The sequence below is a fragment of the Anopheles moucheti genome, chromosome 3 (genome assembly GCF_943734755.1).
Source record: "Anopheles moucheti chromosome 3, idAnoMoucSN_F20_07, whole genome shotgun sequence".
Taxonomy (NCBI): Eukaryota; Metazoa; Arthropoda; class Insecta; order Diptera; family Culicidae; genus Anopheles; species Anopheles moucheti.
Window position 1 is genome coordinate 53,075,278 of NC_069141.1, and position 63,887 is coordinate 53,139,164.

Sequence of the window (63,887 nt, forward strand, 5' to 3'; positions counted from 1 at the left end):
TTTATTTCATATTTCAAAAATGCTGATTTTCTGCATCGCTCTATTTTAAATACATTTAAATTTAAAGAAAGAAAACTCGTAAAATTGCACCACAACTTGGTATCTTTAATTATTTATTATCCAAAATTATCCAAAAAGACATTTCTAATTAATTTTTACCACATTTGTGTGAATTGTAAGCTTCGTGTACGGTCAGCTTAACAGTGGAAAAGGGACAACCAATGACATTCGTGAGTTGGTGAGCAACCATGGAGTGTCATGATGTGAGTTACTCACATAAAAAAATGTAAACGTGAGATGAAACCGAAGTGAAGATGATGATCGCGGTTTAAAAAATAGCACGCTGATCACGACGTAACACAAAGAAACAAAACATTTTATCAATGTGGATCTGATTGAAATTTAAACATATTGCTCATTGTGTTAATCACATCATCATTTTTCAAGGACATTCTCCGCATGCATAAGGAAAGCGCGAGATGTTCTTCAATAATGAAAATAACTAGATGGGAATGACTATGAAAATAAGCCAAATAAAATAATAATAATTGAAAAGAATTTTGTAAAAGACATCTAAAGTCATTTTGCCATACTTTTTAATAGTTAAAATCGTTTTAAGTCAGTTGGCGGTTAATTAATATGGCAAAATTCCAGAATCAAACCAGTTCCACCAGAATGATGCATATGTAGACAAAAACGGTTGTCCAGCGAACTTTTTGTTTTAATTTTTAATTTAGACGTCACCAATTATAGCCTTGCTGTTTTGTGCAAAAATCGTGTTGATGTGTTTTGTTATTTGACAAACGCATCAACTGTTATTGATGCATTCCTTTGTAAGGTATGATATTTCAGAGCAATAAACTATAGCAAACAAATACAGATTGCTATAGTTGCCATATGATTTTTCATATTTAATATTTTACTCCATAAATTATGACATAAATTGTGGCATGGCTGTGGACAAGTTTTGGATTACTCATTACATTTATTAAATAAAAACAAACTTTTAATCTGTTTAAGTAAAACCGAAAGTAAAAAATATTGATCTTCACGGAAAAAATAAATATCTTTGCAAACATGGCGACAAACCATCCCTCACATATTGCATACAAAACTTGCATCCCATTTGCACCCCATTGCGTGCAGCTGGTCAAAGCAACGCTAAGAGCTTTTTTGAGAGTGAAAGCTCGCACGTGAGACACTCAAAATTTCCTTCTCATTTTCCAACCCAATTTTCCCACCAACCGTCATTTCATGATTTTCACGCTCATTCTCCGGACAGATCAATGGCATCGCGATCGGTTCCGGAATAAACCGGGTGGCAGTTGCTAACACACAGTCACTCGACGCAGTGCACAGTAAGTAGTGCTGAATTTGTTAGGACGTAGAAGGAGTGCTTGAACGAATTGAAATTAAAAAGATAAACGTTGCAAGTTAATCGTTAGCATTTCTTGCAACCCATTTCGCAAAGTGTCTGATCAGCAGGTGGGTTGAAAAATCTAGTTTCTTTCGGAGAATCAGAGCAGTCGAAGCCAGCACCATCAGATCCAGCAGACAAAAGGGGCGCAAATAATCTAAACATTCTCCGTGGGATTTTTATACTCTGTGTACAACATCAACAGCTCGTTATTGCTTCTCTTTACCGTGGAAGTAAGTGAACATTATAAACGGGTTAATCGCTGGCGAATCTGTGTAAATGTGCGATTTGTATATTGCAAAGGAGCGTCAAGTGCTTCATGCGGTGAGCTGCGAAGCTTGTTGCTAGAAGGTGTTTAATGAGCACACTATAATCATTAACTTCGTTACGACATAACTTTGGTGAGGATCGTACGAGTGGTGAAGATCAGCCAACTCGACCTGGACCGTGACCTAGTGTGGATGAGCATGAACTTCCCGTTAAACGAAAAGTGATCGTGACTTTGCGCGAAAGGAAAACAAGCGTGCAATGAGCCAATTACATTGTTAACAATACATTAAGGGTCGCAAGTAAAATTGTACTTGGAGCATTAACACATGTTTAACACGCAAAAAGGAATAAAAAGGAGTATGAAATTAGGATTTTTTTAAATGTAATTTGACAAACTATTTCAGATTATTTTAATTATTATAGTTTATTGAGTAATTTTGAGACCTTAAGAATCAAAACTTTTCGTTCAAAGAGAAGTAAATTATTTTAAAAAAAAATAATATCATTCCTATGGAACAAAATTATACAATTTGTATAGCGATATCTAAAATGTTTAAAATTTATCATAGTTACGAATATCAGATTTTTTAGGTCAGATATTGGGTCGCTCAAGATGCACAAAATATTTTGTTCAAATATTAAGAATAACTTTTATTCAAGCATCACTTTCTACTCATCATTCAATGTTGTAAATCAGGTGACATTGCCATGGAATCGCTTAATAAAAGTGTTTACATGTATTACTATGTTGCTAGTGTCCAGCAGGTAGAGCTAGTGTACACGATGCTTCTAAGCTGACATCTTGAAACAGAGCATACTTAAGCTAGAATACTAATAGTTGAACATTTTTTTACCTTTCAATTTATTTGTATATCGTGTTAACGTTTAAAAAAAAACTTAAACCGATATTACAATGTTAACCTACGAAGCTGGTGTTGTTTTACAATGTTTGACATTTATTTGAAATCTGCTGTATTGCTGACTAAAACTGACAACCATCTGACGGCATTGTGAAAGCATCAGTGTGTGTGTGAGTATCGTTAGTCATCGGTCAAGTGAGAGTGCAAGAGAGTCAGCCGAGGTCCTGCGGCAGGAGCAATGCCAACTGCCCAGCACTAAACCTTCGACAGCACAACGTGAAAATTGAAAATTCCCACCGACTGGCCGACCGTGTGCCACGAGCGAGAGAGCGAAGAGATTGAGTGAGCTTGGGTCTGGGTACGAGCACTCACACATGCGCGCTCCCACCAGTGAGAGCAGAGAGCCCAGTGAAGGATTTTTCCGCGGAGCAGCCAGCAGTGGCAGCAACCAGCAGCAACCAGCAGTCAGCAGCCAGCAGAGTGAAATTGGAAAAGTCACCCGAGAAATCAGTTTGGCCTGTTTGGCCAGTTTGAGTGAGCGTCGAGGTCAGCAGGTAGCAGCAGTGCGCGTTTTCCTCGCGTTTTGTGCCCTCCGTGTGAATCCTTTTTCTGTTCGTTTTTCCTTTCGGCGAGACTGGCCCCGTGGCTGCGCCCCGTCCGCTGGCGAAAGTGTGAGTGTGCATGTGGCGCTGCCCCTTGTACGTGTGACCCTAGCAGCAGCCCCACTGCTGTACGTGTGACGGGCAGAACGGCCGAGGAAGTTTCATTTTTTTTCCTGCGCTGCACTAGCGGGCGCACGAACACGGTGAAGGTGAATCGATCTGTCCGAAACTTCCGAGCTGCAGTATCTGCGGATTCCGAAAGTCTAAAGAACCCTCAAAGGCAGACGCGTGTAAGAGGAATCGTCCCAACCGGATCATCTGCACCGGATCGTTCGTCCTGGGACAATTACCAGGGGACGGAAGTGAACCACATACCTATGTGTATGTGTATGTGTGCGTGTGTGTGTGTGTGTGCTCCACAGTTCGAGCGTGTGTGTGTGTAGTTATGTGAGAAATGAATGAATGAAAAAAAAAACAACGAAAACTATTTTCCAGGCAAAATGGAGACCTTCCTGTGTGTAACGTGCGTGGTCTGAGGTTCCGGCAGACATTTTACGACCTGCAAACTAATAATCGCTGCGTGCTGGAATGCTCGGTATTGTCGCTGTTATCATCATTATGATCATTATCATAGTTATCCTTACGCTCTTTATCATCTAATACCATCATCATCATCATCATCATCATCATCATTACCGAAGTAGCACCATCGTTTAGTACGACCACTAGCGCAGCTAGGACACATCCAGGACACAACCAATACCAGCGGCTCGACGACCCAACCAACACTCGCGAAAGCTCGCTCCTGGCGTACACCTACTGTCCGATAGCAAACCCACCCACTGACACACATCGGAACACATACACGAGCACGCGGCCACACGGGCCAAGTGACATTTGGGTGTACCGTGATCGGTTTGAGGGAGATGAAACTGTTCTTCCTGAGACTTCTGAGGACTGTTTTTATTCGTACCACGTTTTGCCTGTAAATTCCCTTACAGTAGTTCACATTCAGTGAGCTCAACAGCATTTGAATACCGTGCCTGAATTTTCGTACTCTTCGTGCAGAAGGTAGTGAAGTTTGGAATAAATTACCCTGGGCAGATGGGACAGACATCTTCCTCGGAAGAGAAACAGGCGCAAATCGAGAACAATTATTGTGTGCATTCGTGCGTAGCACGTTGTACACCCACAGGACGGGACATCCAGCGCCACTAATCCAAGGGGTAATGGAGGTGGGATGGTGGCGGTGATGGTGTCCCATTGCCCTTAATTCAAAGTTAAGGCATAGTGGATGCCCCCATCTCGTTCGGAATGTCAAACGAGATGAAGCTTTGACCATATGTGTTGTAGCTGGAGGGCATTTTGGACAAACATTCCCAATCCCAGTAATTGAAGGTCCCATGACGGATGACCGGATACGAGGACCAACCATTGATGGTTGGTACACCTTATCGCACACAGGCAGCACGGTTTTGTGAGAGAACACCTTAGAGCACACGATGTAAACCAAACGAAAAGAAAATAGAAATACAGAGAGTCGAGAGCACCAGTTTGCCATCGGTGGCACACAAATGAAAACGGAAAAAACACGCACACACAGTGAAGAGAACGATCAGCATGCTCGGAAGGCTCCAAAACTTCCCCCGAAAAAAAAAATATATATAAAGCCCCAATATAAAGGAGGCGCTGGGAGAGCAGCGATGGCGTGTGATTAAGGCGAGGGAGAGTGCGTGAAATTGTCTCTCGCGTACCGAAGAGCGAAGAGTGGTCCCATTCAGTCGGGTTGCCTTGTTGTGTGTTTGCTCCGTGTGTTGCTCCGTGTGACCTCGCAGTACGCATGAGTGATGTTATCGATTGATTGCGCACGCAAACCCTTTGCTCGTCGCGCCATCTCGCTGCAACCGAGCGCTAGTGGCCAGCAGCAGCAGCAGCAGCAGCAGTAGTAGCACCAGCAGCAACATCAGCAGTAGCAGCACCATCAGCAGGCTGCGCACAGCACTGGTTTGATGCGGTTTCGGGAATAGGAAGCAAACGCATCCCAAACCACATACATACATACACGTCCGCAGACAGACGCAACGCACACAGCGAACGAGCGTGTGGTGTAGTGTTGTGTGCGCGTGCTGATCGTGCTTCCGGAACCAACGTGCGGACCAGGTGCGGTGTGTGTGTGTGTCGCGTGTGTGCAGACAGGGTTCGTGGCCAACCAGCACCGATTCAGGGCCAGGATCAGGTGGTACACGAACGCCGCACTGATCCGGAAGGGACGCGTGCATTAGCGTGGCATCAGCGAGTGTTTCACGAGTGGAGTTCTCGGTGTGTCTCGGTGGACCGGGGGAAAGGGAGCAGGACGCGTGTGAGTGTGTGTGTGTGTGCGCGTTTGTGCTGTGTGCCTGTGTGTGGGTGAGGTGGGTGGGTGCGTGTGTGACAGCGAGGGCGGACCGTGATCTACCGGATCTTGCTCAGCCACTCACGACGCTGAGCCGTTCCCGAATGGCTGATCGGTCGCTAACTGTGTTACTGCGTGCAGGATGGCCACGGGTAGGCCCTGTCCGCACCCGGTAGTGTCGAAGATTGTGTATGTGTGTGTCCGCGGTTTGGGTTGGTGATTTGTATGGCAGAAGCTGCCGATGGGCTCCGGTGGGCATAGCGCTGAGGATGATGGTGCGAAGGGTATCAGGTCACTAAGGTTCTCCGTGTCGTGTTCCCCAGTGCCAATGGTGGAAGTGTTGTTACAGCACCAGCAGCAGCAGCAGCAGCGGCGGCAGCTCGAGTCGTTGTCAGTGTCAGTGCGGTCGTGCAGCAGGAGCAGTGCTAGTTTGGCGTTTGTCGCTCGTGGTGGCTGTCAGTGTGGGCCCGTGAGCCCGGTTTCGGTGGTGCGTGCGTGCGCGCGTGACCGTCGCGGGCATTAGAGCAGGAAAGCGCCGTCACAAGAAGAGGAAAAAGAGAAGCAAGGAGGAAAAAAGAAGCAGAAGAAGCAGAAGAAAAGGGTATTAGAAGCAGAGAGGAGGAAGCGAGGCGCCACCGGAAGTGCCCGTGGTATTTTTTTTTTCGTTCGAGCCGCCTCCGGCCGTGGCATCGTCGGTAGTGACGGGTGGACGCGGGGGATCGCGGGGCAGCGGGACGGCAGAGAGCGGACGTTCGGCGCACGGCGGACGATGATGGTGGGGCCATGAGCCCGAGCCCCGAGGTCGTTGCGAGCCGCAAGCGCGTCTCAAGCGGGCCTGCACCATGCTAGCGCCGCCGAACCCGAGGTCAATATGCGGCCAGGACCCGGGCTGGTCGTGATGGCGCTTGCGTTTATTTCGGGGGCTCGGCGAGGCACCGGTCAACAGAGCAGCAGTGCCAGTCATAGTGGCAAGTTGGGCAAAGTTGGAGAAGACAATACGGGAGAAGGCGGCGCACTAACGCGGATCAATCCGTGGCTTTCGGCGTGCGATCTGGAGCAGCCCAACTCGGCACCGGATCTCCAGGTTAGTAAATGCCGGCAAACTCCTTCCGTTATCCGTTTTCAGTTTTTGACTCCATTCTGCTTTCGAACTGTATCGTAGCTATGGATAAATTGCAATAATTCAGGATAATCGTCCATACGACGTAAAACACCTACCAATTCGTTTTTGTATCTCAACAACCCTATCATATTGCTCAGTTGAACTGTTATATGGGATTTTCGTGGCCTCCATGCATGGCCTACCTGGCCTACCATTCACTCCTTGGCTTTCTCCGCTAGCAGAATTGTCTTGATTTTTCCTCTTCTCCGAACTCCAGTCTGTTGATGATCGTAGCCAACAGAAAAGAGGAAGAAAACAGTGGCTCCACCAGCATGAAACCCATTTCTGGAGCAATAGCACCGGGATACACGTCCCATTCATCAATTATATAATAATAAAATTCTGCCGTCCCACAACGCTCTCGCCACTGCTGTCGCGAAGGACTCGTTGGAGATGGTACCGGAGCATAAGCGTGTGCTACCGAAGAGCATAAAACCCAAGAGCGGAGAGTCCGTCTTGAACTTCATCTAGGGGTAGTGCGATAATGCTCCGGGGGAGTCCTGCCAAAAAAAAAAGCCTCCCCCTCGCCCGTTCCTAATGTTTGTTTCTCACGAGATGCGTGAGATCAATTACTCTCCAGGACACGAAACCTCGGCCGCTCTCAGCTCGCCAAACAGATCCGGCTGGGACTTTTCGTGGTAGGCAGATGTCGGTTGCTTTTTATATTGCTGTTGGACGCACGATGAAACCTAAAATTGGATTCGCGGAAGGAAAGAGAGAAAACACACCATTGACTGCTCGTTCGAGCGTGCTGAAATGTTTGCTTGTTGGGGTAGTAGTAGTTTTAGTAGTAATGAAAATAACGCTAGTGGTAGCGATACTATCGCTGGTGTTAGTATCAAACACATCCTCGTCGGTATTGCTGTAGTGGTGATGCAAATGAACTTCAAATTTAATCCATCCCGCAGCAGGCAGCAGGTCTCTCATTTCCCAATTCTTCGGTGTTCCACTGTTTGAAGTCTGGTTCACACATTTTTATATCCAATTTATGCTAATAGACTTCAGCAATGCAGAGTTCACTTTTTATGATCGAGCTATCAATCGCATGCCATTTTCAATTTAATGTGCATGAATATTTTAAATAAATAGCGAATTTCTAGTTGAAAATTGTAACAGTTTATTTCACCTTGCAGAACTGCACTTGACAGTACAGATTATTCCCTAATCAAATTGGAAGCGGTATGTTCTGAGGAAATGATAAAGAATAAAGAGAGCATTGCACGTGGTATACGATACCTCTAGGTCTAGGAGCTTTCAATACTATAAAATTAATTATTTAATTTATTGTGTGGTATACAAATGTTTGAAGTGTTGATTGATTTTGTTATCTTAGATATGCCAGACTTTTACAATTCAAAACAGGTTCCAATTCCTTTTTGAAAAGTATCTCCTTATGCTTCATGAGTTATTCAGGCCGTACCAGATATTAGTCAAGAAATGTCAGAAATTTCTCAGAAAGAATTCTTACCTTTCCAAATTAAAACAACATATAGAAGAGGTTAACATCTGGAATAGTTTTATAGATGTACTTATAAACCAATGTTTAATAATTTAATGATTGAAGTGGTTAAATAATGTGTGCAATGAGGCTCCACCAGCAAATAACAAAAAATCCCACACACAACCCTGACGCGGATGTTACCTCAACCAGGATAAATTATTCTGTTTGTATGGCAAGCAACTAACATACCAGCGGTCTCAAATCAATATTGATATTGTTGCCGTCTATTGATATTGTTGTGTCCGGAGCTTATACAGGCTCCGGTAAAGCGAATGAAGCTTTCTATAAATTTATCAACGTCAACTGTGCTATCTCGGTGCTTGGCCACATCACACGTCAATGTATGTGATAGAAAAGCCGAGATAAAGCCAAGCATTTAGCGAAGGAAGCAAACAGCAGTCCAATGAACTAAAGCAACATCAAGGAAGCAAAAAAAACAACAACACACGCTATATATATGCTAGGCTTCAACCACAGAACACACTCGGCAAGGAACGGCGAGAAAAGCATAAGTAGCAATACTTCATGCTGAGATCGGCACGCCACCGCCACACACTGGTACACAGTTCGCCCAAATTCCGGGCCCGTTCGCAAAGAATCGACCAGAAAGATTGTCATTTACTAAGCCACGCCGCGCTCTGTGGTACGGGATTCTGCGAGGCGGGCGTACAAACGTGATAAAAACGCCGTAAGTAAACCGTAACAGATTGCATGAGAACGCGTGCTACACATACAGCGGGATGCTGGTTATTCCAGCCCCCGTACGGCGGTGTTGGGTCTGCTGTGGGTGGCCGTAAGGTGGTGAAGCATTTGAAAGGGCCCGGGCACCCGGGAGATGGATTGATGCCATCTTCATCAAGCACCGACCACCGCATGATCACCGTTACGTGAGATAAGCGGTACAGATATTGGTAGGCTTTCCTACCCGCACAGACCGTCATGTGCCATTGAGGACCCCTTAGCCCGTTGGTTGTTTTCTGCATTCCGTTAGCATAAATGGAGCGCGGCGCGATGAAACGAGTTGATCGAACTGGCAAAGGGAAGGGCGCACACAACAATAAAAAAATGGATTCCATCACAAGAGCTTTCCCCCCTGCAAGCAAGCGGGGGTTGCTATGGTAAAGTGTTTCGACACGGAGTGTATGCTGGACAGCAAAAAAAAAAACGGAAGAAAACCGACACCATCACCTTCAGCAACGGCAAAAAACTCCGCCAGCCAAAAATTCCACCCCATTCCGCCCTCAACTGATTTTTCTGGGTTTTCCCTAAGTTGAAAGCCCATCATTCATCGGGAGAGAGGACATTAGCATAGGATCATTTTATTGCTCAATTCATTCCCGACCCTTTCCCAGGGTGTTTAGTACTGCCGCAAGAATTGGGGTGATAAAAAAAAGCGACACGCACTAGGATTGACGGGGGGGTTTTCTTCTTCGCGTTTGATGAAATTGGGACGTGAGAAAGTGACAGATCTGAGGAATCATCAAGAATGTGGAAGAAGAACGGACGAAGCAATAGCCTTGAAGAATAGGGACAAGAAAATCCCTAACAGCCTCACCTCGTTCGTCGTACACTAGCTCGTCGATTCTTGGACGAAATTTCTCACCGTCCGTCCGCTGTTCGTGATCGCCGGATCGCGGATGTGTATCTGTTTGATTTGAACTTGGTCAAAGGAGAATTGATTCGTTTTTTCCCGTTTTGTGTCCATTCTTGCTTTCATTGCTCTGCTTTTTTTCCCCCCACACCCATACACATACAACCCGCTTGCTGGCCTCCTTATCCCGCTGTGCTATTACTTGGTGTTATTCAATATTCTTCCCTTTTCCCCGAAGGATGGAACGAAAATGGGGCTACCGCTTTCATATCATTAACATATAGCTACCCTACCCTCCGGGGTCGATCGGTGCCTGAACCGAAGGAGTAAGCAGTGCGGCCTCTGCTTCCAGTCGCTCCGGGCGCTTCCGTTCACGGGTGTTAAGAAGAGCCTTTCCGCGATATCACGCTATTGGGGAAATTTTCACGCTCGTCTTTCTTTCCGACGAGCCAGCGAAGGAAAATCCGTTCCCTACGTTGCTTCACTCAGCTCGCGCTCTTTTGTTACAGCACACGGCGAGCTGCGAGCGAGAGAGAGAGAGAGAGAGAGAGAGAGAGAGAGAGAGAGAGAGAGAGAGAGAGAGAGAGAGCGAGAGCTCCACGCGAAAAGGCGAACGCATTCCATCGGCGGTTGTGCTGGTGTTAGTGTATGAAAACGGGATAGTTTTCCTGTAACGGAAATGGCCTTTTCTCGCACCCTTGCGTGATCTCTCCGTTACGCGGTGATCCGCTCTCGTACTCACGCTGACTCGCGCTCGCTCTGTATGTTTTTGCTGCTAATAAAACCCAGCTCGCTTAGTAGCAGGCTCACTAACACACCAGCTGGGGATTGATCTCAGCTGAGGGCTTCGGAGGCGACGACGATGCTAACACCAACACCAACGCCACTGCCATGTTTGTGGTACTGCCTTGACACACTTATACCAGCGCAAATTCGGGAGGCATCCGTCTTGATCCTGCTCATTCACAACTATGCGCTTCCTTATCACGGGCCAAGCATCGGGCAGGGATCCGGATTCGATGAAATGAAGCAAACCGCAAGTTTCTGTGTGAGGATTCCACTCCTTTTTTTTTGTGAGACAAAAGTTTTTCCTTACCACGGCACGCATTTTCACCCAATATCCTTGCCGGACGGACCCGTGTACTCATAATCTTTTCCCTTTTGTACTTGTTGTTTTCTTTCTTTTTCTTCCTTTGTTATTCCTCTTTTGTGCTGGATAAACAATATGTCACACCAGCGTTTAGACAGGAGGGGCAGTGGATCGCTGGTTGATATCACGTTCCGCATTCGCTGCGAAAACCCCCGGAAGGCTTTATTAATCGCCATCGGCAGTCATCGCTATTGATTTTAATTTGCTGCCATTTTCCACCCTCGTTTCCCATTTCTGAGCCCAACGGAATGGCGGAACTGCTTTAGTAAAGGGGAGCGAAACCTGTTTTCTGGCGATGATCTAATCGATCAGACTGGGAAGTTACTTAGAACAGTGTTGGGACGCTTGAGGAAGTGGAGAATGGACTAACGGTTTTAAAATTGGTTTCTGTTTTTTCTTCGGACGGGTTCAGCAGCAAATAATTCTGCTTCTGATGTTCCTTTTAGACAATTGTGATGAGCATAATGAATGGAGCGTTACAATCACAAAGCAACGGGTTGAAAGAGTGGCCCATTGTGAAATGTAATGAAAAACTAAGTAATAATAAACAATGGGGTAGCTTTCACGTGTAGAAAGGATCGTTTATTCAGTTCTCGATAGTACAAAGTGTCGCAGTTTTTCAGTTCGAAAAAAAATAACAAAGAAACAATAGGAAGAAAATTGAGTTGTTTCAATGAAAGCAATCGTTATAATCAAGCCGAATATTGTAGTTTTTCTGAACGTCAGATGTAATATCGTGCGATTCCATAGCGATCAAAATATAGATACGAGAAAATCAGGACTGGAGGAATCGGTCCTGCTGGAATTTTGTATGAGACCAACACAGCTGCCAAATACAACAAGAGTTCCTCCTGATTTCCCATTTCGATCAACTTTAAATTTGATCCTCGTTACATTAAACCGAGTTCAGTTTAATGCCATTCATTTAAAATTCAACATTAGTTTATTTATTTTCAATATTTCTGCCTCATTTCTTTGCAAACCTGATGAAATTAGAAGTTCTTTTTTTCTGATCTACCACGTAAAATGAATATGAACATTCTACTAGTTAAATAACATAAAATTTCACTCACAAAACAGTATAACTTGGTAGTTGTAGACGTCAGATTTGAAAGAATAGCAAGACATTTTCAAATCTCTAACCCCACATCACATCGGATATCCCCAGTTTGAGATGGCTTACCAACAGTACGGAGGAACGATTACGTCCCTATGAGAATGCTTATGATGTACTACTCACACATAAGAGCCCTGTTCAGGGTTGGTTCGTCGATGGGCGTTAGTGTACGACTAGTGGCCTGCGTGAAGGCGACGAACCACTCGATCTTGAGGTGTACCGATGTACCGACCACGCTTCGGATGTTACGAAACCCATCAGTTCGCCCACACTCCGTCGTACTTTCCTATGGCACTCGAACGCACTTGGTCCGTATGTTTACCGGGTTTGCAAGACTTTTGTCTTTTACCTTCCTGTGCCGCCCGACCCGACGAGAAATTGAACCGTAAAAATATGAGTCTCACACGAAAGTTAAGGAATGTGTTGCGTGCGGTCGCGTGCATCGGACAGCATCTCCTGGATCGAGTGATTCTTCGACCTATCCAACCATTTCGCTCCCAGCTTCTAACAAAGCTCCCCGACTGTTACCTAACCAACTCCGGCAGCGATGGTCCTGCCGGCTTCATCCTTTCCCCCGGTGGACGTGATTGTCCCTGTTTCTGACTTTTATTAATTGATTTCGATTCCATTTGAGGCGAGCGTAAGACAGGAGGTCTCCGTTTCTTTCGCCTTAGTTTGCCCACCGGGCTGTGTGTGGCTATGTATCACCCATTTCGTTTATTCGGTGACCTGGAAGGATGGGAAATTTCGGATGTCTCGGTGCAGAAGCGCTGCGATTGTGATACCCGTCGGGCGGGACCGAGCAAATGGAGCTTGCAATCCACAAATTCCTCGCTGTCTGCTGGCTCGATCTAAACGTCCGCATGGTTGGAACCTTTTTTTTTCAAACCCTCCCGTCCATAGGATCCGGTGGGATAGTTTCTTGGCTGTATTCGCATCGCTGTTTTCCTACCATTCGCTCGTTAATGTAGCAACCTTTCAAAGCGATCCGATGATTGATTTTCGGCGTTCGTCCTGTCGATATTTCGATTCGTTCAATTTCCACCTCGCCTAATGTGAACCATTAGGTGATGGTGTTGTTTTTTTACTCCTGTATCTGTACGTCTCATTCTTACAGACTCTGTAAATCTCTCTCTTTCATTCTCTCGCTCTTCCTCTCCTTAACCTCCTTCTTCGTTGTTGATTCGTTTAGTTTTATATATTAGTCCCATTTCCGGTTCTTAATCGCAAAACCTTGATGCCGACTTTTTTTGGCTTTCCTTGTCATTGTGGGTTTGGGTTGAGGGGGTTGTTTTTTCAGCGATTTCGATTCGCCTGATGGCGTTGTCCGATTAAGCAGACGAAACTGTGCCTAGCTGTGTAGATTTTCCTGTAGAAGACGGATGAGTTTCCATCCTTCGGAACGACCACAAATCGGACCGTTCTATTCTGCTACGGCGAGCTGCAGCAAAACAGCTGGAAGAATCGGGAGGCGAGAAAATGATGTCGAAAATGATGACCAGGAGATCCGGGTCGCCATTACGCGATCATGCTCATTCCACGCTACGGGCACGGCATTAGGGTGCAGGTCAACCTGATGGCAGATTGGGATCTGGCTAGTTTTTGGCATCGCGTTTGGCTTTCTGCTTCGTTCGCAAATCATTTCGATCCCAGCCCTCCCGCCAGCTTGAAACGTGCCAAAACAGTGAACAAATAACACACCGAACTGGGCCGCTGTTCGGCGGTCCCACCCCAGCGCGTCTGGCCGCTAGAAAAACATGGAAATTTCACTCTCCGTCTGACAGCTAATTAGATGAATATCACTTTAAAGTGTGTATGTGTGCAAAAAAATAGGTGCGTCCTTGTTTGGACGTGCGTATGTCCGTGCGTTTGTATTTGTGGGTGCTACAAGTGTTCAGAATAATTTAGAATAAATATCGACCGCGATCTAAATTTAGACGCTCATTGATGGCACTGCTGGCGCTTCCCGTACATCCTTCGGACCGCAGGCAGTCTGTCGGTGCAGACCTGCTGGAAGGCTCCACACTGCAAACGGAAGGTGGGCTATGGGTTCCCATTTTTTATTAACAATATTGTCACCTTTTTACGTGCCTCGGGCAAGCGCGTGGGCTAAATAATTCATATTTTAATCAGAAGCTAAATAAGGATACGGCTAGGGTCCAAAGAAAAGCATGAGGATTTGATTTTACTTTTTCATACTAAGAGAATCGCACTTTTTTCAGTTTTTTAAAAATAATATTGGCACCATTCAAACTGTCTCAGATAATGAAGAATTCATCACACAGACCTGGGAATTGACTATCAGAAATGGTCCTGCGTTTGAGTGTTACATTATTAAATTTAGATAACATGGTAAGATAACTCAGCCACCACTAACACCAGCTAAGGCTAGCCACTGAGGTCATCAGCTTGATCTGAATCGATTTTTTTAATTTATACTGATAATGGTGAAATTTGTAGGAAACAAAATTAGAATTATCAGTAATTAAAGGAATTATCAAAAATATTAAATATATAAAACAATATTTGATATAATTACTAAATTTTACAACGCAGCATACAACTTGATGGGGTGATAATTAATTTTATAATTTCGCAGACAAATTGTGTTCTATTTGTAAAAAAAAATTAATAAACCTTGTGCCGAGTTTTTAATGTGGCGCCTTTTATAATAATTGTATTAATAATAATAATAATAATAATAATTGTATTAAACTTTAGAGTAGTATTCGCCATACATTTGGTTAAAAAGGTTTTGTTAACCAAATGATCGACACGACCTTTACGATCGACGGAATCTAAAAAGTGAATATGTGAAAAAAACTATTAAATAATTTAAAACACTTTTAAATATATTTTTACGGTCAATATATTCTAAGCAAACTGTCAAAATGTTTAAAAAGTTACTTCTCTCTATCGGCAGAGTTCTCATAATGCCTCTGTCTATATTATCTTAATGTTCCTGTGGAAATCACTTGAGTTATTATTTTACTTTTGCACAATAACTACAAGCGCCAATAACTATTTGCCGGCTAAGGTACAACCGTACAAAATAGCAATAAAACCACCAAATGCCGAATGTTCTATGGCATTCGGCGCAAGCTTATGAAAATAAACTGGATTGCTTTTGTCAATCATGCTGGTTAAGTTTGACATCAAATGCCGACGCGGAATGTACTGGTCGCATCTTTACTTCCATCCCCACTAGCTATGCAGGCGTATCAGATGTTTGCAATGTATGCCGTTTCCGATGCCGATTCCGACCAAGTAGCCCATCGCGGTGGTTGGTACTGCAGCCAAAAAACATTCGGCATGAATATTTATAGTCCTCGGCCATCGCAGAACCGCACGCATGTTGTTGATAGTATCAAATTTCGAAAATAAACCTATATGTTGCTGCTAACCCAGGCTTTTTTTTTCGATTTGCCTCCCCGCCCATGGGGATTCGCCGCCGATTCTGCCCGTTGCAGGGCACCAACGGCAACCGTACACTGTGGAGCGACACACGGTCGAAATGGATATCCATACCGACCGCTGCTAATATCTTCGCTTCCCATGGAGATGAAGGGAGCCGTTTTTGCGGAGGTTTTGTGGGAAGGCGAAATGGTAATACGCCTGCCAGTGCTTGGGCCCGTGTGTGTTTGAGCGTTCTTGTCTTACTGGAGTTAAAATGACTATGCCCATATCCTTGCTCACTAAAGAACCAACGGAATCCTCTCGATTATTCATATTTTTTTGCCTCAGAGTACAACCGCAGCGCAGTGAAGAACCTTCATATTTCGCCCAACTGGTTTTATTCCGTTAGCGCTTGGATGATGCTCTTTTAGAATATACTTAGTTTTCAAAAATTAAAAGCAAGTCAAATATGGACCATATGTGTGAGCAAGAACACATTTTTTATAAAATATTTCTATCGTAAAAAGAACGAGTTATATAATTCTCTCCCCTCCTGCTTTCCAAATTCGGGTCCACTCCGATGTATCTAGTCACTCCATCTTAAAGAGTCTTGATGGATTGCACTTCCACGTTCCACACATCTAACGTGACCGTGCTTTCGATGCTATGTGCATGTGTCTCCAATCGTTCACTGGCAGCAACCACATGTCCCGCATGGTCCTGTCGCCACCGCAATCTACCCCCGGAAGGTGTACATTTGCGCGAGAAAACTAGGACACGCCACTCGTCAGCGTGTTGGTGAAGACCGTGCCTTTACGAAGCCGGGCCGGGCACACTGCAGTAATTGACCTTCGATTTTATTGTGCGAGTAAATTTATTGCGCTTTCGATTGCTGCATGCCCGCGGCAGCATCGGAAAACGCCGGATCGATCGGGCTCGAACCTCAGCCTGGGCCGGTGCTGCTGTCGTCGTTAGCTAACCCCGTTTCTCTAAACCGATAAGACAAACGAAGGATTTCTTTCGCAATGTGCACTGTGAAACACACATAACGGCACAATATATTACTTTTTAATTGCATCGGTCAAGCGACGCCCTCGCTCGGGTTGGGATTTCATTGGCTCTTCGGTTGGGTACGTTTTATTACGCTCGTTTGGAGTTCTCGCTCGACTCAGAGAAGGCTTCAGTGTTCAACGTTTCTTTACCGTCAGGAGTCATGGCTTGGCCAAAACACATATTTTTTGGATTTTATTTGGGTTAGTAACGAACGAATCAACACATATAGATAAACACATGTTCCCGGCTATTGTTCAAGGAGTTGTTTTCATTACATTAAATTCGATGCACTACTACAAACTATGAATGCTGTAACCATACTTATTTGTATCAAATGCACTATTTTTAATTACCACTTCAGAGGCAACACTGTCAATAGTACTATTATGTCAACAGCAACTACTGTCATGTGCTGCCTTGAGGTTTTCTTGAGCATTTTTCTTGTTTGGGAACAAACTATTAAACAAGTCAGTTGTTCTGTAATGACGCTACTTGATTGTTTTGATGCTTCAGAAGTAGAATACTGTAAGCCACACAGTAAATTGTAAGCAGCAAATGTAACTGCTTAGCTTAAAATCTCTTTAAAAGAAATATACAATAGCTCATAATGTGTTTTCTTTGGCAAAAAACCCCTAAAAATACCAAAATATACGGAATTTCATTTTCGCTTTTTTCTTCTTCTTCTTCTTCTTCTTCTTCATTTTCGCTTTTCTTCGTCTTCTTCTACTTCTTCTTGGGTCGTTTATAGTAAAGCACATCGTGCTAGCATTGACAGATCATCAATTCGTTTCCAAGGAACTCTCGGTTCAGAGCTATCCTTCTTCTCCTCTTGCTGCATCCAATCTCCACCCGGGCAAACTCCACCTGTTCTAGCCAACGAGTTCTCTGCGCTTTTCTACACCCCGTGCCGAACGAGTCGCTCATGAGTATCTTTCTGGTAAGGCATGAGTCCGGCGTCCATCTTATCCTTAAGGATTTGACCACCGTCAGGATGTCTGTTCCGCCAAACACCTCAGCTCGTGGTTCTTTCTCCTTCTCATGTACCTTATGTAGCTCACAAATACCGCCAAAGGTAGCTCGTAGCACACGCCGCACGAAAATAGCGAGAGCATTGCCATCCTCCGCCTGTATCGTCCAAGACTCATGGCCATAGAAGACTACTGGACGAATTATTGCATTTCGTGTTATGTTGGAATCTTGTGGATGGTTGGAGTTTTATGGACATGATATTATTTTCCATCGCCATGTGCCTCCGGATTTCGTTGCTTAGGTTGTTATCTGGAGTTGCGATCGTGCCAAAATAGCAGAATTCCTCTATTTCCTCAAGATCGTAACCGTCATCTGATACCCTGTTCTCCAAGCGGAGAGCTACCACGGGCAGAGCATCCAGTAAACAGGTGCTTTGTCTTCATCGCATTGATCATCAATCCAATCCTTAAGGCCACACGTTTCACTCAAGTATACACTTCGAACCCTATCGAAGATGTCTGTCCGGTGAAGTTTTTGTTGTCCGCGAAGCCTATTAATTGAAGTGAATTGGTTTTGTATGCTAGTTTGAGTAAAGGATATTTGTTTTAAATAAAAAAATGCTTTGGGGTTTTATCTAATTTCCTCTTATGTTCCTGATTTCATGAAGGTTCAGTTTCACATAAAAAATTGCATAATATTCTTTTATTGAACTGGCCTGACGACAGATCAGGATAAGCAGTTCAAGAAGGAGTACGAAACAGAATTGTCAAGAATTAATTTGTAGGAAATTTATATCTATATAACTTTATGCTATAATGCATTAAATCTCACTAGTTGCGCGGTTGGAAATGACTTTGAACAAATTGCTTCAACTGATTACTGCTATCATGATCTAAGCTGTAAACAAAACAAGAAAAGCAATGAGGAAATTGATCAGATCGCATTTTAAATTCAGCGTTTTCGAGTTCTGACAAATATACTGAAAAGAAAAATATCGCTTTCTACTTATTAGACAGATCCTCTTGTGTTTTGTACTATACTCACTTCCGGAAGCATAGACTTTCCAAGGAACATCCAGTGGGAAAGCTTTGGCATCATTACATTCGTTGTTTCCATCATTATTATAACGATGGGGTCTTTTCAGCAAATCACTGTTACCGTGCGGCAACTTCTGCTAAGGACCAATCGTGCATTAGAGAAGCTCAGCGCATTACAATATATAGAATGTTTTCACTCATCTTTTATCCACATTGTAATTTTCTTTTAATTACGTAAACAAAACAATAGATGGTGGCCGTATACGGTAGTCAGAAAATTAATGATATTATTTTATAACTTTTACACGCGGGATTACTTTTGAACATTAGTATCAGTCGGATTTGGGGAGTGTTTTAACCATTCCGATAAGTTCAAGATCGCAGTTCACCCGTTCCTGAGAATTCCAACGTGTCCCATCCAAAACTAACAGTCCGGAGTTTTAGCAGTCCCTTGCAACCTTTTCCTCCGCAATCACCCAACCCTCCGAACCCTGCTTGCTCAATCCTCCCTTGCTAAAAGATGCCGGGCGTTACGGTGCAGTAATAAATTCGCACAGAACCGGGCAAGAGACAAAGAGAGAGAGAGAGAGAAAGAGAGAGACTGGGAGAGAGTACCTTCTTAGTGGTAGGCTAAAAATAAGCGGATCGCAATCGCAAACTCCCTCCCACCTCGCACAGCTACCGATCCCGTGTGGGTTAGAGGGTAGGAAAGAAATTCGGTTTCCGTTCGAGTTTTTCAAGAATCAATTTCACCTTCCGTTGCGTCGCCGTCTAATGGATACCCGGTGCCTGCTACCGGTTTCCGTTCCTCAAGCGCAGGTTTACGGGTTCGCCAGTTCCATGCTTTTTTTCTTACTTCGACAGAGTTGGTTCGATTCCCGTCGGTGGTAGCTACTTCGCTTTCCGCCTTTTTATTGCTCTGCATCCGCATAAATCCGGTTCCGTGATACACTTCTCGATCTCCAGCCGTAGGCAGAAGAATAGCGCGAGCAGCATAGTAATAATCAAAATCTCGCTTAAAATTCTTTCCGCCCTATGTTTTCCTGGCCACCAACATGAGCCAGTGGCGATGAGTGATATGGCGTGCGGGTGGGAAGAGGTTGGCGTTTATGCCGGCGGTGGAAAGTTGAATGGGCGCTGGTCGATAATCCCATACCTTTCTTCTTTTGCCTTCCGAACATTGAAGAACATCCGCGCCCGAAGTCCGATCGTCGTGCCAGACACAGCGATATTATTTATTTGAATTATGTTCGGAAAAGTCTCAGCTTGGTGTGGAAAATCGATCGAAATGTGAGCATCCACATTCGGAAATCGTTTGGTGTGTATGGGTGAGGGTATTTTGTTTTAAAAGATGAATATTTATCGTTCGTTTAGCGAAAGGAGGGAAAGTCTTAAAGGGAAACCCTCATTTGCCACCCTCCCCAGGAATTACTATCGAGGTCAGTTTTCGGTGATTGTTTGAAAGGTTTCCGAAGAGGGTCATCAAAATGTTTTTTGCTCAACGAAAGCAAAAGATGAAAAAAAATACGTCTTGTAAGCATACAGTATAAAACCCCATTTATTGCATCCACCACATCGGGGCCAATCCGTAGAGACACATTTCTCTGCTACAAGTGAAAAAATAAATCGAAGAAAATGGGTAAACGGATCGGGAACGGATACCGAGCGGAAACAAATCCTTCGCAGAAACGGTGGGACAGATATCAGTTGTGGAATGGATACACGCATACCCGGCGTGTACGAGCTGAAAATTGGAAGGAATGAATGCAATGCCCTCTGCGGACACTAGTCCCGGATTGAACCTTCGGCGAAAAGGGAAACTCGACTCCGGGCGTAAGGAAAACACGCGAACATACCCGCGCCGTTGTGTTTATTTATCCAAGCTTCTCCGACAGTCGGCAGGTTTATTGGTGTGGATGAAAAGGAAAATGTTCTTGAAGTTCTTACCATACCAGTGTCCTCTTCCGGTCCATTCCGCTCCCGGTTTCTCCACCATCAATCGGTTTTCTCGCAAACACTGCGAGAAAGACTTGCCGTGAAGGGATGGGTGTGCTATACGACTTGTTTGATTGGAGCTGACTTTGGAAGGTTTTTGTTTGTGTATGCTAATGTTTGTCTGTGCCGTACGTGTGCGTGAGAGTGCGCCGACATGTTTGCGCTTGTAGGCGAGAGTAAGCGAGAAAGAGATAGGGAGAGAAAGGAATAGAGAGAGAGAGAGACACTCATACAAAGCGAGAATGATAGGGGAGCTCGCTAATGAAAACAGCGGCACGGAAAACAACGCGATAGATGAATTATGGTTACGGAACTGCTGCCACTCAAACCTGCAGCCGTTACAGCAGCTTCGTAAGTGAGCGCTAGCCGCCTTCAATTTTCCATGACGGTATTTTTTTTCTCCCATTTCGCTTTTTATTCTACTCTTCTTTTACGATCGTAATCGATCAGGAAGTGTTTGCTGGTGCGCGTATGTGATGGTTTTTTTGTTTCATGAGGGGATTCGGGACAGTAACTGTGCACAGGAATATAACGATCGGCCGCGAAACATAAACGGAACGCGCTTCGCACTGGCAGCGGGATCTGCAGATAAGAGCAAATAAATTAAAACTCATTGAAGTTATTTTGGAGGCAGCTCATGTCCGGGACCGTGATGCACGTCTGGACAACAAAGTAATTTTGGTGAAGAGTGAAGTCAATGTAGAAAAAAAGTCAATGGCAACATGTACTCTAGTCGATCGTTGATGCAATCGATGTAAGGCTGACGTCGCACCGGCCAACAAAATATGTTTGATGTGGGAAATTGTTTAGATTGAAGTTTATATCATCTTTGGAAAAATTAGGCAAACAAAGTCAAAGTCCACAAGACTGTGTAATAGTAACCGGTTGTTCATAGTCAAATTCAAACAAGCCAACAATAAAAAAAGGACCATAAGACCTATCTGACCGTTTATCAATTGCTTTGATCATTATTAAAACTCATTTAAAATTGTTAAATGAAAACATTTATTTCGTGTAAATTTGATATCATAATGTTAAAATATATTAACTAATACGTCGATCACGAACGGTTTAACGAAGATGTTAACACATACAAAGATGCTTGAATTCACTTTAAATGCATTAGCATTGTGAAATCGAACTAGTTTTAGTTTACAAGCGACGGATTATCGATAATTCGTGGTAGTAGTCCTGCTATGATCCTTTAAGCATGTTAAATTCATAGTTTAAGATTAGTTTCTTAAGTTCGGTTAAACACATCGTAATAAATTTTCGTAAATATGACAGATTAATTAAGGTTCAAACATCGATAAATAAATTAAATTTGAGAAAAAAAGGATTAATTACTTGATGATTTCTTCGGAAATTTCCGTTCAAATGTTACGTGAAATTCATTTAATATCAATTGATTTGAAGTAAGATATTATTTTAAACACAAACAACACAAAGCAATTCATAGGTCATTTTTCAAAGCTGGGAAATAAACAATCTAACTTAAAAACTTGGTAGATCAGTTTGTTCGGAGAGCTATCAACATTTAAGAATTCGCACGTCAAAACGCATTCAGAAGTTAACATAGACCCTAGTCTTATCATTGAACGAATATTACGAACCGCGCTGACTAAGTTAGCGAACGATAATCTGTTTTGTCTTTATTTTCCTCTGCATTATCGACCATTCCACCTATTTTTTATAACTAATCATTATCGAATAACATTTGACTAATTCATATCCAATTTCCACCATCTCTCTTTCGCCCACAGGGTCAATGTTCAGCCGGTACACTGCCTGTGGCCTGGATAGACGAAGGTCCTGGACCACCGCGGTGTCCACCGCCATGTGAAACATTTCGTACACATGCTACATATAATAATAATAAAAATAGTAATAAGCCATACAATATTGATAATACTAAATATAACATGGAGAACCGGTTAAATGATAAACAACAGTGCCTTGACTATTTGGGCGATAATGAAGAGTTAAGTCCAGCACAAATTTGTAAAAAATCGTCACAAAGTATTGAGACCAAGCTGAAAACATTACGTTTAAGACATTGTTGTGAACGTACCGTTGGCAGTGCTTTACACAACGCAGCCTACGCCGACGTGCTGTACGGCGGTACCAACTGTACCGGGCGGCTGACCGAGCTGCTGGAGACGGACGCACTGGCGGCACGGATCACATGCGAATTTACCGAGGTGCTGATACGGTACGACTGCGGACAGCCGTACTCAATCATCCACCACTGTGAGGATTGTAAGGTAAGTGTCCGAAGGTGTTACCAATAAATACAGCATATTTCAAATAACACTTCCTGACAACAATACAGATTAGTGTCACCTCAAATTGAACCGTCGACTTAACTTAACTGAAACATAGAATAACTTTAAGTTAAATTTGTTTGTTTGCCTTGCAATAGTACAAGCGAAGTTACATGCTTCGCTTTAAGCAGTGTGCAGCTCTTTAACATTCTGTTACTTTGTTATTGTTCTTCAGTTCTTGGTCATTTTCTCTTCATTGTTCGTCGATTGTAGCAAACCGATGCGAACCATCGCTTCCACATGCCAAGCGTGTTCTGGCGAATTAGACAAACTTTTGCTTCACTGCCAACCATAATCTTTATCGCTCTCATCATCCATCCGCCCTGATGTTACCATGGTTCTTGCCCATGCTGTATGTGTGCCAGGGTGTGTGTATCTGTGTTTTATACATTTTCCACATGAGAGCATCCTCGGTCTAGGAACGATTGGCTTTTCCGTCCTGGCCAAAGTTGATTTGTCGGGGTGCGGGGTGAATGGGAAGGTTAAGGGATTGACGATGAAACGCTCGCAAAAGGGATAATCGGTCCAGCAACGCTATCCTACATTGTTGTCTTTCCCTCCATCCATCCCTGTTTGCGTCCTGCAGCAACTGTTTCCGCTGCCGTGATCGCCGTGCAAGCGTGGTAATGAGGACAACCCGCTTTGAGCGCACGAAATGTACGTATGTGTGCGAATAGGATGCTGCATTGATACAGATGATGATGACGGGTGAAAACGCACATCTTCCTGTCCCTTTGCAGGGCTAGTATGGATTTTTTTTTCCGCTTCTCAATTCCATTTCGAGCCCCATTCACTTTGCCCGAGCAATCCATTTCTGAAGCTTGGTTCACTTTTGTTTATTTTTTGTTTGCTCTTTTTTTGCGAACCATCAAACTGTCCCTTCCACCGGGACGGAGTGGCAAGAACTATGCTCACCGGAAATGAGCAAAAGCACAAGGACGTTCCAGCATGAGAAGGATGGGCAACGGCATCACCGGTCTGACCATGGAAATGCTAACCGCGAACTCCTTCCACCGTCTGGAAGGAATGCTTGATGCGGATGCGGTGCCATTCGGTGGCTCGGATCGAAACGACCATCGCTGTCCAACCTTCCGAGACCACCGTGAGCCACCGAGAGTTCACCCGAAACTGGGACAAACCGAATGTATGTAAACGGTTCATAGGTCCCGTGCTACAGCATTCCAAAAATTAGCGCAATGCAGATAAAATGAAAAATTATGCTTAATCGCAGCTCCAGTGCCCGAATGTTGCAGCATAACGAACGCGGTAGTGACGAAGGGTTCGAGTTTGAGCTGGCAACCGGGGGGATACTATCTCTTGGGAAAATTATCATATCTTCAAGGGGCAGCTGCGAGCCTTCCCATTAGAGAGCCTTCTCGTAACGGCTTCAACAACGAGCGAGCGAGTGTAATTACTGTTAAAGTTTCAACGGTACCTAAGATCCTGCTTTCCGCACTCTACTGTTGACTCGACCAGCCACCTCCTGGTTGTGTGCTATGTATGTGAGCTTGGCCCATTTTGCCGAGCGTTTTGGCGGAGTGTTTGAAGTAGAAACAATTAAAACTATTAGTCAAACCATGCCTCGCCTAAACTGTCCTCAACCTCAACCCGTGTTGAAACGCCTGAAATGATTACGGCATGACGATGATGATGGTGATGATGATGATTGTGGTGGTGGTTACAATGAATTGTTATAGCTAAACTGGAATCAACCTACAAATGGTTGCGTCATGCTTTCCGCTGCTTTGGATAATATGTCACAGCACTTGCAAAGCTAGGAAATAGAAACAAACGGAATGATGATACTTTTGTTTCTTTTTGCTCAAAAGAAGTAAAACAAATCTTCTTTATACAATAAAATAAAGTTTCTTTTTTTTTAGTAGCCTCATGATCCTGTTGGTGTGTCAATCAGTGAACGAAACCCTTTCGCTAAAACTAACACACACCGGTTACCACAGCCCATGCAAGTGTTAGACCTCATGGGAACGCTGTAACATTGTTTCAATATTGCAACACCGTTTCCACACCAATGTGTCATGCTGTTCCGACCGATCAACCCGAGCGTGCCCTTCCCAAAAGCAGTGGGAAATTGATTTTAATAATAGATTTGACAATGATGCCACTTCGTGAGGGGAGCCTTTTTGGGTGGGTGGTGTTTCCACTGCGATTGGTGTTGCCACCGCTGTTGCTGCGTTGCTTCGTCGTGCTCTGGGGCAAAATAAGCGCCGACAATCTCATCGACCACGGCGTAGCAACGAGGTCAGCTGATTCAATTAGCCCTTCACACACAAACAATTGCTCCCTTCCCGACCGTCGGCATAGTGCCCCCTGCCTGCTGCTTTAGCACAAAACCTCCACAGTGGAATCTGTGGCATGGCTGCAGCCGCCGGTGAAGGCTTTCAATTAGCTGCGATATATTAGCGAATCATACATTAATGCTTAATAAGACATTGCATTAGGGTGGTCGGTTCGTGGCCCACGTGCCACGAACGCCACTTAATGAATGCTGGGCCGGTGAGAGTTTGCCTAGTTTTACCTTTCGCCCCGGAGGTACAGTTGCGCTAGCGAAACAATAACAGACAGCTATTTGATTGTTGTTTCATTAGACATTTAATCTTATGGAGGCGCCTGGTATTTTGTTCAAATGGAGGCGCCTGGTAGCTCGTGTGGCCGAATGAGTCTGTGTTCCTTTTTCTAACTTTAGTTGCGTATTATTATTTACTGAAAGTGTTGCCACAATGCAGTGTTAACTTAACTATAACATTTTGTTATTCACGCAATTAGAATTATAATTAGAATTCTTGTACAATTACGCGGAATGGACAAATGAGCGTAATTAAATTATTCCTTGCAATACCTATGCAGTAGCTATTGAATCAATGGAAACTATTGCATGTATTGCAATCAGGGTAATTTTAGCTTCGAATCAAAAATAAGTTGAGCCCATTCTTTAAAAAAAAATTCGAATCTACCGCTGACGTGGTGAGTTACCTGTGGTTTGGAAACAATTTGCACTGAAAGTTTAATAGTAATCGACAGCCAAAGGAAAATGGTTGATTCCGTCGAAAAATCAATACCACCGTACTAAACGCATGCTTAACTGGATTTCGTGCGGTACGTTTGCGATAGCACCGTTGCAGCAAATTGGATCAATTGACAACGTACAAAACAAATGACGATATCTTGTCAGTGCAAAGAGGATTCTCGCCACCCACTTACTTGCTCCCCCTCCGTGCTCCCGTATCCGTTTTGTCAAACGGAATAAGGAAGCTTCCAAATTGGAGCAAAAACATCCCGCCCACTTTAGAGGGCATTGATTTCACATAAATCTTGTTATGACCTCATAAAAGCAGCCGGCATAGATGGTACCGGTATCAACGGCGATGCATGAACACCGACCCATGCATACAACTGTGCACCATGGAAACACCTTAGGGTGGGTGGAAAACAAAGAGAAAAAAAACGCACACACACAGAGAGAAAGGAAGCTTCCTGGTATCAGTTTTCCCAGAAGTGGTCCGTGCCGCTTGATCGGATTGCTATGACCTCGCTCGTTCGCGCACGCACACACACACATTGGGTGAAAAATCAATGAAAGACGGGAATGGGCAGGATATGGAATGAGCAATGAAACGAAACAGAACCAAAAAAAAAACGCCAACACGTTGCCCGAAGCACAACTTTGCCCCGGTGAAGCATCGATAGTAAAAGAGCAAAATGTGTCATCGCGTCACGCCATATGTCACTAATTAAAGGCAAAGTGTTAACAATACCATGGATCGATGTTTACAATCATCTTTACGACTGTTGGCTGGAGGTCGGTTTTTGTTGCGCAATGTTATTGGAAGTTTTTCGCTGGTTGTAAAATTTCTCCCTGCAACGAGTTACGCTAAAGATCAAAGGTGAACCCATCATTAGTTATCGGCAGGTGGAAATGAGTTTTATAAAATGAGCTTACACACTTACGAAACATAAGTGGCTTTACACTTATGAAACATAAAAATTCCTTCGTGAACTAATGGTAACTTCCACAAAATCCACTTTCGTCGCTTGCTTGTTTGTTAAACGATTTACGGTTGATTGAAGTAGGAATACGAGTAGCATAATCATTAGCGAATGGTAGGTAGAATGGTGCAAGCAAACAACAATGCACCCTGCAATCTGCAATTCTTATTCCGCCACAAAACCACGCCAACAGTACTCGACACGTAGTACAGCCAATTAGCAAACCGGTAACTCATTTAAAACTTGTCAATGAATCGAGGTTAAGATTTCCTTTTCGGCCGTATCGAAACACGGCAGTGCACAAACATCGACTGCGCTCTAGAGCCGAGACCAGATGAAGGAAATGGGAAAGCGTCTGTTCGAATGCACCGCACGATCGTACACCGGCACGATACGGCTCGGTTCAGTTTAAGTACAATTTTTAACCACACCAACCGGTCATGCGGCTCCGCTCATTAACCCACGCCCGACGTTGACCTTCGCTTGCCAGCACGGCACAGGAACCACATCAATCAACATTGAAACATTCCGCCAACCATGAATCACTAGCGAGACGAACGAGGGCGAATAAGTTTATAACGATCGGCCGGAACATCCCCCGGGGCCGTTGCTGAGGTTGAGACACGGGAGCTGATGGGGCAGGAATCGACTTTTGACTCACATCATTGCCATGATGATAAATGCTATTTCGGTGCGAAATCCCGCGACTGGATGGATGCACATCGAACCTGGGGTGACAGATTCCAACCGCATCACGTACACCGTTGGCACTATGGTGCTTTACGAACACTTCCTGCGAGGGTGAATGAAAGGCTGCTCTTAAAAGATAAAAGCAGTTTTAAAATACGCTACAATAAAACAATAATTTATGCGCAAAATAGTAGATTTTAGACGAATCAATTACACTATATATAATATGCTTATTTTTCTTTTTCGTCAATGGTCTCAATAACCACTTAAAGAAAACTATGCATGGCCTGGAAATTGAATCATAAAAAATTAAATAAGACGAGGCCTGGAATGTCTGGGTTTTTTATTATATTTATATGGACAAATTATTTGAATAGTCAGTCTTGAGTAAGAGAACTTGGTCTGAATAAAATTTTGGACCGGTTCTGTCTTGACTGACACTGCTAACTATACACCACCTTGACAACACATGCTACATCATATGCTAGTTCAACTACCAGACGTTGCCGCAACATTTTGTCTCGTTGGACACTAATTTTTGGCAACGAATATCAATGTTTGATAGTGTGCATCAATTATTATTTCTAAGCCACCACATTTTGTTTCCTATCTGTTCACTAATACAAACGATTTTGGATTGATAATTAATTGCATATAATGCGGTGAGTTTAATACAATTTAATGTGGGTTATGGATAGTTAAATCATGATATTATAATTAATAAAAAAAGGTCTAAATGCGTAAATTTAAGTACAATGAACCATGCACAATGTACATAGTAAATTCAAAGAGTTAAATAGAACCTATGCTATAAATTTCCTTCTTTTGCTAGAATTTATTTTATTGCATCTAACTGTACAAGTATTACAAACTACAAAAAGCAAGGGAAATATAATTTCATCTCACATCCTTTGATGACCTACATACAAATATTGATTCACCCTGGCAAAAATTAATGCACGCTGTGAAAAATTGATGATATTTTCACAAAATTTCATGTGCAAGAGGCACATTATAGCGGCAACAACTTTATATTTCATTGCTTGGGATAAACTTTATTCAGCACGCAGAATGAAAAAAATAATAATACTTAAATATGATTCACTAATCAACAATCCACAACACAATTTATGTAATCAACACTGCTCAAGCTACACCATTCCAACGACAAACGCACACTTGCTCCCTAATCACTCACATTATCGCGCTAACTGGATCGTCACCACACTGAAATCATCATCCCCACGCATACACATACCACATAAACTTAATTGTCCATCCATCGATCGATTCGGCATGGATGCAATACAACCGAATCGCATCATCCATCATCAAACCATGGATGCACACGCGTTCGCGTGCAAAACACAATTTGCACCTACCCAAATCTCCTTAGTAGACGATCTCTTTTCACGCGACCCCGTTTCGTACGGTTGAGCGAAAAAAAAAACGACTGCACTGATTGACACATCTTGTGCATGCCGGGCACGTGAAAACTTCCCATAACTAACCGCAAACCAGGTGGCATGAAGCCGATGATGTGGTATTTTCAAAAACAAAAAAATGAAACCCGGCTAGGAATCCATTACGAACAGTTTAGTTGGGTAAGAATTTTTGGCTGTACAAGATGGCGTTCGAGTTTTTGCAACCAAATACAGAAAAAAACACACACACACGCTCGCCGCTAAAAGGGTTTCTGCCTGTTTTCTTCTCGTGTGGTTTTATTTATTTTAAGTTGTTTTTGTCGCCATTGTATCCGATTTATTTTTTGTTCAGCTCAGAGTAGTGAAACGCGTTGTTCGCGTACATCGCGTGATGCATTTGCTCGGTTGTCTGGCCCTACACACACGGCCCCGATCGCTGTGTATGGGAGCGGGCGGAAGGAAACAACCATTGCGCGGATCGGGGCGGATCGACTCTTTTAAAGCGTGCATTTTCTCCGTTGGTTCCGGTGCATTGAATAAATATTTTCGATAATAATTTCTTCCACTCGAGCGGCTGGCGCTCGCATTCGAGTGGTTTGGGGCCCCGGGACACACACACACGGGTGGTTAAAACCGAACCAAGCTTGTGCTCCGTTTCGATTCTTTCGTGTTTTCTCAACCCCGCTCCCGTTGCGCTCATGCCGCCTTGTGACTGTGGCGCTAACGCCACTCGCTATCGTGCCACTGCGAGCTCTTCTATCAGCACCGGGCACGGAAGAAAACACTTTCCTTGGCAGGCTGGGACGGGCGGCACGGTGGAGCCAACGAGCGGCACGGAACGTGAACTCGGACGATGTGCGATGAGTTGTTCCGAAAATCTAGGTCACACCACTCAACTTTGTTGCAACGGCGGAACGGCTGTAAATCGGGAGTAGGGGGATTCTGCCCAAAAGGGAAGCTGCGGGAGGATTCGGGAACAGAATGAAGAATGAACACTCTGCGGTTTTTTTGTGTTGTGCTCTCCTGCTCCCTTCTCTGCCCTTCTCCATTGGAACTGGGATTGTTCGATGGTCGCCTTCCGTTGCAATTGGGTGCTTCGTTGGTTGGCGGTGTTGGTGTATGCGGTACGCGTGTGAGTTCTAACGATGAGCTTTGCATTCTTTCCCGCTCGTGGACATTATGGCGGTCCGGGAAATGCTTTCCCGTTTGTCCGTTGTTTGTATCTTCTCATCAACGGGAAAACGGGTGGGACCCCGTTTTTCCCGCCCCTTCCTCACCCGCTTCACTGTCCCGTTTTCATCCAAACTGCCAACACAACGGTCCGGGGTTCGGCTCACTCAGTGTGGTAAAACTTTGTTGCACTTTGCCAAGTTCGCCCTTTTGCACCGAACAACGGCGTGCGAAAGACGAAGCGTGACAACGAGTGATCACGTAAAGACCATACATTCGAGGCTTTTTACGCTGCGTGGAAGAAACGGATGATGGTGCACCGATGGTGCGGTGTGCCTGCAACGTGCCTTCCCAGCGCTATCTGGGTCAGTGCTGAAAGCAGAAGGAATCCACGCGTGGGAGACACGGAACACGCAGCTCTCTGGAAAAGCAAATCGAAATGGGGAAAACCTTGGAGACGAACATCGAACGCTGGGCAACTGTGGAAGGAAAAACGTTTCACCCAAAATGAAGGCCACGACTTGCCGAGCGGTGGAATTGAATCCGAAGACACGAAGACACCTCCTTGGGTGTCTTAAAAGATGGAACCCACCGAAGAAGCACTACAGACAACGAGTGCGAGTGGGACACACAATAGCGCTCCGCTTCTTCGTCTTCCACCCCGGCAAGATCGGGCATTGTTTGTGACATGTACATAAATCAAACCACTTCGACTGCGGGTTACGGTCGGAAGGAGGCCAAGGTACGAAATGGGGGGGGAGGGGGTAAATAAGAAATTGAATAAGACTGGTGCAGCAGTACCACTTTCGGAGGAGAAAAATCGAATCGTGAAGAGGACAGAGTGCACAAAAAATAACCTAAAACTACAAAAGAAACATGTTGCAAAATATGACATGCTGAATCCTGCACAACTGCAAGTTGCAGTGTTGCATTGCATTTGCGGCGACTTTCAAAATGTTGCTCGGAAGAAGTTTTATTTTAGAGAGTGTTCTAGCACTGCTATTGCTCGAAAGTATTGTCACATACGTATAAGATTCTTTCATAAATCTAAGACTCGAATTGTTTTGTTTTTAAAATTATTTCTGAACAACATTAGTTTAAATTGTGTGCCTTTTTTCTCCACTTTTGGAAATGTTTTTTATTTAAATATTAGTAAAACAGCTTATAAAAAGCAATTTTATCTTCATGAAAACGTACTTTCCATGCTTTATTTTCATTTTAAAATCTGTTTTACTAGTAAAGCATCGAAAACATCGAGAAACCGTTCCCCAAAGCCAATTACAGACCATTACAGATAACTTCATTAAAAAGTTCGTACCGAAGTACCCCTTACACGATTATTGTAGTTTGTTATGGTTTTCAAAACCTGAAAACAAATCGAGTGGATTGATTGATTATTTTCCTCACCGTTGCGGTACGGTACGGTTTTCGTACAATGCATTCGAACACGCTCGGCTGCTCAAATAAAATTGGCAATTCTTTTTCCACCACGCACACACACACAGACAAACCAACACACGCAACAATGTATGCGAGAGCGTGCAATCATTACTGGACCGCGATCGATGATGATCTGCCATTCAAGCCAATGCACACATAAATCATCGCTCGCCAGTAACAAGACCGCGGACTGCGGGACGTTTCCCTGACCTTCTTTTGACTTATTTCTTGGCCGCTAAGTGCCAACCAAGAACCACGGAAGGATATGTATACACTCAACAAAGCAATAAAAAAAGAGTCACCGAAGCAAAGCGACGCGTCGTAAAGTTTTTGAGCGAAATTTTCTCTCACCGCAAATTAGCTCCGGTTAGTGTTTATCGTTTTTAATGGCTTTTGCTTGGGCACTCGTACGATTGTTGTCGATTTCTAGCTGGCGGTGACCGTAAAAATTGCATTCGTGGTAATGTTGCTGACCGCGGCATGGAGCGGTGCGATATGCAATACGTGCCTCCGCTTCATGGGTCGCCGTAATGGTGTGTTTGTTTAAGAAATATAGGCGTCAAATTAACTTGGCTGTCCAAAGCAACTCGCACTGTGTGCACGACGTGTAAATATGTACGTTGCGCTACCTTAAAAACCCACTTTTTTAAATGGGCTGCCTATGCAAATAAGCCACACCAATTTTGCAACGGATAATATGGTACCATCACCTTTTTCCAGGGTTGTGATTTTTTCAAACCCTCTCTTTAATTGCCTCTGCCACCGAAACCCCTCACCCCCTGTTGTCTTTCCCGCAGCTGCCACGAGCCTGTGGAGGTGATTTAAATAATTTATGTTCGTCCGAGACGCAGGAAGGATCACACTCACCTATCCCACTTGATCTCCGGCAGAAGGCTTTTCCGATGTTTGTTCCACATGAAGAAACAGGCAAATAATGATGATGGTACACTCGGCCCGTTCTCGCATCCGGAACTGTGCTACGCGTATTGTCAGAGAGTTGTATTGTTTTTAGTGGATTGGGACGATTTTTCGCCCGTACTGATTTCGTGCGGGCGACTCAGGTGTGCCACAGATGGAAGAGAAACGAAATTTGAAAAGAAAAATAAAGCAGAAATTTTTTTTGAGATATTTCAAAATTTTATTGATGGTTATCGTTGATGGAGACAATGACAAAATATTTTAAATTTAGTTCAAATATGAAGCATCAAGTGCCGCTCAATAAAATTATGTTTACGGTCGTTTAAATGAGTTTCTTGCTGCAAATGATACTGGTTATCTTTTAATTTTGAGGTGTTCTAGTATACTTTTTTGGTTTTAATGGTTTTTGAAATGAATATGAGGGTATACATGGTCAGGAAAACAGATCGAAAGCACAGGTAGCTTTGTCTTCGATGTCTTTTAGCGCCATCCATCGCCGAATTGTCAGTCTAGGATGGCTCAGGTCAGTTGCAAATTTTAAATCAATTGAATTCGTACGGCATAACATAACTTCGTACGGCTTTGTACTGTCCTGTGAATTAGTATCAGATCTAAGATGCTGATGTCATTGAATTTCGAATTTTGTGGACGAATTAGAGTTTGCAGAAGATGTTTCAATATAATATCTCGCGACACAAAAGGTCTGGAAAATCTGTCCTCTTTTTTGGTTTATATTCTTTTTAACAGCACAACTGAACCGATCATTTAAACCGATGAGCAGAGAGCTTTGATATTTTTCTTTAAGAAAAAAAATCTGAAATAAGATTTAGTAGTCTGCCTCTTCTGTAATTTGTGGTAATGTACATCAGCTTCTTGTCCCAACGTCCTGGTTGGTGCTGAATCATTTCTTACAATTTTGAGAACAATCTTTCAAACACGTTTCAATTTGCTGTCAATTTGCCAATGCTACTTGCTGAAATACTTGCTGAAACTATTTTTTTACTAATTAAGTACAACGATTCATTCTGTTTTGTTAAATTGCATCTCTCGAAAATAAGATCTGGTAGCGGTCCATTGTAGTGGCGTAAGTCTTCACACATGACAGCAGTGGTTCAAAATCCCAACTGGGCACATCCTTTGTACGCAGGACTTATTATCCAGCTACGGATAAATTCAGTCAAGTCAAGGAAATCCAGAAATGTCAGGCCAGGATAACCTAAGGTTGTTGTATTGGTATAAAAGTAGAAGAAAAACTTTCGTCTTTACAACAAATTAATAGCCTCTAAAAAACGCATTATGGCAGCAGAAAAAATCCAAAGATCTAATGATCAGATTAATTGTAGCATCCATTTTAACCTCCGATCCTTCATGTTAGGTATTTATACGATCAGGGTTTGCTCCGCATTTACAATAAATACCAAATATGTCTTATCAAAATCAATCTGCCATCTAGGAGCCTATGTACCTGTTTCCTGCAAATTATTAGATCCTGTAAATTAGAAGATTATCAAATACTTTAATGATAATCAAGTTCGCAAACTTTCACACAATATCTCTTCACAACATAAAGGTACACACGTCACATTAATATGTGATGCTAATCAGACGACGCAACTCTACTAAACTCCCATAATGGCATTTAATCATCTTTACGGTACATTTTTCAAAAACATTTTTCTTAATTTTTAGTTTAATATACCACTGCTCACAAATATAAGAAAAATAGTAAATAAATTTTCTAAATTTCTAAATCTGTCCATTCATCAAAGATTAGCGTTGGTTTAACGTTTTCTAAAAAAATGTGTATTTTTTTACAACTGTCTACAAACGTTGACAGCCTCGTTCTCTGTAACCAGATAAATCAAAGTTTTAATTTGTTGGATTTGTTATCAGAGCTGGATGATATGAAAAACATAACTATAAATCAATCCAATTTGATCCATATCATAATCCTGACCGAAGCCTGTTTTTGATTCTCAATCGATACAATCAATTATTCGTACGTACCGAGAATTTACAAAACAACCACTTCTCCTCAATTCCAGTGAAAATGCCTTACGAATGAAATATATGTTCAATAAAATAGTTAAATCCAACCCAAAAGTGCATACCCTTTCAATTGTGGTAGTAGCCGTAGAGCTCTTCTCTATTGCCTTTTTGCTCTGCGCCTCAGCTCTTCGGTACACGCTGGTTCACAACCATAAGCTAGAGTGGCTTCACGTGCACTTGACCACACGTAACATAGTGCAGCACAAGTGCCTTCTGAACGAATGTGACGAGTTGTGAGCTGCACACTGCTCGAGAGCAGCATTTTTTTCTTCTTGCGCAAGGCTCTAGCGAAGCGATGTACCATTTTTTGTTCTTTGCTCTCCATCCATCCACCATTGCTACACGGAGCTGCTTTCTAGTGGAATTGGTGGAATTGGCGAATTACACGATCTCCATTTCCTTGTATTCTATCTACACTTTATACGGCAATATGTTTTCCTAGCTATAGCCATGGTAGACTTGGTAGTTCCGTGGTTATGAGTACCGCCATGAGTTACCGATGAGTCACCGACTAGTGGCAGAGAAGAATAGGTACGAATCGTGCAGAATTTTGTATCTTCTACGCGGTGCGGTGTGAGTCCATGGAAAAGAAAGAAAAACACAACATAAGTTCCAGTTTCAATAAGTATACCCTTAAGCTACTATTATCTGATAGCTCACTAGTGCTTGCTATCTGCCCGAAACTGTTGGACTGATTTGGGCTCACCCACCCCTACATCTAGCGAGCGCTTACCTTAACCGAGCGCAATTGATTTTCACGCCGTATCTTCAATGGAGACACCCGAACCTGCTACGCACTCGCCAGATTATATGACAGTGCGATGGTAAGCATCCTCTCGCCTCAGCTGTGTTGGTGCTGACTGTGCTGAAACTATGCGCACAAGGCACGGAGCGTTTGGGCTTTTGCCGTTTTGCCATGGTTTGCTACCCTACCACCGTTTTCGGAGAGCATATTGGGCCAATCGCCCGAATGTGTGAGTGAGTGGTGCGAGTGCAATGGGGCTGCGTTAGTGTGCGTTTTGCTCAAATCATCATTTACAGTGTGTCAAGTCCTTTGACTGTGTGCTGGATTGTTGTTCTTTTCTGTCTTCTTTGCTCGCTTGATGTATTAGCTTGCGCTGTGGAGCTTTTGCTTCATTGATGATTTGTGCGGTGTTTATCATGGGATGTGGAGCACACTGGATGTTACTAAAAATTTAACAGAAAATTCATTGTTTTCATACATTGTTTCAGACACAATCGAAGCGCTTAGTGGCAAATATAAGCACACAAACCATCCAAAATGTCAAATGTTAATCAAAATGTTAATATGAGCTAAAGAGACGAGTCCATCAGAATCAAAAACTAAAATAACTCCTACTCGTATCTATGAATTGTGTTACAATAGTCGATAAATCTTGCAAAAGGCACTTACTAAATATATAAAGAGCGTTCTATTATTATAATATCTCAAAAAAATTGAAGCTCATTAAAAAATCGGAAAAATTGGCAATATTTTTAATCACTCTTACCAAACCAAATTACCGCTACCTTGTCCCAACCAGCGTAACGTAATGGATGAAGTTTTCGGCAGATCCAGCGAAGAATCCAGCACCGCTCATAAGGCACTAGAAACGTGGCCCACAGTGTAGATGTGTGTTGTTTTTTTTTTGTTATATCCACTTTGTATTTCACCTAATTTAAGCTCGCTCTAAAACTTACACTACCAACATACGGGTATGCACATGTGTGTGTGTGGGTACGGGTGTCTAACTAAGGACGAGCAGCTTTTGCTTCTCAACATGTAAAAGCTCTCACGCGTTCTCGCGTGTGTGGGGAGTCGGTTGCTCTCTTACAGCTGCCGCGGTACCGAATCAGGTACCACAAAAATGGTCACCAACACAACCACACACACACCCACACACACACTGCTCACAGGCCAACAAGCACCGTCCTTGATACGGCCACCATTCGGGGTGAAGTAATTTTTCATCCAAAAATCGCTCCAATAACACTTCGTGCTCCGTGTTCCGTGTGAGCTAATCGGAACGAACGAAGCAGGCCAACCGTCCGCGCCAGTGTATTGGTGTGATGGAATGCGCCAGGACCTTTCGGTCGGTCGGTCGGTCGGGCGGGTCGGACCGAGGGGGGGTGGATGGGTGAGTGTTCGATTTGTACCGACATAGCCGTGGGAGGACGCACAGCAATGCAGAGTATTTGTGAGGTTAATTTTGCGAAACTGTGCGAGCTTGTGTCCGAATGGAAGCGTCGCTCGGGGAGTTCGAGTATGAGCAGGACGGCGCTAGCGCAAGAGAGAGCAAGAGAGCGAAAGGGAAGGAGAGAAGACAGTAGGGCTCATGCTGGCACAAGCGGGCTCACATTATTATGGGAGTGAATATCTGTAGACGGCGTCCCGTGGGCAAGGGCGCGTGTGGGGGGTGGTGGTGCAACAGAAGCAGGTGGTCCTGTCTCTGCTGGGTATTGGTTGATTCAAATTTGTTCACAACAGGCATGCAATCGTGTCACTGACAATCGGCATCCTTGGCGAAGTACAGCCATCCCTTCGCCCCCTCGCGCGTTGCGGTTTGCCCACGTCCCCGTTGTTCCACCCCAAATGCTTGCTTTTTCGGGCTTTTCTTATCGCTGCTCGAAAGGATGCACTGTACGAACCAGTTACTTTTGTGACGATCTCAATGCATTTGTGGTGAGGATGTTCGCTTTCCACCTGCGCTCTATCTTCGTGCCCTTCTCGCCGCTCTCGCTCGGTACCCGGGGAGTGTAGCGGAAAGGGCCCGTCCCCTTGCCATCCTCTAATCTTTTAGCGGAGGAATCACCGCCGCATGCGAAAATTGAGCCCCGAAACCATTCACGGCGGGGTCTGATCCCGGGGAAAACGGACGACCACGTTACGTAACAGCTCTCGGCAGCAGCTCGCAGGCGGGCTGTGTGTGCTGTGCGATGGCACTGTACGCGGCACCGTGCTCGTATGCGCCCGGTGCCGCATATTAGCGAAGCGTGCCGTTTGGGATGCCTCGGACTCGTGGCAAATAATGCTCGCAAACCAGCCATAGCCAACTGGCATAGATTGATCCGTGTTGTATGGAGAGATAAGATTTAGCATTTTGCTATTTATGGGCCCTACTTGTGCGTTCGGACGGGAGCATTCCTTTCGCTTTCCTGCGCTAATACGCACACGTACGTTCTCGGGGTTTTCTGTTTGCAAGCTTGCGATATTGATGTAACCCGGGTTGCTCATTTTGCAACACAACTTACAGCTTTTGTTGTTTCGCTATTGCAATCGACTGAAAATGGCAAACGTAAGGCTTGGCCAAACTGCCACATTGAGCTTTATTTGACTGAAGGCTAATTAACCCTCACAGCGTTGAAATAGATTCAAGATTGTTTTATACTCCAACGAAACATTTTAATATGCAATCTCTTACGTAATCAATTTAAAACACTAGTAAAGTAAGGTAATGCTCACAAAATTGTATCAAATAAAAAGTTTACTATTTAGCACATTTTGTCTTCATCGGGTCCAGAGGAACCTCGAGTTTGGTAAATGGTTGACTTAAAGATAAAAAGCTAAACCTCACATCGCACAGCCAAATGTCAGAGTCCTATTCATCACCGACCGATACCACGTCTTGGCAGTTAAGCGTTCTGCCTCACAAATCGACACAACCCCGCAATTAAAGGAAGTAAAGCCATTGCTTTACAGCATCACCACTAAATACAAACGCACACATACACACCCATTTGACCATGTATATACACACACACACACACACACACACACACAAACATTCGCAACTTCATTATGCGTATTACAAGTCGAGTTGATTGCGTGCTAGCTAGCAGCGAACTTTAGCGTCCGAGAAAGCTCGGCATGCGAAAGCGGAAATCCTGGAACGACGCCAGAACGAGAGTAAAACTTTCCTGACTTTCCTTTCTTTTCGTTGACTTTTCGGCTTGTTCATTTCTAAGCACCTTCCAAGCTGGACAATACCGTACCATTCCCTACCGTGGCGGTGGCGTGTGTTTCTGTGTGCGTGTAAGGGTTGTTTTGAGTTTAAGCGTTTCACCGTTCCAGCCGGACAGCTTTATGAGGTTTTTTTTCTCTGTTCTTTTATTATTCGTTTCGGATCTTTTTTTTTTTATCGGCTATTATTCTGTGAAGTAGCGTTTCCGACAACTTTAATGACCGAAACTTATGCTCGGCGGCCCATGTTCGACTGGTGCTTTCTTTAAGTACTTTGCAAGGGATGTTTCTGCAACGGTACACGGTATTCCGAGCAAGATTGGCTGGCTAGTAAACGGGCAAGTGATTAGAACCAAGTGGCTTCTGGTTTAACTAACTCGGAATTAAAAAAGCAACAAAAAACACCCTGTGCAATATTAACGGAGAAGGTGGACTATTGGGTCGCTTTAATTATCTGTAGCTGTTGAAAGGATTAAGTGATAATTTTAAATGCAATATGCTGACCGATACTTGTAAAACAAACAACACGGTCTGCCTTTACTTCACTTACGTCGCTGTAGCTAATTTAATTATCAACACCGTGGAGAAACCCTCTCGCGGGATAGTGTTAAGCGAATCAAATGTATGCGAATGGTAACGCTTTTGTAACGTTGTTGTCTCTTTGCATCCTTCCCATTCCAGGAGGCATATCGAAGGTGGGGCTGCAGTGTTTTTATACCGTACTTCACGTCGAGGGACGACATCAAAAGTGTTAACAATAAAACCGGTAATCGAGACAGTGACCGTGCTACCCAGGGGAAATCGAATGCCATCTTTGGGGACGCCGCGAACAAGCAGACTGAACCGAACATGAACGATGCAAACAAGCAGCAACTAGTAAAAAATATATCAATCACTGTAAAAAGGTAAGTCGATTCCGTGGTATATTGGCATTGTATGCCCTTGGAAGTGTGATTGGGTGTACAAATATGTTTCCAGTGGGTTCAATCCACACAATTTATTAATCGTTACCATTAACGGCTGTTTTAAAGCTTTTTCCGAAAAGATTGCCCAAATTTTTTAGAAAAAGTTGTTTAAAAAATCGGGTCACTTCATTAATAAATTAAATTTTAATACAATGAATTAATTATATAACTTCAACTCAAGAATGAATCATTTGAAAAGACATCATATCATAATGATTATGTCATTTGACATCTGTCAAATCACCTGAGTTTCTTTGTTTTGTGTGAATAATTCACGTTGTTGTCAATTAAGCTTTATTACCTGGATTGGCATACGTTTGTTTAAATGTATGAAAAATGCCCATTCTGAAATCTAAATATTGTTTGCCTTAGTGGCACATGTATTAACATTGGTAATGATGTTAAAAAAAAACATCTTGCAACCTTTTATCACGATACACGAACTTAACAAAAATTGCCAAATATTTCGGAAACAAAAAGATCTGACAAGCCTGCTCCTAACGTACCGGAATGTGAAAAACTATAAACTTACTTGTATACCCAAGTCGGCAGGGTTTGGTGCTCCACTAAGTTCGGAAGAAAATTTACGGTTCAAATTTTGCATCACATAAATAGTGACGAGATCTTCAAAAACGGTCTTTTCTCCAGCTTCATTTATGAACTCTCAAACACAACCGACTATTTTCCACACAAATCCGTTTGGAACGGGCTGACCCATAAACATGCCCCCTGTTTCTTCCTATCGGTGCTTGCCAACCAAACGATGTCCATGGTCCATTAAATAATCGACAAATGGCACGGATGATGGTTACCTCAAATTATCATCAACATTCTCGCCCATGAGGCCACTTTTCACACCCTCGCACGCCAACACACCGTTCCGCGGCGTTCGTCTCCCTTAATTGTCTCCCGTTTTGGTCGCCTTCCTCTTAAGACTCTTGCCGGAGTCACATTCGTCCGGTTGGTTCGGTCCGTCGGTTGGTACGTATCTGGTGCAGCCCGAGATTCTATTGCCTTCTACACCTACAGCTAGGTTTGGCCGGAAAAGCCACTACGGGTAATCGTTAGAAGTTCATTCGTTAGGCATGACTTGCCAGAACCCGTCCTTACAGCACAAACACGACGGTAGGAACGCAAGGCTCCCGAAAACCCCCGCAGGCGAAGCGTCGTGAATAAATAATTCTGTACCATTTCATTTGGGAATTTTCTCCCATCCACACGCTGCCACATCCTTCCCGTAAGCCGAAGCAAATAAGATGGGGGTGAAGGAAAAGGTAACCATCAAAGTTTTTGAAGTGTTTCTTTGCTGGCCTTCCTTTTTCACCGACCGACATCGTGCGGGGCAACGGTCTGAGCAGACGCAAGGCAACGTAAATCAGCCAAAAGTGCAAGGCGAAACCTTTCCCCCGTTCGGGTTGGCTGGTGGGGACGGTTGGTGATTTCGTTGGCGGAGAGAAAAATCTTCATCGCACTTCATCCGAAACCAGTCAATCAAAGTGAACTGGGAACCGAGGAAGCCTAGTCGGTGGAGCCGGTAACGCGGCCGGTTGGAATGGGCGCGCGTGAGGGAAACCCATACACAGGCCATGCTTGCATAAGCATTTTTCGCAAGGATAACCCGAGGCAAGTAACAAGCTGCTTCTCATGCGCCGAAGCAATCCCGGTCGGCTGCAGGAAGGAAATCTGATGGATCGCTGGGCAGAGACAGGCTAATTGATTAGCTAAATGGATGCACATCATAGCAAATAGAGTCTCCGCGTCCGTGGGCTGGGCCGTGATTTGGGGTCCGCCCTGCGGTGCTGCTCGGTGAATAATAGATGGAGACAAATTTATAATCGTTCAAAGTTGCTTCCCGCTTGCCACAGCCTGCCATCCATCGGTTCTGATGTGTTCGCGTGCTTGAATGGTACGCTAAATGATGTTTTTTTCCACCTTCATGCTCGGGGACGCTGTGTTTGGTCATTGATTTTGGTATGAGCATCAGTCTCAAGAGTGTGGCATAGCAACGAAAGTTACAGGCAGACAACTCTTTGCATGCACTTTCCGGAAGAGGCAAAGCATCGAACAGGCAGATTCGTTCACAGCAAGTTTTCTTGCGTCGGTTAATTTCCTAACAATCTACCAGGCGCCTCCATCGGATCGATGACGAGGAGCGACACAAATTTACGTACCGCATAAATTATTCACCGTCAGCTGTAGCGATACCCATAACCGACCGACCTGCGAAGCATCTTCAGCGCTGTACTGGACACTCCATGGCAAGGCAGACCAACGACCCGATCAATGTGTGGAACGTGAAACGCACAAACGAACAAGTTTTGCAATAAAAAGCACGTAAAGAGGGCTATCACTGCAGAAGAGGTAACAAAAAAAAATAAGTCACCACCACCTTTTCGGCCACGGTCTGCCAAGCGGTGAAGCTTTGTTTAACGACAAAAAATTAAGCTTCCGCTCGAGTAAAGCATTAGTGTGCTGGAGCCGTAGCATCGACCAACTTCGGTCACGATGGTCACATGTGCACGTGTTGTTTGATAAATTCCTGTTTGTCGAGGACATGTGAGCAGGACGAAACGGGTCAGCTTTCATCGTGGTACCTCCATCCCAGTGTTTGACAAAAGTTTGCCAAAGTTGTTATTGCTCGCTGCACGAACGGGATCTCGGTGGAGGCATGTTGATATTGCCATGAACAGCGCGTTCGCATTCAATTAACAATGCAGGGAAAACAGTGCTTCACTTGTGTCGATAGGGTATAACATATCTATTAAGATTAAAAAGAAATTCAATCAACATTGACTATTTTCAATACTTTCGTCAATTGATTGTTTCGCTACATTTAACGGGCGAGGCAAAACATTCGCGATTTTCTGTTGCATCTTCACATAGGGCAGCATCGTGCAAGCGATCATTTAACTATCTACAATGATCACACAGAATTAGAATGATCGTCCCGGATCTTTGAGAGTAAGATCTTTTAAATTAACAACAACCAGGCGCCTCCATCTTGAGGCAACTTTTAATGTGGCGATTGTGAATATTTTAAATCACCGAATCAATTCTTAAAATAATGTTATAACAGGGTAGCATGGTTCAAGCTATTATTTAACTGTCAACAATGACCACATAGAATGTGAAAGATCGTGCAGGATCTTTAAGAGTAAGATTGTTTAATTTAAAAACAACCAGGCGCCTCCATTTGGTATTCTACCACCAGGCGCCTCCATCAAGAGTCAACTTTTAATTTAATGAAGGCGAATATTTTAACTCTGTGAATCAATTCTTAAAATGATATAATAATAACAAATATTATTGTAAACATGTTACGTCATCATCGGTAATTGTAAAATTATTGCTATTGTTTATTCCAACGCGTTCCTTTCAGTTCACGCCGAAAAACGCAACGAGTACGAATACGACCATGTCTAAACGTATGTCAAACCGTAGAGCAAAAGTGCCCGTATATGCTGCCGGGCGATCGGGCACCAGCCTATCCGACGCAGTACGCCGGGGAACCGACGTTTCTTTGTCGAGGTAAGAACCCTTTAAATAAACTACACATTGGTTTTTAATTAGTTATCATATTAATTATCTAGATATACGGCCTGACCGATCTTCCGTTAAGTAAAAAAAAAAAATAATTATCTAGACTACTTCGAATATTATAGTTATAATATTGTTTTATGGTGAATATGTTTCTATTACGCACTAGTGTTTATTTAAATGAATCTTTATTGAAGAGGAGGAGTGGGTTCTCAATGAATCTTTAAAATTTCTTAAATCTTCAAAGATTAATGAATCCTCAAAAAATAGTTGAATATTTGGAATAGAATTTCAGATTTATTCATTCAGTTCAAATAATCTTTTACATTCATGACACTGAATCAGATTCCCCTAACTTTAGTGCAAAGCTTAATACAACACAATAATATTTTTGAAATTAATAGAAGTAAATTGTGTTTGTATTTGTTGTCTTTCCTGAACATCATGCATGTTTCTCACTAACGCCTACGTTTCTCTCATATTGCTTCCACTGATTATCTGATTTTGGCCACCTCGATTGCAGACCTTAACATCGAAGAAACGGGCGATCAGCTGCGAAAGTCAAACAACGGTCCAACCGGTTGCTGCTACGACTACTGTGGTTCCAGTCCCATCGATGGGCTCTGTGCACGATGTGATCCGCTGCACAACGAGACGCAACATCCAGACAGCGCTGCGCTAGCACTCAGCAGCGAACCGCCAGCGATATCGCCCAGCTGCCCGAGCATCACAACGCCAACGAGCAGCTCCTCCCTGTCCGAGCAGTGCCGATTGTCGCAGACCGCCATTACGTCCACTGTTACGACCAGCTCTCCCAGCACCACCACCACCGCCACCACTACTGCCCGCAGCAGCAGCAGCAGCAGTAGTACCACCACCAGCACTACCACCATCACCACCATCAGCAGCCGGCGGCTCACGGGAGACAGTGCCTCCACTACGGCCATGTCGGTGCCGTCGGGATCGTCACCAGCACGGGCGATCTCATCCCTGCTGCGGGCACTGTGCGCCCTCGGTTCGGTGTACCGGACGCACACGACCGGGGTACAATCGTGGATAGCGATGGTAGCGGTGCTGACCGTCGGTACCGAGCTTGTCGCCTGGACGAAGCAACTCGTGCACCTGCTCGTGGTGTTATAGCTCACGGTGCAAAGGGCAGCGGGAATTAACCGACCCGCACGCACAGTCTGCCCAAGGCTGGGCCCAACTATACCGACCCAGCAAGCCACAAACGACCGACGAGCAAACCACCTACAAACCCCGTCTCAGGACGCTTCTGCAGGGTGACGAAGAACCAATCCGCAGAATGGTAAGGTAAAAGTCAGGTAGTGAATCATACCGGAGAAGAAGAACAAAACCCAAAAACAACACACGAATAACATTACTCCCTAAAGAAGCAAATTTCGCCAAAGCGTTGCGCACTGACACGTGCAATAAGGAAGGGAAATAACCACACCGTCAGTAGTGTTTTGTGTGCAAAATCATAAAAGAAAAGGATTAGAAAAAACAAAGAACGAGAGCAACAACAGAAACCAAAACAACAAGAACAACAACCAAAACAAAATCACAAAACCCCGAAATAATAATTGCAAATTGAGATACCTAATAAGGAAAGCAGGTGCGAAGGAGTTTTAGGAACAAATCGAAACACGTTAGTGCTTCAAAACACGAAACAAGTAGTAACAAAATATGTAGCAAACAAAAAAGCAAACACATACACACGTACACAGCTACACCACAAAAACTCAACAAAACAAATCAGCGACGGGAAATGGTGCCGAGTAAAACACAAACAAAACCAAACTATTTAACACATTAACGAATTACGGGAACGCGACATCCGAGTAGTCAAACGAAACAAAACAAATACAACACTGTTGCAGTAAATACAATGCAAACAAAACAAGCGAAAACAAGCGAATGGAGGCGGACGCATGCGGGGAAGCGATATAGCTACTATCGAATCGGAATGGCTCATAGGGCCCGCGAATAGAAGCATGGGAATGGAAGATATAATTACTCCACGTCAGATATTTGTAACAGAAAGCTTAACAAATAAGCAATTCACCAAAGGTTAAAGCAAAACAGAGCTAGAGTTTAACATGACTTTTGTGCGTGTGTATGTGTGTGTGTGTGCGTGTGTGCGCGTGTGAATGGGAAAGGGACAAGTAGCGTATATGGAGAACGATGTCTGCCAGAACGTTCTGCACTAAGAATTATGGCAAATAGAAACAAAACAACCACCAAAACAAAGCAAAAACAAGCAAACTAGCTAGCCAAACCCAGCCCGAACGCATCCTGCCATCTTGGATCAGTGTTGTAAGGATGGCAGGAAAGGGTAGCAGAAGGTGGGGTTTGCAAGCAGAAACATACGCGTATACAATAATGTTACATCGCTGAACAAAAAAAAACAACGTAAACGACAGTTAAACAAGTGTTTGAAATAAAATCACAAAGGAAACATCAACAAACTGATGGACAATTTAGGTGAAATATTAAATTTAAACTTATTGGTAAGGGAGTTTAGGGAAGGCAGAGGAATAAGAATGTTATAACAGTATAGGCATAGTACCATGCATAATGAATTCCACAATAGATTGGCGAGCCAGCTGATTGCTGTGGAAAGCGGAAAAACCGCTGATTGTGTTTGCGGAGCATCGCCATTTAGAAAAAAAGGAAACACTAAACGCGCCAAAACATGGGATCTGAATGTGTGTTCGAATGTGTGCGTGCGTGTGCGTGAATGTGTGTGCGTGTGTGTCTGTATGCGCGTAGAAAGTATTTAGAGCTCGAATCACATTTCAGCCACCAAAACAAAACAAAAAACAAACTTAAACCAAAACCGAGAATTGCAGACGACTCGCGTTTGAATGTACGGCCAAAAACCTAACCGTTGTCGGGCTAAGCTAGCTGTAATACACTCGTGACCTCCAGGGAGGGCAAACGTTATTTTTTTAAACTGAAAACGATATAGGGCGGCGTGTTCTAATTTGCTTGCGCGGGTGCACAAGCATAAAGAGTTTCGGTGTGAAGAACAGTGAGGCATAGAAAGTTGTATAAAGGGGAGAGAATATAGAGAGCGAGGAATTAAAGTTGAGACCGCGAACGGTACATAGTGGAAGTGTTAGTTTTGTTCGTTGTGATGTGAGACGCTGTGTTGTTTTTGTCGGTGAATCGTTTTGTGTTGAGCGTTTGTGTTTTGGTTTTTCGGGGTGTTGGGGAAGGGACAGTTTTCGTACATGCGGGTTTTCTTCTTTTGTGTGAAGGACAAAAAAACGGGATCACCACAGAGCCTGTGTGCGGAATCGGTGTGGTGTTAGCAGCAACAACAACATCAACAACCACAAAAGATAAGGATAAGGAAAAAGCACATACACACATACAAAGCTATTACTACTAAGACGACTCACCGCAAGAATATTGAAGATGTAAGCTAGTTTTTATTGAACCTTCCGCTAGCGGGAATCCACGCAAATCGGCTACTAATATCGCAAGCTAGGGAACCGAGGCACCGATCACCCGATTCACACGTATACCTTCCGCTCACCTTTCAATACGCAAGAAATGGCATCAAGAAACTACACCATACCTTTGTACAATATATTATCTCTTTAACCTTTCACTAGCAATGAACACGCTGAGAATGAAACTAAAGGAAAATCCAGTTTGTGATGAAGGTACAGCAAAACAATAGAAGTGAATTAGGAAACATAGCACAGCGAGTAACACAAAGATCTTTAAACATAGAAAAAGAGAAAGAGAGAGAGAGAGAGAGAGAAAAAGTAAGAGAGAGAGAGAGAGAGAGAGAGAAGTAGAACGAAAGAAAACGTAAGCATGAACAATACCGAAGATGGTTGGAATAATTGCAAAAACATGGAACAAAATGCAGCGCGAAACCCAATGTTAAAATATACACACCAACAGTAGTATGTGACCTCTTGCAAGCTGATGGCAGGCCAAGAACAATGAGAGAGAAAAACGCCACACTCAAAAGCCCGAATGATTTTACGTGCGTGCGAATTCTTATCTAATGATGCGCTGGGTAGCAGCTTAGAGCAGAGTGCTACTAAAGAGGCCGACGGCAAGCGAAGGGGAGAAATAACAAACAAACACAGAAAAGAAGACCATTTTGGATGCAAATTGCCAAACCGTGCGAAGCACGGAGAACTCTTTATAGAAAAATTAAGCCAGCACTATTATAATTAGTCCGTCAATTTTTACAACAATTGTTGTTAGGTAATGAGTATAAAAAGGCTGTTGGGTGTTTCAAGGCTGAAAGGATGCGTCAACATGTTACGAGAAAGAAAATGAAGGGCAAGAGAGCGAGAGAAAGAGAGAGAAAGTGAGAGAGAGGGAGAGGGAGAGAGAGAGGAAGAGAAAGGATGGAGACGATGGCATGTTGGCAATTGGTCCACTGGTCTACGTTAAACACATACATCTGTTGGCAACACATTTGTGTGGTGCAAACCAAAAGCAATTGGATGACAGCATAGCTGGCACCGGCTTCTAACACCTCCTAAATAGTTCTAAATCGTAGCCTAACGACTTAGCATACGCATTAAACCCACCATGCTCGCCATTTGAGCTCAGGCTCATCCCGAAATCTGTACCGTCTTGGAATATCTTGCTCTGAAGGAAAGCAAAAGAGCGGGAAGCCTGGCTTTGATTGCTTTTCGATCATATATGCCTCGAAGAGTTTAACAAGATCCTTTCGTCATTATCATCTCTCTCTCTCTCTCTTGTTCCCTCAATATCTCTCTTTCTCTAGCTCTTTCTTTCTCTTTCTTACTTTCATCCTTTCTTTTGTACTCATTCTCTCTGGCATGCGTCGCTCTCTCTCTCTTACTCTCTATCTCATTCTCTTCATCTTTGTTACACGGTCTGTGAACGTACTTTTCCCAGTTTCAATACGATCCAGCCTTCGGAGGAAAGCGAATTATCCTTACGAAAAGAATCCTTAAACGGAAAGTGAAAAACAAAACAAAAGACCCCAAAACAGAATAACGTCAAACGAGAAAAGTGAATCCACAGGAAATCAAAGCAAACAGAAAAAACACACACGCACTCACACACACAAAAAAAAGCAAACTGTTAATGTTCGACGAGATACTTTTAGCGTTTATCTCAACCAAACAGAACAAACCCTGCGTAGGATGAAAAACGGGAAGTAAAAGGTAGAACGAAAAAAGAGCAAAAAAGAAATGAATAAACAGGCAACAAATTCTCTGACAAAAATTATAATCAATAGTTGTTAATATAAATGTGAGATGTAGAAAATAATAAACAAACCAACACACACACACCCACACCCACACACAAAACAAAAACGTAAAAGAAATACAAAGGAAGCAAACCGCAATCGTAATTGTGGTAAAGTTTCGGTAACGGGGCCTGTTGAGGGTGATTATTGTGGTAAACTTCTTTACCAAGGCCACGCATAGTACGAGACTATTGATAGTATCGAGATCGAAATTTATCGATCAACCTGACGGATCAGAACGAGTGCAAATGGGTACAGAAGCGAAGGTAGCCAAGATGGGAAACAGGAGTAGAAGCTGGAGGAGCGGTGGCAGGGAGGGGGTGTATAATTATCACAAAACAAAAATAACTTAAAAAACTGACGAAAAAAGTAACAAACGATTAACATACCAGAAAACAATAAAACATTAAATAATGAAACCATTGGAGGGACGTAGGCTATTGCGGAGTGCGGCCGACGGCACGGCGGTGTGAGGTGAAAACACAAAAGCAAACTTAGCACGTTTGTAAGCAAACAAAAGTGAATTAAACTACGAATTAATTACAAGCGTCTTCAGGAATGAATAAATCGTTGAATTTAAAACCAAATCGTCTGCACGCGTGGAATAGGGAAGCGTGAGGATACCTAGAGATAGTTAAGAAAATAGCATACAACATAACACAATTCCGGACGGAAATTTACACGGAAACACACACACACACACACACGCATACACACGCAAACAACACAAATACACTCACAGACACATTGTGAAACTAATTAATAATATTTGCAAACAACAGCAACTGAGAAACAAACAAACGCTCGTGTTTATAAATCGAAGCCAATAAATACTCCGACGATGCCAGGAACAGTAGCAGAAGGTGTAAAATACAAAATTATTGTAATAATGCTGTACGAATGTCGGTGGACGCTGTCGACGACGAGCGTTAGGTAGCGTTTAGTAGCCATAATGTGTGCCGGGTTGAAATGGGGGTTGCGATCACGACCCTAGCCGAACATCCCACCCGAATCGTTAGTTATTACCGCACGATCAACACAGCCATCGCCACGGCCCCAACACACGCACACACGCAAATGTAACCCCGCATCACATGGCGCAGGACGTGGCGCTAGTTTTTTGTAGCGTGTACGGTCACTGCACCGCCCACGACAGGACAGTCCAGCATTGATATTATAATTTCTGCCGTCAAGTGTTTGCGTGTGAATGTGAGTGTGTGTGTGTGTGTAGGAATTTTGGGCAGTTGCGCTACGCCAGGCTACAAAAATGAACACATTAGGTTTTGCAAACGCTCCTTCCAAGGCCCACATTTTCGCCGCTTCGTTAAGGCGCAAGTATTTGGTAAGTTGTTGTAGACTGCCTAGTGTTTAGTGGGACGTGGCACAACGGTACCGTGCGGGAATCGATTGAATCAGTATTATGAACGCCCTCCTCCCACCACCTCTCCCCCCCCCCACCACTCTCATCCATGTTTTCCGGCGACTTATACCCCGGTTCGGTGTTACAAAGCGTTACGGGCTCGCAAAGCACCGCCATACTCCGGCAAACCGCGAAACTCTCCAAACAAAAATCCAAACAAAGTATCATTACTAGAGTGTACAGATTTGAAATTGGGAAAAATATAGAACAACATGGCGAAATAATAAATGAACGATCGCCGTCTGCGCACGGGAGACACGGGTTCGAATGTAAATGGGAACTGGAGGAGGTACAACAATAGAACCGTCAAACAAAAACAATAACGTAAACTACAATCCAATTACATAAACACACATACATACACAAACATCCATAAACACACATACGGAGACACGTAGATGCGAAAGTAAAAACAAAACCAACCAACACTCACACACACAAGAATTCTGCAACAAGAGGAAGAGAAATGTTTGTACAGTAGATGATGTAGAAATTGTTTCCGCAAAATGTATAACCACTACACGAATGGATACAACAATGCTCTGTTATTGATAAATAAATCGAAACAAAACAAAAAAACCACAAACAACCACTCTCCATTAGGGTCTACCGTTTTGTCAAGACCTCAGCGTTGCCTAAGGGCCTCCCGAGGAACAATAGTGTGGTGACGAATGAGAAACGTGACCACGTGCAAAACACCATTTGCAAATTTTACTTCGCACACACACAAATACATTTCCTGCTAGATCTTTTCCAGTTCTTTGTGAGGACTTCAGTACTAAACGACTGGTAACGTTCGTTATGTTTATGATTTTGAATAACTCCTTCACAAACATTTTCTGATCGCCTGTTAATGCTGACATTGAAATTCAATTCATTTTGTTCTTTAGATTTTTTGCAAGTTTTCTAATATCTTGGAAATGCATTTCACATAACGTCCACTACAAATGTATTTTTATTGGCTTTGTTCTAGCAAAAACATAATTTGCACACAACCATGCCATTTTCCATTTCGCGCAGCTTTGAATTGTGCCAGCTGCAACATAAACAACCAAACAAACAGGTAACGAAACATCAAATAGTGTAATAGCAATTGACACCGGCACACGGAATCGGTGGTGTCTATTTAGATAATTACAAAACTAGCAAAACCCATACGGCTGGCTAGCGTCGAGCCGAAACCGAAACATGCTAGGGACTAGTGTTTTGAGACGGCAGGAAGGAAACAAATGAAGCAAAGGAAACAAAATGAACGAACACAATTTAGATAAAACGTTAGGGAGCACACTGCTGCGGTAATGCGTTTGAAAGACAATGGTCACTAAGGGAGGGCGCGTAATTCGCATCTGTATGGAAATTAGGGTGTGTTTCACTGGCCAAACAGGTAAATGTCACTCACCGAACACCGCCAACAAAGCAAAAACTCTCACACCGAGGCATCGTACCGTAGGCAAACAAAAAACAATATACAGTTACTGGACATTAATTAACGTAGGTAAGCAGACAAGTAATACAAAACCCCCGAAAACCGAACGAACACGAAGCGAGCAAACAAGTTGTTAAGGAAAGTTATCTAATTCTACTGCAAAAACTAAACAAGAGAAAACAATGAATAGAGATGGGGGAGAAAACAAAACGGTAGCAAGGAAAAAAGGAATGAAAAGTGGTAAAAAACAAGCATGACAAAGCAAAACAAAAAAAAACAGTTGAATAAAGAGCGAAAAACAGCAAAACATACTATAAAAAAAACCAACCGTGAGTCGTTAATTGTGTAAACTAGCATTTGGGGGAAAATGGGGAAAAAACAAATACAAAAAAAGCAAAAATAAGCAAACAAAGGTTAAACAAAAACGTTAGGAATCAGTCAAAACTGTAGCATGTAAGCAAAACTGAATAACGACAGCACGACAGAGATGGAGAAATAGCAGTTAGAAAGCGATTGTGCAAAAGGTGCAACCCTTTGTAAAGAAAAGAAAAACACATTAACACAAACCCACACTCAAAACACGTTCAAATACCGATCTCATCGAAACTGAATCGGTTAGGGAGGAAAAGATAATTTAAAACCCAACAAAAAAGTAACAATGGTGGCTACAAATCGTTGAAATTGTCCGTTAAGTTAGAAAGATGGTTCCGATCGTTGACGGAAGACAAAAACAGGATCGCCACAATGGAGTGTTTGTCATCGATCCATTTACGGATGTTGAGGAGTAATAGAAGTACGATTGGAACTGTAGAACCTACGGGTAAAGGGAATGCAGGGAGAAGGAACGGGAAGTTATCGACTCGATGTGGTTACACGCGCGTAAATGCAAACGACATCTTGACTCACACTGCTGCAGTGTCGGAAATACGCGTTACCCATTTATTCCAGCATTTTACTACAGAATGTGCTCGCTGTTCGGATGGTCGGATACGAAGGAAACGAATAATATGCTTGCAAAGATGGAAACAAACGATCGGGATCACTCTGGAAACACCCCGAGTCGATTTTTTTGTTCTCAAAGCGATCCGATCCTGGTTAAAATTAAGGGACGCATAAACCATTCCCAACGACCTTCAAATTGTTCGCAAAAAAAAACCCTTCACGCACCGATCCACATACACACACAAACATACACTTACACATACAATCACACTGCACTCATACACACACACACTGCACTGTACGCACACGTACGGCAAACATTGTTATACACCAGTTCAGGTGTACCACGTGGAGGGCAGCATGGCGCGATGAATGCACGCTCTAGGAAAACATCAAATGTTATGGCCTTACGAAGGCATGCGCACCACTCTAGGAAATATGCGGACAGTTATGAACGGCTTTTTGGCACGCGCTTAGTTTACTTTCCCTGTCATCTGTTTCAAGGCCTCTGGTTATACTTATACGACTGTTGCATCTGCCAGACACTTTATACTCCGCTCCGCTATACGCGCTGTAGTGTTGTTGTATCCATTTCCGCTCCCAGCCAATGTTGAACTTTGTTGAGCTGATAAGTGTATAGATTGTTTGCGTTAAAATGTGTATTAAGTTTGCACTTCAAAAAGTGGAGTACAGTTAGGAAGAGATTCACCAGCATTTACCGAAGAAACAAATAGGCAAACGTCATCGGCTGCAACATTTAGACGATGTTGGAACAAACACATCAACATGCAACTACAAAATCACTTAGTTGAGAATTCGGTAGATTAAACACACCAATTTCAAACGAATGTACTACCGGTAGAAGCTAGGACTTACCCAGTTCAAATCAACCAACTCAGTTCGATTACTATGACGCTTGTCTATTATTTTTATATATTTTAGAGCGAAATAAAGAAACACACACACACACACTAACACTATTATGTTCTACATGCTGTTCATAATTAAGAAGCAACAGTTAATCGATTAATAATAATAATAGAATAACACACTCACACACAAAACGATGTGTTAAGCATAAGAATCGAAAAAAAACATCAAGCAGCCAAAACCATGGAAAAAGAAGCGGGAAAAAATCCACACGAGTTAATAGAGTTTAAAAATTATAGAGTAAATATAATGAAGACAACACGACAGAAAAAAACAACACAAGATAACGAGTAAAACAAAACAGAAACAAACCATGGTAGCATTTGTGGGGAGAGGAAACAAAACAGCGCCAGAAAATCAGTTAGTTTAACTAATGATTAGCTAATTGGTAGAAGGCGCACAAGGTTACGAACACAACACGCAAAATGCGTTTCTCAAACGCCAAACGTTGAAGAAATCGTAACGCGGAAGTAAACGAAGAATACTAGAACCGAAACCGGCACCGGACGGCAAACAAATGACGAGAGCAAGGAAGTTAAAAGCAGAAGACGACGGAAGAAGAACAGAAAACAGCAAAAAAATGAACATGAAAGTATTAAAAAAAACAACGTCTATAATTTGTTTATGATTTCTAGCGAAAACAAAAAAAAAGGACAAAAAACAAAAACTAATAAAAAGAAAAAGAAAGGAATAAAGTATTAATATCCGAAAATGAACAGTGTTCGATCGTTTTCTTTTATTGTCTCGTTCATTTACAACAGTACACCGAAACCCAACCGTAGAACCTGCCAAAATGCTGTGTGTGTGTACCTGTTTGTGCTCTTCCCTTTTGCCTCTCCTCTCTATTTCTGTGTGTGTGTGCTGTTTGTTGTTTGTTAGCATGTACGCTGGTATCTTTCTTTCTCTTGATTTCTTTCTCTTGATTTTCCTTTAACTCTTATCTGCCTTGCTATCGTACTTGTGTTTCCACCTTTGTCTCTTGTATGTCAAATTTTCTCTTGTCTTGCATTGAACTTTGCCTACTTCTAGTGACACTTGTTAAATGTTGACCAAACACAAACGGAACGTTGTATCGGTAATCGTTTTCTAACGCACCGTACTGTTTATCTTATTCTGACTCTCCTTCACCTTTCTTACACTTTTCATTCTTGCAGCCAGTTCTATAAGTATGACCTTAATATTCTCATTCCTTGTCTTCACATTGTAACCTTTTCTTCTTGCTCTGTATTCTACCGCTCACACTGTAGGCCACAACACTTACCATTACAACATACACTGTATTGTGACACAAAGCGTCGAACATAGTATGCAAATTAAACAAGATTGCTTGGGTCAAACCGTGTAGGAAATTGAAAGGTTTAGCGGACGGACAGGACAAAAGTTAACTGCAGCAACTGCTAGGAGAGAATGAGGGAAGCATAACTGCCATTGATTTGTTTACCAAACTATCGTAGACGGTCTACAGTAGTGTTGAAACAATGAAAAATTAACATTTAAAACGAAAAGAAAATTAACAAAAAAAAACATACTGAACCGCATGTCGGAAAAAATGTCAGAAACTGGACAATACAAGCAGCTGGCCTGTCTATATTGCCCAACGCATTTTGTTGTATTTAACAGGAATTATTCGGTTATCAACAATGTCGAAATAGGATCAAAACGGAAACGAGCGAAACCATTACTGTAGGTAAATGTGTTTGCTTTCAAAAGATAACCATTTATTTTCTAAAACCCTTTAGGCAGGGTTTCTGCCAAAAGAGCGCTCTTGTTTGTTGTTGATCAAAGCAGGCTAATGACACAATGTTCGTGTGTGACTACTTCTTCCCTCTGAAGAAGTGTAAATTGTATGCACATTAAAAATGCAAACACCTAATTAGAAACCTTCTGTACTCAACACGAGCTACACGGCGGGCCATCGATCGAATTAGCAATTCACATTACTCAACAGCTGCTAACTGAACGTGACTCCACTAGCTCCTTTACAAATCACACCGAAACTGGAAACCCGTTGCAAAGGAAAACATACGAAAAAGAAGTGTGGAAAAAAAAAACTTAGCAGAATACAGCACAGCAAACAAAAGAACTATATTAGGCCTTAAAATGCAATACATAATATTTTAAAAGTAGTTGTGATAAAAAGTGAAGTAAAACAAAACACAAAAAAAAAACAAAAACACCGAAAAACAAAACAAACCAAAACTAACTGGAATGGTGAAATGCGGCCAAGGAAAGATATGGTTCAAATAACTCACGAACCACACTCTATTAAACACAGGCTGTCCGTGCATCTACAGCACCTTCTTGCGGTCCGTTAATGGCGAACGATCAAAACCACGCGCACGCTTTTGAGGAAAACGGCCATATTTGTTGTTCGTGTAAATGGAAATGGGTCTCAAAGGCTTCAGATATTGAATAGTTGGTAATGCAAACACAGAAACTTATAAGAACTACTTTCTCGCAACGTGTGGAAAGTATGGAAAACTAACAGAAAAGTAACACCCAAACAGAAAAAACAACACCCTCACACATATACAGTAAGGTATGACACGAAGCGCAAGGTCGCGGCGTAAGGTGAAGCTGGTCCCCGTTGATGAAATTGTAACACTAGCAAGTAGATGGTATGTTGAATTGTATTTAATAGTTAACATGGATAGTTGCCTATAGTGAAATTGGAAAACGAGAGACAAGTAATGTAACAACAACAAAAAAAAAAAACAAACCATCATGAAGATGTTTATTAGCATACGTAACGGAAGCGGAAGGCCTCTACGTTTGCTTTTTTGGTAACCGTCATATGTTATCCGTTACGAACCGTTTTCTTTTACGTGTTAGTGTGTATGTTATAGAATGTCCTTTGTCAGCGAATGCGGTTTGACTGCGGGTGGAGAACAATGAGAACTAATAATAGTGTTAGCGTACCTAGCTCGTAACACTGTTCAGTGCTACTGATCAACATTACGGAAGGGTAATGTACTAATAATAACAATAAAGACTCTCTAAGGACTAACAAATTGATTGTGTGGTGGTGTTAATGATTTTGTTTCGCTGGTGTAACCTGGTGCGAGATGAGTCATCTTTAAAAGCGATCCTGCACTAACGTTGATGGACATTTCCTGACACTCCATTGAGCATCCGCTGAAGTAAATGAAGTTGAACAAATGAAAAAAAAAACAATACAAAACAAAACTTGACACACACAAAAAAAAACTTTCACATCTTTGTAATTCAATGAAAAGAAGGTACTATTTGCGCAGGTGGTGTGAACATGCTTTTAGCTAATTTTAATACAGCAAGCGAAAGAAGAGCAGCAAAAGGATTAGGATTAATAAAAAAACTCTATACAACCTACACACCGTCGAAAACAAAACAGTTTGTGCACAGCATTTCCAAACGTAAGCTCTAGCGAAATCGCTACCGTACTAATTCTTAAACGACATTAACAAAACCAGAACACTCCACAGTCTCTCCTTCTCTCCAGCACAAAGGCCAGTAAGCGTACTGGCCACCGAGGACAGGCAGATAGCAATTAAGGTAACACTGGGCCGCTGTAAACTTACAACACGAGCAACGGTACTCAAAACAATCCACAGCAAAACATACATAACGCACGCACAATAGCCAGAGACCATAGCGAACAGTCTGCTCTGGAGGGAGTGTACTTGTACAATTGTGACATAGTAAATCGTAACGAGTAGGTATAATCTAATTCACGATCTCTGTACGAAAAAAAGCTAACTAGAATTTAATGAATTCACTATGTAGAAAGCCGTAGAATAAAGATAATATATGAATTACAACATGAGAATAAATTCTCTGAGTTTGCTTGTTTGCTGAACGGTGGGCGATTGCTTTGACAATTCTCGATCAATCGCCATCAGTTGCGGTGCAGGCGAATAAAACGTAACGTTGAGCACTATCGAACGTATTGAACTGCTCATCTAGTTAATAATTATTTGCACAAATAACGATTCACTCTTTCCTCAACCTTCGGTCCAATACATGTATCAAATTACTGGCATCACTTCTGTAAATTATTCTTGCTCAACATGGCATATTGAGTTCATTTGTATGATCGTCATCATGTATTAAGTTTTTAGATATATATGTATATCTTCCATTACATCCACAATTAATTTCTTGAAGTTTCTTGATATCAAAAGTCGTCGTTTGTTAATGTTACAGGCTTATCTAATCTGGCAACACTGTCATTATTTAACCTTTTTTCCACTATTCACCATACCGCCATTGTGTCAAGAGCATTGCATTTATGAATGTAAAGAAAATTTCTGAGATTAATGCGTTCATAATTTCAGATTTACTAATGGCCGCCGAAAGCGCTAGTACTTTGGTTGACATTTTAACAATGGAGGATCAATTTCTTTGGAGGCCCAGGGCGGAATTTTTAAAGGGGGGCTTATAATATTGCTACGGCATTATCGGTGTTAGGGAGGTGTACTTCAAACATGATTTAACAACACCAGCAAAGTCTCGGAAAGAAAGCTCCCTTGCGTACATCTCAGAGTTCTGTTGCTTAGCCCTGTAAACGAGCCTAGTAAGCTGGTCTATATACAAACGTTTGTATGCGCTAAGGAGAAACATAACGCCACTACTTGGATCACTACTTGATGGGAGGCGTCAGATCAAAAGTGCTATTATTGGCATACGATTGAGTTTTTTAATTTTTTTTTAAATAGAACAAAACACTCCACAAATTCTATTTATCAAATAAACATTAAGTTTCGGGAACAGGGGTTTTTTTTATCTAACTTTTAAATCGTGCTTATACTTTCTGGGACACCCTTTATACTTTAAAATCACAAAGTCGATATTCTTCTCTGCGTTTAATTTATTTATCATATATAAACAAATGTTTTGTATAGCCAAGGAAGATATTTTTGATCAATTTTTACCTTTTAAATTATTTAAATTGCTTTAAATTAACTCTGCTGTAAAAACCGGTGAGGCCCTAGGCGACCGCCTACTCCGCCTACCGTTTGATCCGCCGCTGCATTTTAAGTAACCATGCTCTAATTGAAACAAGTTGTGCATCTGTTTGGAATAATATAAATGGTTTAAAGGTGGCAATTGTGTCTTGAAAAGCTATTTTTGTGTTAAAGAGGGCCGTCACGTTCATGTTTCAAACCTAATATTTATGTCCAGAAGATTGTGCTGAATATTTGGTGGGACCAGCAGCAGGTGGTCTATTATGAGCTCCTGTAACCAAATGAGAAGATCCCTGGGGTGCTATACCGGCAACATATTGCAGCATCTGTAAAAAAGTTTAATTAGACGCGCAGCACGAGCATTGAACCTTCGATTCAACATAGCGATTTTTGACAAGTGATCAAAGGTTAATGATGGTTTACGTATTAATACCATGCAACAATGCTTAGTTTAATTTGAGTTTGTTAATTTCTATTGTTCATTATCATTTTAATTTGAACTTTTCTATTCGTTGATAAGATTTTTATTTCACAATAAATAGTACTGATGTCAATACTGTTCCTTCTAGGAACACGTGAAAGCAAGGTGAGGTAGGTAACAAGCTGTTGCTCTTGAAAATTTACACCACAAAATAAAATTGCACACTTTCAGTGGAAAATAGAGCGCCTGCGTACTGCTAGCATCCTTGCTGGGCGTACTTGTGTTCGATTTTACGAAACGATGGTTCATTTATTACGGTACATCGGTTCGGACTAGACATCGTTCACGTCGGTAATGCAAACATTTTACACTTGTTGACAGTGAAGTTCAATATTAGCTGTGTGCTTGTTCATGGGCAGCAGTACCTATATTAATAGTTATGCTGAACGTACGAGAAGTGTTCTTCCCAGCAGTAGACTGCATAGAATATAGTGCAAATTCTATGTGAATATAGTAATAAGAAAGTGAATAGCTTTTACACTGCCGATACAGTATCTAACAAACGGTAAGAATGTGAATAGCAGTGGTGTGGAAATGAGTGTAATGTTTGTTTATTTACCACACTAGTACATAAAATTAGGTTTTATAATTTTGCATGCCAAAATTTGTATATTCCCATGCAACATATCTTGTTTGTGTTCTCATAGAAACGAACCTCGAGGAACGCAATATTTGTTTTATTTGGCTTTTGAGCGTCAAAACACATAATGCCGACAGTGTAACGCGCATTGCATGCATTTAGGGGCTTATACTTTACACCGACTGATGGGTGTTATTTTGTGGTTGCAAATTTCGAATTCAACGAATTCAATGATTTTGTACATTTTTGTTCTATCCTTTGTTAGCTCATCAATGTCAACGCATAATAATGAATTTACATTGTATGAGCAATCAAATAATGTGACAAACTAATCTTTTTAATCTTTCATTCTCAGGAATTGCAAAGAAACCTTTACTTTAAGCTTTCATAATCATATTCAAAGCGAAGATGAATCTGATAATCCAGTTATACACATTGTTCGTCCTTATTTTTACGCGTGAGTAAATATGAATATGTGCAAGATTCCGACCAAACTCACATTTTTCAATATTCCAGTATCACAAGCGCTCGAGAGACGCAGTGTGTTCTATGTCAAGCATAATTCTACCGAGAAAACGCAGAAATCGATTTCATCAAGCGATGAAAAACCCACCCTCTGGCTCAAGGATCACGATGCGCCCCGGATACGACCGCATTTCAGCTTAACCAAAACGTCCAACTTCTTGTTTGACCTCAACCGGTATCGGTGCAACGGCCCGATAAACGCCGACTGCATTAACCGGACGGTGTTGTTTAGAACAAAAATTATTGGAGAACTCCGAAAGCGATTAAAGGAACCATTTACGGATGGTAATCACTACCAAGTACGCTACGGAAGGCCGCTAGAACCGGTGCCCAGTCCTGTCTGTCGGATGGTACGAGCAAACGTGCGAGTTCTCTCCTGGAAGGAACCACCCTTTACGTGGAATGAAATCGGTAGCTACATGCCGACGACACCAGTGTTCGGTGGCATCACGAATGGGAGCTGCGTCATCGTTGCTAGTGCGGGTTCGCTGAAGCGATCTCAGCTGGGTTCGTTCATCGACGAGCACGACATCGTGATGCGGTTTAATCATGCCCCTACGGAGGGGTTCGAAGTGGACGTCGGCTCGAAGACTACCATCCGTGTGGTGAACTCGCAGGTCGTTACAAAGCCCGAATATCGGCTGCTGACAGCACCACTGTTCCGAAATGTCACGATCGCCGCCTGGGACCCGGGAAAGTACGAACAATCCCTTTCCGAATGGTAAGATCCGCAATCAAGAAGTTTCTCGATTCTCGAACACGGCTAAGGGATGATTCTTCTCTTGCGACAGGCTTGCCACTCCGGACTTCAATTTGTTCGAAAACTTTAAAAAGTTCCGCAGTAATCATCCACATTCAAACTTCCACATCATAGACCCGCGCAGCATTTGGAGAGCATGGACAGCGCTCCAAGACTTAACACAAACACCAATTCGGAAAAATCCTCCAACGTCGGGATTTATAGGTAAGACAATGAGGACCTTACCCCGCAGATAGCTGACATGACAATGCGTTATCTTCTTAACACCTGCAGGATTGGGACTTTTAATGCCCGTGTGCCGATACATAGACGTCGTGGAGTATATCCCGAGCACTCGCATGAACGGACTGTGCCATTACTACGATGACGAAGTAAGTTCTCGTCTATTGTTAATGTCATTCGAATAAGGCTCGCTATCATTGTTGTGCAATGTTCCATTCCACAGCTAAACCTCGGATGTACGTTCGGTGCGTGGCATCCACTAGCGGCGGAGAAGCTTCTCGTCTTCCAAATGAACTCGGCCGATGACTACAGTGTCTTCCAGCAGGGTACCGTTCGCATTCGCACCGATCAGCTAGACCGCTGCTAGAGAGCGACGACTTCCGGCACCTGTCCGAGTCGCTCGTCGATGAATAAGGTGCAATGGAATGCTCCACCCAAACACCCGCTGGGCACGAGACGTAACGCAGCTCCAGCTAAATGTCGTCGCTGGCGTGAAACAATTAACAACGGCACGAATTAATTAAGCAATTCAAATCGACAGCTGAGGTCAGGACGGCGCGTGCCCGTCTGCAGCCGTCGCCCAACGCCCGGCATTAGACATTCCATCCGACGGGTGTATCTGCCTTCCATGTCCGTCGTCCGCAAAGGATGTGCATCAAGATTAGAAATAAAGAAGCCGAGAGGGCAATGCGACAAACCAACAAATCTGCTTCCCTCAAAGTGCTTCCCTCCCCTTACACGCATGCGATACGGGGACGTGAGTGCATATCGAATTCACTGACATTTACACTCCCCGAGCAGCTATGGAACGAGGGCAGCAATTAAATGACCGGTTGCACGCTGCAAGAATTCGCACTGCCCGCGTGTAGAAAAAGGGCCACTGGTCTAGGGCGCTAATACACCCAGTGTCACTTCCCGGCGGGTGCGAAACCTTGCAGTTATTTATTGTGCATTCTGCCGATCCTCTTGAAACGGGGGCAATGACACACGCGGTTATCATCCGCTACGGCACAGGGAAAAGTCCAAGATTCCCATGCTGCCTGCTGTGGGTGTTTAGCGTGGAGGAAAGATTTACAACTTCCAATATATTTTCACTGAAATTTTAACAACCGGAAGCTACCGAGCAGGTATGCTGTGCTTCTTAAGCAGCGGTACCGATGGGTAGCTGTTCGCGAAGCTGTAAATCGGACTTTTATCGCTTGATCTGATCGCGAGCACATGTGCATGCGCAGCGAACCGAACGTGTGGCCACCGCTCAAGGCGTTCGGGCCAACCCGAAAGATGCACCCGGGACTTTTTACGACCTGAACTTGGCAAGTTTTACGAGTGCTTTGTCTAGGCCGAATGTTGCGTCGCTACCGTACATCAGGTTGATGCACATGCTAATTAGTTACACCGCACCGGTGCCGAAATGGACTTATTTTATTTGGTAGCTTTTTTATTGCTGTTATGTCGCGAGGAGCGCAACATTTCAATTGCAGCGTGGTTAAAATCCGTTGAGCTTATATTTGCATGTGCTCCGCTTAATGGTAGATGAATTCAGTATTTTCTGTTTGTTTAGCAAATGTTGATTTATTTGTATTGCTGGCTGAAAATAATTAAAATTCAATTTTGTTCATAGGTTTGTTTTGTAAATTAATATAAAATAATGTGATTAACAAGTTTTGATTCCAAATTTATGTGTTTTTAATATCTTTATTAGTTTGTGGTGATGACTGAAAACAAATCAAAATAATTTAAGTTTAATTGTTAACTCTTTATTGCTTATCAAACTATTTTTATATACTTTTTGGAAAACCACCAAAACTATTTAAATACAATCAGAGGTAACAACTCTAATTTAAAGCATAACTAGAAAAAAATAATAATTTCAGTTATCATATTTTTTTCTTAAACTTGACATTAAAATCAAGAGCAAAGATGACGCACACGCATGCAATTGATATACTTCTCTTTGATTGGGTAAACCCCTGTATATTCGGCAGGTTACTGTTCAATCCTTAATTGGAAAAGATCGCGCAAAAGGTACACCGATTCGGCGTCTTTTCTTTTAATTAGACAACGAGTTCCGAATTTCAATGCAAGCGTTTTTGATGACCACAATGAATCACCAGTTCGGGAAGCGCATATACTTTACTCGTTCAATCATGATCTGCGTTTCCGTCACGTACGTAAGATCGTGAGCAAAGGTTCAATGCTTGCGGAACAATTCTAAGGATAACTCGTCCATCCTCAAACAAACTGGCCGTTCACAATGCAAGGACACTATTCTATTGAACACTTGGCGCAACGGCAAGAACTCACATCGGATCGATCGCTTACCGTTCCGGGCAGTTGTGTTCTTAGGTGCGAAGAGAAGAAAGCATTTCGAACCCGTACAATGGCTCCTTCCTGCATGATGATATATGGGAAAAGAATGAACCTCGTATCCGGTGTTATGGTGAAAAGATGCACCATATCTCCAGCTCTGCACATCCGAGCCAACCTGCAGTCACCTGCTGCCGATCGCCAGTGTATAATTTATGCCTCTTTGTTTGCTTGTGATCTTCACTTTCTGTACGTTCAACAATAGCATCAACGGTTGGAGACAGTGAGGCGATTTTACTGCCTCTATTACTGTTCTATTTTATGCGTTCTCGTCACAACCGGCAAGCAAACTTCTAAACGCAACTTTTCCTTGGAAGCTGTTCAAAGGGCATTGCGCTGTGTTTCTGTTTTTTATGGACTCGCATACCAAATACTTTACACCTTATTTTCCAACCGGCAATGCTTCTCACCTGTCCTCATACATCACTCATTTTGGGATATTCCATGCAGTCAAATTTTCACCATTCCTCAATCTTTGCCCGAGGCTGCATGTATAAACCCCCCGCACGGTGGTTTGACTGCCAACGTGACGTCACCCATGTGTCAGCGTTTCGATCAGGGAATCTCGGTAACTACGGCAGGGTTACGCTGAGATGACAATTGCAACAAACGTCTCACTACCGATCGCATTGCTCACTATACCACCCTTTGCTCTGCATCTCATTTCCAGCCAACTGTGAGGAATTCTTAAGCGATTCTTTTTCTCTCTGTGCAGGGAGATAAACAAAGGCTAACCACTCTCCATTCTCACTACTCTCAGATGAACAAAAGACTTGAGATCACGATTCGCTGGAACGTTGAACTATGGGGAGGAGCATTGAAATTAAAAAATTGTTGTAAATATTTATGATTAACTAATCGATGGATGCCTGCAAATAGTGAAATATGAAAATTAAATTAGCCTTTCGGTATCTTTCAAGTAAATTATTGAAGACTATGAAACACTTCTTTCCTTCCTGAACTTCATGATTCAATCAAATATCGGCCCTCCTTTCAGTATTTCATTTGTAAAAGGCTTAAAACTGATAAGATTTTC

The 63,887-nt window shown here is 42.9% G+C and overlaps 2 protein-coding genes across 6 annotated transcripts; both read left to right on the forward strand.

Moving 5' to 3' along the window:
• The first annotated feature begins 2,992 nt into the window (after nt 1–2,992).
• LOC128304119 (uncharacterized) lies at nt 2,993–56,223 on the forward strand. Of its 5 annotated transcripts, XM_053041258.1 has the most exons (7): nt 3,082–3,101; nt 4,614–5,153; nt 5,865–6,625; nt 22,276–22,776; nt 39,175–39,398; nt 42,838–42,986; nt 43,519–56,223. In XM_053041258.1, exons 3-7 carry the CDS (start codon nt 6,413–6,415, stop codon nt 44,133–44,135), a joined length of 1,704 nt encoding a protein of 567 aa, XP_052897218.1. In that variant the 5' UTR covers nt 3,082–3,101; nt 4,614–5,153; nt 5,865–6,412; the 3' UTR covers nt 44,136–56,223. The 5 variants fall into 5 exon arrangements, with proteins under 5 accessions (XP_052897217.1, XP_052897218.1, XP_052897216.1 ...); XM_053041257.1 differs by lacking the exon at nt 4,614–5,153 and having other exon boundaries at nt 2,993–3,101; XM_053041256.1 differs by lacking the exon at nt 3,082–3,101 and having other exon boundaries at nt 4,484–5,153.
• Nucleotides 56,224–59,385: 3,162 nt separating this feature from the next.
• LOC128303467 (beta-galactoside alpha-2,6-sialyltransferase 2) lies at nt 59,386–61,169 on the forward strand. The gene is made up of 5 exons (XM_053040433.1): nt 59,386–59,434; nt 59,494–60,223; nt 60,294–60,466; nt 60,536–60,633; nt 60,708–61,169. The coding sequence occupies exons 1-5, from the start codon at nt 59,386–59,388 to the stop codon at nt 60,849–60,851; spliced, it is 1,194 nt and encodes a 397-aa protein (XP_052896393.1). The 3' UTR covers nt 60,852–61,169.
• The last annotated feature ends 2,718 nt before the right edge of the window (nt 61,170–63,887 follow it).

Coding starts and splice junctions, on each gene's coding strand:
- LOC128304119 (XM_053041257.1), top strand. CDS start 6,413: ATGCGGCCAGGACCCGGGCTGGTCGTGATGGCGCTTGCGTTTATTTCG. Junction 6,626..22,275: donor ACTCGGCACCGGATCTCCAG/GTTAGTAAATGC, acceptor TTTCGCCCACAG/GGTCAATGTTCAGCCGGTAC. Junction 22,777..39,174: donor ACCACTGTGAGGATTGTAAG/GTAAGTGTCCGA, acceptor TTCCCATTCCAG/GAGGCATATCGAAGGTGGGG.
- LOC128303467 (XM_053040433.1), top strand. CDS start 59,386: ATGAATCTGATAATCCAGTTATACACATTGTTCGTCCTTATTTTTACG. Junction 60,224..60,293: donor GAACAATCCCTTTCCGAATG/GTAAGATCCGCA, acceptor CTCTTGCGACAG/GCTTGCCACTCCGGACTTCA. Junction 60,467..60,535: donor TCCAACGTCGGGATTTATAG/GTAAGACAATGA, acceptor TAACACCTGCAG/GATTGGGACTTTTAATGCCC.